The sequence below is a fragment of the Melospiza georgiana genome, chromosome 5 (assembly GCF_028018845.1).
Source record: "Melospiza georgiana isolate bMelGeo1 chromosome 5, bMelGeo1.pri, whole genome shotgun sequence".
Classification (NCBI taxonomy): Eukaryota; Metazoa; Chordata; class Aves; order Passeriformes; family Passerellidae; genus Melospiza; species Melospiza georgiana.
The window spans coordinates 42623597-42695685 of NC_080434.1; the positions used below are offsets into that span (position 1 = coordinate 42623597).

Consider the following 72089-nt stretch of genomic DNA (forward strand, 5'->3'; position numbering starts at 1 on the left):
TCTTCTCACAGGGCCACACTTCCCCTCCTTCTCCAGCCATCTTAAAAATCACAAATGTAGCTTGGTTATCTAAAAGGAATTAGTCCCTAGCTTTGGATTTTGGCAAGTCCTTACAGATGTTGTCACTAGTGTTGTCCATTTCCAAACTGTGCCCACACACTGCTGGTGTAGAACCATTCCTACACTCAGAGTAAGGTTCTGACTTTCTCCTGCACACTGTTGCATGCTGGCCCAGCTCAACTACCAGAAGCAAGCTGCATTTAATGAGCAATAAATAGGCCCTTGCCAAGTAATGCTCATAAGCGATCTTTTGAAGCAAATCTAGGGAAGAACAAATGTCATGGCCTGCACTGATTTCAGGTGATTAAATACTTGACTTTTACTGAGACACTGATGTTTATAAGGAATTATAAAAGAGTATTTTTCAGGCTACATCAGTATGACATTTCAGGACCCTGTTCTCTTGTTATGGAAATTCACAATAACAGTTGTTAATCAGTTCTGTAACTTCAGTCATAAGCTAAACTTCAGCAACCTTGCCCTGGTTATACCTGAAACAAATGGAATTATTGAAATAACTTTAAACCATATAATGGATTATACTTTTGTTGTACCATTAATTCAAATCCAAGTACTTAATTATACCTTCTTTCATGTGGTTATCTGTATTTATATTTTTGTTATTAGCTTGCTTGGCAGAGATGAAAGCAGGAAGCATAACACAGGAAAAGAAAGCATTTTTGTATTTTCACATTGGCTTGCCTTTGACACAAATCCCCCACTTCATCAAGACCTTGACTTATGATCCACAGAAAAGAAATCATGTACATTACTGAGTATTCCTCTGAACAGAATGAGATGCTGAAGTGGAGCTTGTGTTATTTTGTAGTCACCTTATTGTCATTTGCAGATGACAAAAGGAACCTGCACTCATCTGGGAGTGTTACATCCTGAAAACCAACAGGTACTTCTTCCAGTACTTGGGTATAGTGCACATCAATAGTGATCAAAATAACAACCCTTTATTCATAGATCTCCTTAGCTGAAAAAAACAAAATACTATCAAACATATTACAAGTAATTTTCTTTCTTTTTTTTCTCAGAGATTTTCTACACCCATTCAGAGTAGGACCTGGGACATCCAGCACCCCCATTTGCACGAAAGAATACCACTGGGAGGAATTGACTATCTCACACAACATGGTGGAGTGACCCCATGGCCTGACACAACACTGTGGAGTGACCGCACAGCTTGCCATAAAATGGCGGAGTAATCCATGCTCTGCCACAAAATGGCGGCATGACCCCACGGCCCAATACAAAATGGCGGAGGGAGTGACCCACAGCCTGACACAAAACGGCTGAGTTACTCACGGTCCCACGCAAAATGGCGCTCTGACCCCACAGCCTGACACACACCTGCAGCCCGTTTCCCTCACACACCCTCACTCACCATGGTAGACCTCCACCTTCCCCTGCCCTGCCCCAAGATGTCGGCTCGTCTCCTTCACCCCAATGGCGCCGTGTGTCCGTGTGTCCCCTCAGGGCTCATCAAAGCACAGCCGTGCCTGAGGAGCCACAGGGGAGCGGAGCAGAGCCCGGGACACGCCCTGAGCTCCCAGGGCTCCCCTGCCATGGATCCAGAGGCCCTCAGGGCCTCGCGGGGCCCCAGGGTGTTGCCTACATACCTTTCTCCTTTTTCTTTCTCCTTTTTCTCCTACCTTCTTCTCAAAATACACTGTACACCAAACTAAAAAATTCCAGTGCCCTGTTGTGTCTGGATCAGTCAAAGTTTGGCTAAGTTAAAGTTTACCAAGTTCAAGTTTGTGAAGTGCTTTACTTTGGGGGGTGTTTAAAATTTGCAGAGTATGTCACTGTGCCTTTGTGCTCTGAAGTTTGCAGGTCTGGCTGAGCTTCACACCCACACGGCCATCCCCTCCCATCTTCCCCACAGGGAAAGACTGACAGTTCTGCTTTACTCACCATTCCTGCCTGGCACAACCTTCCACTCCTCTTTACCTGTAGCTGTGCAAGAGTGTTTTGTCTCCAAATTTATGTAAAACTAAGTAACAACAACACAATAATAATAATAATAACAATAACAATATTATTGGTAATAAAACTTTAAAAGTCACTGATGATGTTAAAGTTATCTTACCATTAGAAGATTGTTTGTGAAGAGCTTTAAAATAAAATTGCAAAAACCTGGAAAAGACAGTATTCTTCTGAAGAACAGGCTGGCCCCCTGAAGGTGTGGTTGTCTGAGACCAGGTCAGAGTTATATCCAGCCTGCCTTTTCCTTGTGCCCACACAGAGTCTGGAGAAAGCTTATGTCTGTCCCCTACCCACCAGGTCTTTTTCCAGTGTTTACCCATCAAACCTTCCCCCAGAGTGGGCATGTAACATATCTGCAGATGCAAACAAGCTGTGAAATCCAGCTGGGAGCATGTAGGAGCTACTGAGAGCTCAGCAGACAGTGGGGTTTGAGAGCTACACAGCACCCCCATGAACCAGAGCCCACAGTGCTGCTGCAATGAAACAACAAGTGTTGTGTGAGAGCAGACACAGAGCATTTCAGCAAAACATTCAGGAGTGCAGCTCAATTGTGGCTATTTCCTACCCCACTCTAAAGCCAACTTTTGCCCTCCACTAGATTAAAATATCAGATTCACTGAAAATGTACTCCCACTGAGTACTCTACAAACACTTACTCTCGTGGCACATTTATTTAAGACAGAGTACTGATCCACTGCTCTGCCTTGCACTGGTTACTTTCAAGGACTCCCATTCTGCCTGAGAGAGAACAGATATAAATAATTATAGAAGAAAATGTTGTCAGGGAATAATGTTCCCTGCTGCTTTGGTCCAATGAAAGCCAAAGCCACCATAAAACTTTCAGGAAAAAGGGCAATAATTAATTCTATGAGGATAACACTCTATCACACTGCCTTGCGGTTATTATGACAAAATAAATTAAAGTATCGTAGTCTCTCTGTATATAGTTTAACTTATACACCTAATTTTCGTATTTTAAAAAATACCTTGGAAAATTAAATTAATCTTCTCACACATATGAGTTTTATAGATCACATTTTGAAGCATAATATCTCAATATGCTATTCTCATTTCTTTTAAGGACATCAACAGCATGCTTTTTAAAAAGTGAGAATTTAGAGAACATCAGAGTTCCTGATTACTCACTGGATGGTGTGGATGTGAAGAAAAGCTAGACAGATTTCTAAAGAATTAATTAGTCATCTTAAGGACCACACAGCATGAAAAGTAACAGTGACAATATCAAGCACTTATGCAGATACACACCATCCTTTTATAATTATTATTTACATGCAATTCTCCAAGTGAATTTCTGTGTCCTCCCCAGTATATTCATTACAGAAGTATCTCTAAGAGCTGCCTGACTTGTTTCTGTGTTTTGTTAATGGCAGCTTTATTCTTCTTTACATCTTTAAGTAGGCCATTTGCTGGGGTTTGGCAGTATGTACCTGCAGTTAGCTGCCTTTTGAAAAGGTCAGAGGTTGCTGGAGTTCTGGACAGCTGTATTTCATTCAGATTTCTGTGTGCACTGATTTTAGGAATGCTCAATTTTTTTAGCCATAATCCATTTATATAAATATAATTTTTGAGTTAAGTAACACACTGCTGAAAAGCAGGCTTATCTGAAATTTTACCCAAATAAATTATAGCCATTCAACAAATGAATCATCAATTTTACTTAACATAATTCATCTTGAAGCTTATATGTGTGTGTGCATTTTATCAATTACCACAGATCACCACCAATGTGCAGCCAGTCCGTGCATCCATCATCCATGCAGACACCTTGGAAAAGGGCAAACTTTGAAGCATGTCTCAAATGATATATATATTGGGAGAAGAAATTCTGTTTCAGAAGCAAAATGTCATAAAACATTCCTGTACCAAAAATAATAGTAATGAAACATCTTACTTGAGTTTGTTTAAAACAAACTAGGCCAGAATTGCTATTTTGGATGCAAAAAAAGAGGCAGACCGCTTTTATGAATGTCATAAAAATAAACTATTTTAATAGGTACATAAATAAAAGGTTAAAATTTCCCCCCCCCCCCGAACATCAAGATGGCCTAGCTTCTGTACAGAAATGAACAATATTTGTGGGACTCCTAAATTAAATAAACCCTTTGTTACATTCAAAACCACTGAAGGCAAATACATAATGCAGTGACACACCTGAATTGTTCTCCTTCCTCGTCCTAGCAGTGTATACAGTATTTCCTTGGTTTACAGTACTCTGAGGATATGAATCTGTTAAATAAACTCTGAATGACAGGGTGGAAATAAACTTTAAAAGGCAACATTAAAAGAACCCAAACTACCCTGGCACCCACAGGAGTACCTTGCATCAGCTAGGAAATTTTAATGGAAGAGAAATAGGATTGTGCTGTAAAATAAATTATCTATTTTACATATTGTTGTATAGTTATCTTAAAGTGTTTAAATATTACATTCACTTTGGTGATGTGTTTTTGTCTATCCTGTAATAAATTACACAAGGTGTGTGCTTGTTGGTCATGTGTTTTACTGCAAATGGGGGGAGCTCAGCACATCTAGGAAATGTTAAAAATATTTCAGATTTAGTTAAGATGGACAAAATCTAATTTAAAGCAGCTTTCCTCCTATCATGCCCCCCCTCCCCAGCAGCTCTACAAAGTTACCCTGATGGCTTCAGTTTTGCTGTGTTGTATCAAAACATGTCACAGGCTGATGACTAACACTTACTGACACACAGAGGTTCTTGGGTTTTGTTTCTCCTCTCTCCCTCTGAACCATCTGTCAGCTTGAGAACATCTGCCATTAACATCTCCATGCTCTCCAAAATTCCAGCTAATTAAGGCAAGGAACCATCATTTGTCCATCAAAGCTAAGTTTCCTGAAACAAGATGCTATCGCTGTTGTTATCTGGAATGTGTCTGGTGATGGGTGAGGACCACTCATCTGGTGGAGGAGAAAGTCTGTCACATGGTCACTCAGAGTGCTAAGGTATCTTGTGCTGGTGAAATCAGAGACAAAATTAAAAGATGACAACTTTCATTCATAGTGCAGAACTGGCATTTCTAGTTTATTCCATCAGAAGTTCGAGAAGTGGGGCCAGGCTGACTCAGGCCTTGCCAAGGACCCTGCTTAGAGTTTACCCACCAGCAAGATGCGACCGGCAGTGAAATGACTGCCCCTTTTTCCGACTGGCTTTCTTCTTCTTCTTCATCTTCTTCTGCTTATTTGCACCTTTGCTTTTGTCTGATTTCTTTTTCTTTTCGTCCTCCTTAAACCACGGCCCCCAGACTCCTCCGTTGAGCTTGGGGTTGCTGCGAGGGTCCTTGGGCGGGTAGCGGACGGGCACCGCGGTCTTGTTGAACTGCGAGAGCCTCCGCAGCAGCTGCTTCACCACCTCGGGGTGCCGGGCAGACAGGTCCATGCGCTCGTAGGGGTCGGCCGTGATGTTGAAGAGCCACACGGTTTTCCCGGCCGACCAGGAGACGCGCTCGTTGTGCCAGCGGTTGGGACCCGCGTTGCTAAAGGCCTGCGGAGGCACCCAGTCGCTGTAGCCCGGGTTTCCCGTCAGCAGCTTCCAGTGATTCACTCTGATGGCAGACTGGATGGCAGTGTTCCAGATCCCGTAGCCAGCGGCCCAGGAGCCGTTCTTGGCTTTGGTGTAGATTGGGTCGATGTTGTGCAGGATGTCCACCCGCGGGGAGCGCCGGCCCTCGCTGATGGTCTCCCACACATCGTAGCCGTCCAGCTGGATGTCTTCATCGATCTGCCCCTCCGCCAGCGTGATCAGTGTGGGGAACCAGTCTGTGATGTGCACCAGCTCCTTGCATACAGACCCTTTGTTTTTCAGAAGGGGGCTGTGCACAAACCCTACGGCGCGGATACCTCCTTCCCAATAGGTGCCTTTGCTTCCTCGGAGTGGCCAGTTACTGCCTCCGGCCATCGGCTGCCCGCCGTTATCAGAAGAATAAATGATAATGCTGTTCTCGTAGTAGCCATACTTCCTCAGAGCGAGGGTCACATTATTTATGGCCTCGTCCAAGCAGGCCAGCATGGCCGCGTACCGCCGCCTGTTGATGTTGTTTATCGAGCGGTAATGTTCAAAATACCTGCCCGGCGCCTGAAGAGGCGAATGGACAGCTTGGTAGGCAATATAGAGGAATATGGGTTTCCTAGGGTTATGAGAAGCCAGGATCTGCTGCACTTTCTGCGTGTACATCTGTGTGGAGTAGATGCCGTTGTCGTGGTCCCAGGCGGCGTTGTTGTTCTCGTACAGGTCATAGCCGCATATCCCGGGGCTGTCGCACTTGAAGTGGGTGTAGTAGTCACCGCTGCCCAGGAGCGAGCCGAAGAAGGAGTCGAACCCCCTCTGGGTGGGCATGCACTCCCGGCGGTAGAAGCCCAGGTGCCACTTGCCCACCATGTGCGTGGAGTACCCGACCTCCTTGAGCTTCTGAGGTAGTGTGACATTATCCAGAGGTAAGCAGTTGGGCTGCGTCGGCCGGATGATGGAGTGCTGCAGTCCCGTGTGGATCTGGTACCTGGAGGTGGGAGGAGACAGGCATCAGGGTGGTGGAGGAAATGCTCAGGTGTATGGACACCTTAATCCTAACATAAAATGTCCCTATGCATGCCAAAGCCTTTTCTGGAAATATTTCAGAGTGCCTGTGTATGCTGCTTTCAAAAACCAGTTCGGTCACACCATCGAATCTGTCCTCGCCTCAGTGAGGAATGAAATTTCCCTCCATGACCTGAGCTACTCAAAATACCTACATATACAGGAGCACAGGTACTTTGAGGCACCCTTCTTTCCTCCACGTCTCCATTTAACAATGGCTATAGAAAATTATGTGGATAAATACAATTTTTACAGTGCCTCATAATTTGCTAGCAGTGAACGTATCTACAGCATATAAAAATGCTGGGCTTTGAGCATGTAAGAGCAGTATGTTTAAAGGATGGGGTAATAAATTCTGCAGTGCACTACAGGCTATGTGTAAAGAATACATATGGCTTCCATATGATGAGAAAATGAATCCAGCACGGGCAGCAGTAAGTATCAAAAATCAAGGGCAAATATATTTATACCAGTTTGACACTAAAAAAGAGAATGTAACAGCAGATAGTAGACCAAAGACAACTTCTCCCTGAGTGTGAGAAGAGGTTCAATTCTCAACCATGCAGAGAACAGCCAGGTCCACCAATACTGCGCATCTCCCCCAAAATCGGTTCTTATTTATTTGTGGTAGCAGGAGTTGGGGCTTCTTGACAAATTCTGCTGGTGTTGCCAATCTGATTGGCCTCCTGAGCTGTCTAGAAAATTAAAACCATTGGGCTCTGCCTGTCCATAAATAACTTGAAGCCTGCTTTCCTATGAGGGCTTCCTGGCCAGGATCTCTAAAGGCGCCATAGCTGTCTCTAATGGCTGGCAGTGTGGATGGGTTGTGTAACTCCCATTTCATTCCGGAGCTAATTTCCCCGGACCCAGAAGCTCTGCTCTCACTAAGTGCCTGCAGAAGCTCTGGCTGTTGTGCTGCTCTGGACCCAGCATGCTGCAGGGCTGCTGCTGTGCTCTGCCCCCCGGCCTCTCTGCACAGCATTGTCTCTGGGACCAGGCTGGGGACCTGGAGCCCTGCCACCCAATTGTCCCCAAACTTGCAGGCTGGCGCTGACAGCACAGGAGATGCTGCAGGAGAGAGCTATAACACACCCTGAAAATGATGGGTTTCTGGGATCTGCACTTTGCATTTGTAAAAGAAATGTCACACACACACAAGTCCCACATCCTTCCCATGGTTCAGCTGCAATATTCTCTTCTTAAAACAGGTAAACTACACCAGGAAAGCCATGCAGTGCTCCATACTTCAGCTCATTCCATATTTGGGACTCCTCAGGGAACTATGTCCGTAAGGCATTTCATTTCCTTCCCCTTCTTTTTCCTCTGCCTTGTTAAATCCTTTCAGAAAATTCCCATTTTTTTGATCCAACTGGAAAAGTCCTTGTCCCCACTTGGCTATTTTAGTCAATAATTTCTGCTTTCTTAACTCTGACAGGCTCCTTGAACACAAGGTCAGCCCCCAGTCCCAGCTGGGCAGTTCCTCCGTAACAAGCTGATTTTGCTGGAAGTCAGGATTTTCTCTGAAGGGACCCAGCCAGATCCTTCCACCACCCTTCTCCTCTGAAAACTGAGAAGCTGGGCCTGAGGGGAACAGGCCACAGAATCTGCAAAACACTGCAAACCAATCTTCCTCTTGTAGGCAAATGTCTACACAGAAAGCATGATAGTCACACAACATTCATTCCCATCAAGAATTCCTAAAACACCAGGCAGTTTCCCCAGCGAGGGCTTTTCAACTAGAGATCCAAGCATGAAATTCCTAAGCTGTTGATCTGACAAATATTGAACCAAAACCCAGCAAGAATTAGCCTCAGTCACAGAGGCATTCAGCAGTGCCTCTTGCTTTAGCAGTGCCCTAAGGAAGTTATTCAATATGCTGGTAACGCTGCACATATAACACACGTCCATCTATATGCACATATATTCCCTGCTGCTGCCTCTTTGCAGGAGACTCTGGTGTGTTTCCCAGATGTGTCTGTGTGCTATTTTTGGCATGGCTGCGCTTTGGAATATACCTATAGGCACACAGACAAAGAGACACATTTTTACACTCGTATGTATAAAAAAGAAGTCTGCAAACCAATACATTTTAAGTTGAAATATTTCAAGTGTAGAAATGCTTCAAAGAAATATCAACCTCTGATTATCAGAAGACTGCACTATGACAAAAAAGGTCAAGACTTGTACACTTTCCTGCACCACATGCCTTTCTAATTGATCCATTATGTGCCAACATTACTTTTTTCAGTGAAAGCATTTCACATTTTCAAAGGACTTGCAGGGCATCCATGGAAAAGCAAAGTAATCTCAGCAAAAAACCAGTGATGATATGGAAGCAAATGGCACTAATAGCAATAGGAAAAATGTCTCAAAACAACTGTTTTGAAACTTTTTCTAGACTGTGCAAGATGAAAAAAAAACTGAACCAGGAAAAACATAAAGGGATTAGGAGGCAGATGCTGATTTTGAGGGTGTTTTCTATCAGATAAAGTCATGAGTTCACCAACTGCCATGAAATGTCTGTAAGATACATCCTATAGATTTCATGGCTTCTATTTTTTAGAATAAATTGGCTGGATTTATTCCCAAATGAAGAAGCAAGTTAGGACTGTGAATAGTCTGGAATTCATTATTAGAATTTCAGCACCAGTAACCAGTCAAATTTAAGCAAATGCTGACAGGCCACAGAATCTAATTTTACTATTTTTTAGACTTTGACCTTCATGGGCATTATTTACATATAGGCCATTAACTGCTGAGAGAGGCCATTAACTGTATAAAGAGTGGGGGTTCAAGACTTGGGAATACTTTAGATGGATGTGCTGTGCTTTCCTTCTCCCTGCTCCTCTGACATTCTGGATCATAGGTGTCTCCTTTAGAATACCTGATATTCCCAATCTGCAGAACGAAGAACTAAGTAAAATTTGTGTGAAGTGTTCAGCTAATAAGAAGCATATTGAAAATTAATTTATTCTCACTATACAGGGATGGCTCTTTGTGCATTTTCTACTCTTATTTTTGTTTTCCTGGTGTGCTGTTCAGATGTTCACAGTAAACCCACTGTGATAAGTGTTGCAGCCAAGGCAGATGCTCAGGGCTGGCTCACTGACACACTGAGCTGTTTTCTTGTTTGCAGGGGAAACTTTAAAGCAATGGCCTCCCTCTGGGAGCATCCCAATGACTTCATTGCCCTTTGCTTCCTGGATGCTCAGAGAAATATTTCAGAGGGTTCTTAAAATAAATAAATAAGCAACTAAATCCTCCATCCTGAGTGTGAGCTCATGACACCCCTTTCCAGGAGGAGTTCCCCTCCTGTTTTAATTTAGACACAAAGCTCAGGCAGTGGTTTCACAGCACTCCCACCTCCAGTCCCAAGGTGCAGAGCCCATGAAGCTGCTGAAGGTGAAGTGCACACTCAAGTGCTGGAGTGTTACGGATGCAAAGCACCAAGTCAGTGAGACCTGAGCTTGAGGAATGTGCTAACATTGGGAGAGAGGCTTAATTTCCCCCTTCTAATGCCCTCAGCAGTGCTGCATTAGTTTCCAGCTCTCCTCGGCAGTGACAGAATCTCTGCACATTTCCCTGCTGTTCCCCACGGCAGAGAGCAGGGCTGGGGGCTGTGGAGGGGAAGGGATTCTCCTGGCACACCCCACATCCCCTGCACAGCCTCACACACATGTGGGCCAAGCCAACTTTCCTGAACAAACCTTTCCCTGAGGAGTTTTCTATTGAGTGTTTTCCCCCTTAACTTCAGGGTGGGTTCTGCAGCATGCTGAGGAAGAAGCTGGGATGTTTCTGATTTTGTAATGTGCATGTACAACACTATTGATTTCAAGCTCTCACAATTTTCAAATACTGCATTAATTGTCTTCAAACTGAGATTCTTTTAAGGCTTACTGTAGATTAACAAAGAAGCTCAGTTGGAAGTTTCTAATTTCAGGAACTTTTGCTAGCAGAGCTCTAGTTAGTACATGTGGAAAATGTATTTTTATTATGCTTGCATAGCTCAGGATATGTTGAAAAAAACCTCAATTTTAAAAATAATAAACTCTAGCCTAGGATTCAGAAAAGGATACTTTAAATAAAAACCCCATGTTTGCCAGGAGTTGCATAGAGAGTGACAGCACTGAGGTCTGCATGCTACATAAATTAAAGAGATCACTATTGATGATTGTGACTTTCCCTGTTAAAAATAATGAGATACAACAAGCAGATACCAGTCAAGAACATCGATTTAGGGGTTACTAAAGAACAGTCTTTGACATCTTACCTGAAACTATTTGTATAACACAACAGCTAAAACAGAGGAATTCCAGGTGAGTAAAAAAATAAGGAAATATGTGATTTTGGGGGCTCTCAGTCTTCAGACATCCAAGTTATTGGGAGGAAAAAACCCCAAGATTCCATTTGTCACCAGCAAATCATCAGAGGCAGGACACCATCACCAGTGAGAGAAACCAGATACAAAGACATTTTTAGAGTGGACGGAGGCTTTAGCATGGAGCCCACAAGCCCTACATGTTTGACAAAGTTGTTACTTTGGGCAGGGATGTTCACTCTGAATCATCTCAAAGTTGTTTTCAGCTCTGTAAGGTGCTTGTGAGGAAAGCAGGAGCAGTTCAGGAGCTCTTCCACCCAGGCTGGTGAAGAGCAGGGCAGGGGATCCTGACCATGGGCATGTTGGGTATGGAGCAGCATGAAAGAATCACACAAAAGGACTCTGCAGCAGAAATATCCACCATAAAAATGAAATGTTTCATGCTGCATATGCTGAGGTTTTTAAAACTAAATCAGAGTAAAGCTGGAAAAGGGGTGAGTTGATCCAGGAGACCCTGGGGCAGAGGGCAGAGGTGAGCTGATTTAAATGAGATGTAAATAAAGCCACCACAGCCTGACATGAATTGCTGCCAAGCCATCAGCAAGTCCTGGTCCCCTCAGACTGAAGACAACAAAGCCCGAGTGCATAGCCACAGTGCTTCTGTCTCATTGCTATTATGTCAATTTGCTGAGAAGCAAAATGTTTTCTAAATGTTCATGTCCTTCTAATTTCCATTCTTTCCCTAACTTAGACACTGATGACAAGGGTTGACTTTGCAGACTTCCAAGTGCCAAACTGCCATGAGAGTCCAAGCAGTGGTGGCACCTTGGCACTCCTTAGGGCAGAAGGTTTGGCATCTGTTCTGGACAAGAGCAGGTTAAACTAAATCCCATCTATCTCATTTCTTCAGTGTTTACAGTCTATGGCAACTGTGTGTAATCCCATGGGATACACTTCTAAATGTCAGCATCAAAGTTTTCATGCTACATAGTCTGCTCAGTGCCTATCCCAAGGAGCTCCGAGCCCACACTACATTAGTGTACATTTCAGCTTTCAAAAATAGCAGAAAAATACAATTTTCTGTCTTGAATATATCATTCATTATCTATCATTTAACCACCTTTATCTTCTGGCTTATGACTTTGGGATTTTGGGGGAAGGTGGGTTATGAGTGGAAATGCACCAGAGAATGCAACATTAAAAACTAAATACAAACTCCAAACCTTCACAGACTTTCACTGTGTCAGCCCACACAAATCAAACCTGAAGTCTTCACTCAGACATACACACATTTATTTAATCCTCAGCTGTATTCCTAGAATTTTCATGTGCTTATAAATCAGACTGAAAAAAGCATCTACTTCTAAATGAAGTGTTTACATTAAAAGTCTAACTCACATTATTTACTGTTTTATCACTCTGGCAATGCTATTGCATATATGTAATTTGGAAGATTCTGTATCTTGCCCTACTTTCAAATTTTTCATTGTTGTTTTTAAATCAGTTACGGATCTTCCATCAAATTCAGGAAAAGAAAAATAAAGTAGCAATTTCCTTGCAGACTAATAATGTTATCAGTGTTGCTCCCATGACCTTTCTCCAAGGACTTAGAGGAGCTGAGACATCCTTACTTTGCCAAATGCCATTTGGATTTTGATGCATGAACTCAACCTCAGAATCATGTTGAAATTCTGGTCCCACACCAGCCCTGGCATCTGGCCATTTAAACAATGTCCTTACACCCTGATATTGTTTATACTGCGAGAAGGATTTTTATCACCTGGCACCTAGAAATGCTTGAAAACTGGGGAACCATGCCACAAAAAACTGTTCTCCATAGCTCTCTATTCCAACAGTTTTACATCTCCAGGATATGCACCAGATCCTCTCTCTTTTATCTTCCCAACTCCTGCAGATACAACTGGCACCCCAGGAGTGAGGCAGTGCTCAGTGAACAGCAGGAAAGCAACAGTTGTCTCCAGAGTTGTGAGCTTTAAAGGAAAAATATCTTACTATGGGACCAAGCTGGGAGGGAAAAGAACAGAAACTCTCATTTGCATTTCCTCAGGGCTTCTCTCCCTGGTTCCAGAAGCTTGAAGCTCCAAATCAAGTTGCAATTAGTATTTTCATACACTAATTACAAATTTTCTACCAAACATTATTTAACTGGCAGCTTATCTGCTGCCAACCTTTCCTGTCACTGAGGCCATTTATCTGCTCCAATGGGAGGATGTTGGGAAGGATGAAAGTGTGACAAGAAAGTCCCACAGATATGTGTGCTCAGCAGGAAGATTTTTAAATGTAGAGTCCGATGAAGGAATAGAGATGGAAGCAAGTTTTGATATAGAAGAAAAGAATTGCTGAGCCAGCCTTACTGGATAACCAAGGAGGCAAAGGGTGTGTTAGTCAGAAGGGGTTTTTATGGCTTAGAGCAAAGGATAAACCCACCTCAAACAAGAAGATGTTTTTACCAAGCAGAAAGAGAGCACAGGCAAACAAGTCAGCAACGCTGCAAGTAGAAAAAAGGTCTCAGAATTTTCCACTGCCAGAAAACTGAAAAAACAACTTCTAGCTTGAACTGTAATGTACTAACTCCTAGTGATTGGACAATAGTAACATGAATATGGTAATTACAGTAATTATGACAGGCTACAGATAATAGTTAAGGTATAGATTGGTTCTACTGCATTAAGATGTTCAGCAAAGAAAAGTCTATAATGCACTGTAACCAAAACCAAAGGGTCTCAGGGCTCCCTGCAGCTGGAGCTGACAGGTTTGGGCACAGCTCTGTCACCCACAACCCTGGGCTGCTGGAACACCTTGGATGGAATAAACTGCATTTTGGAGAGCCCCTGGAGTCCCACATCCCTCATTCAGGCCCTTACAAGAGGAGAGCAAGGAGAAGGGAGAATGTGGGAGTTGGCAGCAGCTGGAATGCACGTCTTCATGCAGCTATTGTTTTCTTTGCTCCCAGTTTGCTGCAGCTGTGGAAACAGCACAACGTTTCCAGCTTTATCACTGGAATTCATTTAGGAAAAGGGGAAATGTGTGATTGCATAATCGGTGTTGCGGTTCCATGTCTGCACGGGAGTGACATGGAAAGAAAACAATGTCACCAAATGCTCTGCATGCCAACCACAAATGCAAACCTCACCACCCAATTCCGGGCTCAGCAACAGCAGATGCCAGCGGATATGACACCTAATCACCATGGAACAGGGGAAAGGAACCTAAAATGACTCTGCCATTAGTTAGTGATGGATTTGGCATCCTGCTTTGGTCATTTTCGCAGGAGAAAAACCAGAAGAAAAGGAGATAAACGGTGTCTAAAAACTGTGCAGAAGAATCTCCCCCTTGGGTACTCCCAGAGTGAGGCTGGAACAGGACCAGCATGCTGGTCCCAGTTTGTGAAAGAGAGGTGTCTCCATTCCAGCCCCTGCTCTCTGCTGAGCTGGGGAGAACAGCACCCCAGGGCCTCCTAATATTCCAGAACAGTCACTGCTACAGACAGGGCAAACGTCAAGGTGTCTCATATTCTGTCTAAAAGAATAATTTAATTGCAAATAACACAGGAGTTTTTACATGACCTGCCATGCACATGTGTGAAATATTTTCCACCTATTTCTGTGACAGTTTAGGAAAGCTGGTTCATCTTTATGTAGGAAGAATTTATTCAATGACTGCACCTAAGGGACATGAAAGATATTCATTATATGGCTGCCTTTCATAAGAAGACATCTCTTATAAAAATGACATATTTGATGGCAGCCTTTAAGGTAGCAGCCAAACAGTTATTGTCTTATATTACTCTCTAATTAAAGTACTCATTTTGAGCATTTAGTACCATTTCTGAATTAAATCTCTCCTTAGCTATTATTCACACATCCAGCACTTAGAGCCTTTATCAACCTAAATGCTATAAAATGACCTTGAATTGACAGCAAGGATGACTGAGGGCAAAAAGACAAGATGTAAAATACAGGTTAACAACTACCACATCACAGGCTTATATGGTATCATTTGAGAAAGGCAATTGCGTTATAATTAAAGAACATTATGACATGGAAAAGAAAAATAGGACTATGTGGTGCTCCAGAGACATCTCAAGTGTTTTTTTGACACCTTCACAACATCTGAGCTTTGTGACAGCTGTAATTTTTTATTAACCACTGAAGAACTACATAAACACACCATTTCTGAGTGTGACATTGCAGAACATCATAGTTCCACTGCTTTAGTGAGCATGAATGTACCATAGGCCATTAAGTTCCATTTGAATCCTCGGATAAGTCTTACAGACAGTAATTTAACATTGGAAATAAATTATTATTGTGAGAGTATGATGATCAAGTGGTAACAGCCACAAGCTCTCTTTAGTATTTATAATATTTCTATGATCCTGCTCTGTGAGATGTCTCAAGCTGAACTGTCTCCAAGATTCTATAACAGGATAGAGAACAGACTCTGCCCCCCTTAATCAATATGTACCTATTTAAATTAAGGTGTAATTCAATCAATTTCAATTGAATAAACTTCTAGGTAAATTTTTTCTCAGTCATCAAAGTATCAAAATGAGTCTATGAATTAATGCACCAAACTCCTTTTTTTTTATGTGGAGGTTCACCAGGAATGCCAATTAATTAAGAAACATTCTTGGATGATTATTCCTGTTTCATCTCAATTTTGTTATTCTATTTGTTCTACTTAATGCATTCTATCACATAACATCATTGTAAAACATGTGCACAGGCATCAAAAGGAAATTATTATCTTCTCCTTCATCCCCAGTGTATGGCACAGCAGTCTGAGACAGCAGGATTCCTGCTGTAGTCTTTGGAGTTTAATTATGCATTTCAGCCAGAGCTCTGGATGCTGCTGCATATGAAATGCAAAGGTGCTGCTCAGAACTGAGGGTGTCACTCACTTCAACAAGCAAAGCTCAAGTTTTACAGGGGCTGCTATGCCCTCCCAGACCCCTCATGTAAGGTCTGTTCTTGGCAGCAAGAGACAGCAATGCCTCTGCTCAGACACCACCCTGGGACAGACACCACCCACCACTGCTCCATGCCACTCCAGAGCACCTTCCCAGAAAAGCTACAGCCTTAATAATATGAAGAACAGCTTTATCTGGAAAAAACCCCCAAACTCTAATTTGACTTTTCAACAACATCGCTGGTTTTCTGGGCGGATGTTTACTGGCAACAGCAGTGACACTGGACCATTAGTGACAGGAATTACCTTGCCCTGAAAGGGAGGGAGGGCTAGCAGCCAAGAGATGCTCTCTTCTGGCTTCTGCACAGTTCTCAGCCTGAGCATCCCCACTGACCTCCAGTCCTTTTGTCCTTCTGACACTCTGATATCAGTTTCTGAGTCTATTGTGCTGCTCAGCCCCTTGAGCAGGGATGGAACCATGCCTGCTGCACAACACAGCTAAAGCTCAAAATGGGTTTTTTAGTCCTGATAAAAGAGGTGGCAGGATGCAAATGAGTCTCACCCTGATGCCAAATCACTTAGAAACTGTTTTTGTTAAAATACAGTGCTTACAGGCACCTGCTTATTTACAGTGATTGCCAGCAGTCATGTATGAGTTCTGTCACATATTGCTGGCTGCTGAATTTTCTTTCTATCTCCTGATATTTGATTCACCTGAGAAATATAATAAGAAAATCCCTTTCCCAGACCTCACCACAATATTCTCATTCAGTTTTGATCAAGACAAAGGCACTGTGTGTGGTTCCCAAAGAAATAATGGATGAAGATAATGAGGTACTGCATTAACCTGGGTCCCACGCGACAGGTTCCTGACTGACACCACGGGGAAATGGAACATCTTTGTTTACTCACAGGAGAGATCCCACATGGAAAGGAGCTGCTTTCACTGCCAGCGTCTGAGTGGGTGTAGATGTGCTGTTGTAGCACAGGGAGAAGAGTGGGGAGCAGTGTTGCAGGGCTGTCAGTCAGTTCTGTGACAATTTTTAACTACCACATCAGATATCACACACTACATAGCACAGCATTAAAAAGAGAAGTAAAATGTCTGCATTCAAAGCACCACATGTTGGAACTCAAAAGGAGCAAAGCAACTTCAGCAGGTACACGACCAGCTCACCGTGACCCACGGCTGGAACAGACATTTAGGATGGAGTCCCACCAGTGACCTGGCAATGCCAATTCCTCTGCAAACCATGTCCTTAAGTGCCACACCTACGTGGCTTTTAAATCTCTCAGGGATGCTGACTTGAGCTTCAGGTGGCTCCAGAATTTGACAGTCCTTTGGGTGAAGATATTTTCCCTGCTATCCAACCTAAACCTTTCCCTGGCACAACTTGAGGCCCCTCCCTCTTGTCCTGTCACTAATGGTACCTGCTGAAGCTCAGTGGTATTCCACAGGGATTTCTCTGCTCCGGTACCAATGGATTTGAGTTGCTACCTTTGCTCCCCGCCCAAACTAGACAGGGCTAGGAGAAATGTAAGGCTTCTCTGTGGAGTAGGAATGTGATGGAATTGGAGAACTCTCCCTGTCACACTTGATGGCTGCAAGATGCCATGGCACAGACCCTGTGAAGCCCCCTCACACCACCCTGCTGCATTTCTCCCCCTCCCTCAGCCTCCCCTAGCACAGAAAGGAACAAACTGGAGTTAACAGGGGACAGAGGTTAACAGCACATCTGTTTCTAGGTCACTGTGCAATGAATAATGAAGAGATTTGGAAAAATGCTTCTTTATTTCCCTCCTAAATCCGGCTTAGCAAAACAAGCAGTGCTCTCTTGGATGTCAGTGCTGCACTCCCTAATCCCTCCTAACTCTCATTCACACTGCTCCTTGCTCACATCTTGCTTTGCTGCTGCATTGAGGCAGTGTCCAAAGGCCTAACAGCAACTGGGGCTGTGGTGCAACATCCCTGGAAATAAAATGGAACATAAAATAGGTGCCTTATTGCTGTTGGTCCCACAAAAATCTAGAAACAGAGTCTCTTACATGTCTAGCAATTATGTATAAAAGCAGACAAAGCTTACATAAAGCACTTGCTATAAAATGTTAATGTATTAATGAAGCTGTGCCTTATTAAAGATGCTAGTAGGTGATTTGATCCTGGACAAAATACCTCAAAAATGACTCATGCAACAGAGTGAACTGGATAAGAGTAAGTGAGGTGTAAATAAGAGTAAGTGAGGATAAGAGTAAGTGAGGGACACACACAAAGTTTTGGAAGTTTGTATTCATCATATCCAGCAACTCAATACACTAATGGAACCTAAGCAGACATACCATCAGCCCTGTATGCTGCCTTCTGTGGGGCTTTCTCCCCCTGTCTGAAAACATTTATTTAAGTAGTGATATTAGCATCACATACCCTGTGAGAAGGGGTTTGAGGGCAAACAACTCCTGGAAAATGAGGATCACCCATTAAAAATTGAAAATAAAAGGTATAAGTAGTGATTCTTTGAGAAACACTAGTTCAGGAGAAAGGGAAATACATTTTGATTCTTTGAGAAACACTAGTTCAGGAGAAAGGGAAACACATTTAGCATTTATCAGTGTGTGATCACAGAAAAGCAGCTCCTGCATATTTGGTCTCCACCCCAGGGTTTCCAGTGGGAAATGTAGTTGGAAAAATACAACAGCAAGATCATAACCCATCCGTTCTTCTGAAGCACAGTTAACTCTGTGGAAAGTTACTCAATCAGTTGCAAGTAACTTGTGGCTTTTAAATCATTTACATCCTGTCCAGGTTGTGAAATTATGTATTTCAGTGGTTAATAATCCTGGCAATAACATCAAAATTTACAAAATGGTGTCATACTGAACAAAGCATCATCAGTTGAAATCTGTTCTTGTTATTTTCAACATTCTTCTCTAAGTGGGAATAGAAATTCGCATACTGTGGGGGTTGTAAAGGGAAAAGAGGGAAGGAGAAGAGATAAGAATCAGGCATGCTTTGCATCTGTCTTGAGTGAAAAAGCGAAATCTTTCTTTCCTCTTCAGGAGCCACGAAGGCTAAAGGAGGAGCAGATGAGCCCCACAGCAATTTGCTGACATTGTGTACAGTGTCTGTAGCAGCTAAGACTGTACCACAGCACAGAGGTGACGAGTGGTGACACCACCACAGAGCCCTGGCTGTGTTCAGGAGATGCAAACATGGCAGGAACACTGTTGCAACCACAACATCTGCTCGGCTTTGTCTGCATTACCTAAACAAATCTGTGGGGTGTAGCTCCAATGGGTCACACGGGAGACAGGAGCCAGAGGAAGCTGTGAACACTGCAGGGAGCCTGTCAGTTCACACTCTTATCTTGACTGTCCCATTAGTGACAGCAATTAGTACAGCATTTCTAACTTGTCCCACCAAACAGACAAACCACAGCCCTGTGTACAGCTGCACAAAGTCAGAGCAGTAAGTCCCTGCTAACTTTGTATATATTGTCAGAGCACAGGGCCTGTCCAGGATCACCTCACCAGGTTTCTCACAGGACTGGGTGCACGCTATAAAACACATTTTCAACTTGTTATACAAATATGCCCCTGCAGCTTAACCACACTGCCTTGGTTCTTCATGAACTCTCCAGCTGGCTTGTTCAATATCCAGCACTTGATGTATTTTGAATTCTGGTAATCTGGCTGCATGACTGTAAAATTCCTCAGCAGTCCATTTCATGCCCTGCTTTTCATGAGCAGTGCTCGACAAACTGCAGGACCAACTTCTTTGCTATTATTTGTGTTAAAGTCAAGCATCTGCTTCTCAAACCCAGGCTTAAGTCTGTGTGTTCAAAACCAAAATGCAAGGGAGGTGACTAAAGAGTCAGCAGCAGCAGAATGGGAGAGCAGCAAAAGGTCTGTAAAACCTCTGCCTGCATTCCTTGGGAGCCAAAAGGCTGGGCTGAATGTGCATTCTGGCTCTGACTTGGAAGTTTCTCCCACATAATCTACTCCTATAATTTCTCTTATATAACTTCTCATATAATCTACTTCCTCAAGATCGAAGCAGGGCTGATGGTCACTGGGGAAACTGCAGCCACATCTCCTGGTAAGGAGACTATGGAGAAACAAGGTAAAAGAAAGAAGGGAAAGATGAAAAATACATAAAAACCACATTAGAATCACAGTGGAACTCAGTGATTCCAACAGGGCTTCCTCTAATGAGTAACATTACCCAAAAGTTTAAATTAAGCCTTTCATTATTTTTTTACATTTTCCTTTAGAACTTTCAGACATGGAGCCAGTATAAAATCAGTATTTTAAAACCAAATAGACACTAATCTAAAAATCCAGATAAATCCAAAAATCTGAATTACAATAGGCAACAACAGTGTCAAGGACACCATGAGTCAGCTAACAGGCAACAAAATTTCCTCTCAGATTTCTATTGCCTGGAAGTTCAGATATTTTTTCCTGCTTAGGGGGGTTGTGATGGTTTGGGGTGATTTTCTTTGAAATGTCATTCAAATTTAAACACTCCAGTATATCTTCTGATGTAGCTCTGCTGCTTCCCCCTTTCCCTTGGTATAATAATTACATTATTATACAAAAAAAAAAAGACAAAAAAATCTTATGGCAAACTACTTTTCTGCAGTTGGTCACTGTGAGCATAGCTTGGACATGATGCATCCATCTAGGAACAACAGAATAGGAAAGAACTGAATAATTGGATTTGAAATGGCAGACATGCTGGGATAGCTGTGGAAAAGCCATGGCTGGACACGCTTTCTCTGGAAATATGTAAGTTTAGTTCAGTTATGGGATGGGAGAGGAAGTTTTCTGCTGGCTCTTCATTTTTTTTGGTATGTTACATAAGCTCCCTTTCCTCTTTATTTTTATAACAGCACATAAATATTTCATGAACTATGGGCCTTTGAACTGTGTTGCTCTGACCCATTGACTGATTCTCATTTGCCTCTCTGAAATTGCATCTCAAGTGCTTTGAGAAATGCATCATCCTGGGCTGTCATATAAAACCCAACATAAAACCCACAACAGTAATTCTGTTTGTTGCCAATGCTACAAGTCAGCTCCAAGGACAATAAATTTCCACTTGATGTTAATAGCAAGGTTGCTGGAGACACTGGCATTCTGATATATTAAAGGCATAAAGTGCAAACAGCTTTTAATTCATTCTTTATATGCTTTTAGTTAGCCACCCCCAAACAAAATGTAAGAAAAGGAGAAAGGGAAGAACAGCTCCACTTTTGGTGTGGAATAATGTAAATCCTGATTTTCACCAGCAAAATAATGGCTAGGTATGTCTATGGATCTTACTGCATCTCTGGAATTATCTGTAGGTGCCAGCGATACCCATGCTGTTCCAAGGCAATCCCAGACCAACATCTGGTGCTTCACAAAGTGCACAAGACTTCCTCATATTGTGGAAGAATAAATATCTAATGTAAGGCATTTAACATGGCCCATGGAGCTATACCAGTCCAACACTGGTAAGTAGCTCTGCATTGACTACATTTTCTGGAATCCTCCAAAATGTTCCAGTTCAAGAGAAGTGCCTTTGTTTTTTTTTTCCTTCCCTCTCCCTTCTTCCCATCTGTCTTCATTCTCATTCCTATGGGATGAAGGATGAAACACCATGCCTGAAAATACAGCCAATTGCAGTTCTAGGATCTAAGCTGTAAGGCTTGGTTTGACAAGGAAATACCTCCTTTTCTTCTGAGATTACCTGTATTCCCTGCACAGGATCTGAAATGGTTGCTCCAACCCTTTCCCAGTTGGACTCAAAATTAAGATGTTAGATTCACCATGATGTAGAGCACTTGCTTGGGAACAAATCTCATTTTTATTTCATTTGCTCCAGAAAAATCTCTCATCAGTATTCCTCCTGAGCCTATAAATATCCTTTGCATCAGACACATTTAAGGATTTGATATGCTGGAATAAAAGCCTCTCTGGGTCACTGGGGCTCCTTACTGGGACCATGCAATCACAGAATGATTTGGCTTGGAGGGTCCTTAAAACTTGCCCTATTATCACCTATATTATAGCTAATAATATAGCTCATACAGATACTTTGCTGGTAACAAACACAATAATGGAGCCAACAAAATAAAGAGCTGTGTGTGATGCCCATCCATTTGTTTTTCTTTTGCTTTTCTAGCCGAAAACAACAATTTTTCTTTATTCCTGCCTTCCCTAGGGATGAAAAAAATACAAGAAAATTCTCATTCTCTTCTTGAATCTGCAATTTCTAAGGTGTGCTACTGAGACAAGAAAATGCAACACAACAACAATCTGACAAAGGTGAAAATTTTCAAGAGCCTGACTACTATGGAGCTCTTGATCAGCCTGTAGATGGAAGAGATAGATTTGAATTAAGTAGTTAAACAAATGGAATCACACAAAGCACACATTGCCTTCTAATAAACCCCCAAAATGCACACACATTATTTCATATTCTCAGGAGATAGAATGATTTCTCCCACTCACTCCCTCAGGAATGTGCTTAAAAAATTCCATTTCTCCTGCCTTAATAACTCCCACGTCAAAATTCTTCCCAATAATGACCATGGCTTCAGCTGCTTTTCCAAAGGCATTTGATGGCCTTTCTCTACCTGCAGGTAGTTTCTTTTCTTGCTGAGAAGTGACAAAAATTAAACACTGTGCCTGCCCATTTCCATCCTAAAGCAAGGAAGCAGCTGAAGGAGCAAGAAGGGCTTTAAGAGCCAAGAAGTGGCCGTGTCCATGGCTCAGGGACTCTGTCCATGGTCACGGTGACAATCACAGGTTAGAGAAGCACATTTTCCTTCCCACAAAAAGTTTTGCCATCGGCTAAGGCGCAGGTTGGCTTCTTGCTTGCCTGGCATTATCATCCACCCACCCCAATTAAGCCATGGTTCCTCTGTTCCCTCATTTCCTTAGATAATGGATTGATGAGGTGTGAATTCAGCACAAGTGCTATCAGCAGCCTGGGCACGCTTGGCTTTTTCTGTACCAACACCCGAGTCCCATAAATAGGTGAAATCCTCCCTGTCAGTGAAGGGAAGCAATCTGTTCTCTCCCTGTCATGTTCCTGGCATGCCAATCTCCAGTTGTACACACAGACACAATCCCAACAGGGGGCAGGAAAAGGGAAGAACACACAGTTCAGCTGCATTTCGAATTTCGTGTGTTGCTGTGGGTGCATTTCTGTTTTGCATGTACTTCCTGTCTTCAAGCACCTACTCCTTACCTAAGGGGACTGTCTGGATTTATTTAGAGTTATTTAACTAAACAAGTTATTTAAGAAAATTCACACTTTTATTTCTAGGAGGTATATCAAATTATAGCTTCAAGGAAATGACATTTTGTGTTTAATGAATTATTTCTGGTCTAATTATGGCAAAACTGTGTGTATTAAATAAAATCTTGTGAATACAAGCTTCACTGCCTCCTAAATGTAGGTGTATTTACATAACAAACTGAAAATGTATCAATGTAAAAATTAATGGAAAATCATAGAATTGGAATAATGGAATGACAGAATGGTTTAGGCTCCAATGTCCCTGGTATGGCAGGGCCACCAGGGCAGGGCCACTGAGTATGTTACATTTCTAGTCCCTGCTGCTAATGGAGCATCACTGGCTTGACAGGATAGAAAGGCAGAGGAAAACAGGGAACACACCTTCCCACACAGGTCACATACATTCACCCAGCACAGCCTGGGAGATGAAGGACACTCACTGGCTGTCTTTAGCAAAAAAAAATTTAAAAATAAAAATTAAAAAAAAAAAATTGCATTTTCTGAACCGAAAGAACACTGAAATAAGTCTTGATTTATGCTGAGTTTTGTGGGGAGACAGACTGACTGCAATTAATGTATTGCTGTGAAAGCCCAAGTTGCTGAAAGATTTCTTTAAAAAAATGTTAATGCAGAAGAACATTCTCAGTTTGGATCAGGGTACTATAGACCAAGTTTCTCTATGGCATCAGCAGCTGATAAGCCTTGAGCAGAAGGCAGAGAAGAAATATTTTAATTCCATTCCTGTGTGGCCAGTGTTGCACCAGCACCAACTGTTTCAGACACTTCTGCAGAACAACAATATTAGCAAGTGTTTCTTCAGAAATGTGCAGGATTTAATTCCAAGTACACAGGACTGTTTTGACACCATTTATCAACTGCTCCCAAATAGATCAGGCTGGGAGCACACTTGTTCCATTTGCTAAATTCAAAATTTCCCTTGTGCAAGCCAAGGGAATTAGGCTAGACAAGGGTGGGGGTTTTCTTTGTACGCTTTTGCTGTGTTTTTGCAAAGCCAAATACCCTGGCCATGGACATTGGTTGCCAGAAGACTGAGTTCAAGTGAGACAGCACATTTACCTTCCATACAAGAATAGCTGAGCAACAGACCATGCCCCCTCCAGTAATGCCATTTTATAAAATGAAACTGGCAATTTATGCATATATATATATACACACACATACATATATATGACATAGATAGATATAGATATATATTTTATGTTTTACTCTGGCAAGGAATTACTTTTCCTCCCTTCTTCATCAAATCCATGGATTTTTGGCAAACTCTCATGGCACTAATAAGAGCTCGCGTGGTTTATTCCCAAAACCAAAATCCAATTCACTGATAATGAGTGACTATTCCATTTTGCTGGACAAGATTCAAAAGCAAATAAAGGTCATAATTCTAATAAAAACCTGTATTAGCTATAGCAGAGCAAACACCTGGAGCGTGCCTAATTGGTCATCTCCAATTTTTAAAATGTAATGAAGGCCCAGCAGTAATTTTGTAGGAAATGTCCTTGCTGTTAAACACCATATATCTACCCCACAAGAGCCAAAAGCTTCAAATGGTCTTTTAAGAAAATGTCTTTATATGTCAACGTTCATTACATCATGAAATTGGTCTCTGCTCAGCAGAGAAGTTAGATTTTTAAAGATCACAAATGTATTTATATTTTTGAGTACCAGAGCTGTAGCTGCCTATTCTGGCCCTGCATATGACTTACCAGCACCTTGATCTGCAACACAGACCATTTTTTGTGATGAAACACAATCCAGCAACTTCATCTGCTACAACTTGTGAAAGACAAATCCTTCCTTGCACACTGTCACAACCAAGATTCAGATGAGGACAGCCTGGATTCCCAGCTCATTCCAGCCTTGTCCTGCTGGCCTCAGCATACCACCACAGCTACAGAGGCGGCTCTGTCTGCTCCTTGGGAAACTGCCTGCCTCATTTCTTCAGAGAAATACCCAAGCAAATGAAGATGGAACAACCAGCCTATTCTTATCTTTCTGTAATACCTGCAGGTGACATCCACTGACACTCCAGCAGAGCAGGATGCATGGACAGTGGCACAGGTCATTGGACACTGGAATGCCAAAACTTGAGATCATTATTTTGCTTGATGAACCAGAAAGGGAAGGGAGAGCAGAAACACTTCAAAAACAAAACAAACTCAAAACACAAACACTCAAGACTCCAAAAGCTCAAGGTTGAAAAAGACATCCTGAAAAAAACATTTTACTGTGAGGAGGTGAGGGGGTGAGCCTGGCACAGGTTGCCCAGGGCAGCTGTGGCTGCCCCATGCCTGGAAGTGTCCAAGGCCAGGCTGGACAGGGCTTGGAGCAACCTGGGATAGTGGAAAGTGTCCCTGCCCACGGCAGGGGGTGGACCAAGATGAGCTTTAAGGTCCCTTTCAACCCAAACCATTTTATGATATGCCCACATGATTTCTTTAACTAACCCTGAAAACTGATTTGGCAAATTCAAGTTGTACAATGTAAAATTTGGAATAAATATATTTAAGTTGCAGGCTTTTTCACTCCTAAAGTACATCTGTGAGGAATTAGAAAAAGCAATTGGGTTAATTACATTTTGAGTGATTATTTTCATAGGGGTTATGAATATATGTTTAAGGTGAAATTTATACAGATTAAATTTCACAACCTGTTCAGACTGTAAATTTGCACTCATCAAACTGCTGCACTGCCTGTTGAAGAGCTGAAATTCAAAAGGAAATTGAATTAGAGGAATAACCTGAACTGAACAGGAGGCAATTCATTTACAATAACCACAAAGCAGTGCTTTTGGGGTCAAATCATCAATGACAGTAACTGAAGTTTCTTGCAGAAAAGAAGATCTGGGACTTGCTGCTAGCCCAGCCTGAGGGTGAGTCAGCAATGACTTGGTGCTGTGGAAAAAAGTCTTATCTTATCAGGACCTACACAAGGGGTTAGGGAAAGCATGACACCCTGCTTTAAGTGAGGCAATAAAACACAGGTTCCCCAGGTCTCTAAGAGGAAAAGAAAATGCATTTGCTTTGCATCCAAGCATTGAGAAAGGGGCCAGAGCTCGCACCTGGCCATTATCCTGTCATGGGATGGTGTGGTTTGAGTGCACCTCGCCCTGTGCTGCACAGAATGTGGGAGCTGTCAAAGGAACGAGCCCATAAGGATGATCAGCCTGGTTTAACTGGGAGATCACAGCTGAACTGGTAAAAATAGTACAAGATCTGTTGTTCCTCTGACATTCCCTACCCATCAGCAGCGGAAAAGCCTCAAACACTCTCTGATAAACAGACGCTTTGCCCAGATTTTCTGCTGAGGTAAAGTCATGCCAGTAAAGGAGTTGTTGTGCTGCCTTCCAATTACTCAACTGTGAAAATATTTCAGTAACTTTGGGATTGAGAACAAGATAGCAAGGCTGGACTGGTCAAACTTTTACTGGAACATTGTGTCCTGTTCCTGATGACACTTTGCAATAAAAAATAGGCCCAGATATAAAAAGTCCAGAGAAGTACACTAAGAGCTATCAAAGGTATATAAACCAAGGTCTGTGTGGAAAGATGGAAAGAACTGAATTTACTCAGGCTGGAGAAGGGAAAAGCAGAGATGTGATAATAGACTCAGATGTACAGATTTATCACCTTTCGTAGCAAAGTAAGTTCTTCGCCTGAAAATTTCCAAGAGATCAGAGGCTTAAACTGCAGGAGGAAAGATGGAAGTTAGACAGTTTCAAAGTTATATAACCCAAATTACAACTGAGACTGCCTAGGGAAAATGTGGAAATCTCTGTTGAAAGTTTTTTAGGAAAAAGTTATTCCCACATATTTAAATAGCATTTTTAATGATTTCTTGAAGGAGATACATAGTAATTTTTTAGGATTTCTTAAAATTGTTTTTTTGAATTTTCTGTGGACGCAAAGCAACAAATGCCAGTCTGTTCCCTCCCTTCTGAACTGTCCAGCAGCAAGGCAGTCAGGTCAGGAACCATAAGGGGAACCACCCAGAGAGCACCATCCAGTGAGCCCAAGCATTTATTAGCAAATCTCCTTTGACAACAGGCCTTTTAACGGTTTCAAAATAATTTCAGAACCGTGCAAGGAATGTTACCTTTTTTACCCCTTGAAGTGTATTTACAACTGTGATCAGCTTTAACTAATCCAGCCTTAAAATACTGCTAAGGAAAGTATAAATATTATTTCTTTATGCATACAAATCTTGACACCTGCCAGAAACTGATTAACAGGAACATAAATTCTGATGGTATCTGAAAGACACATCAATCTGCTTTTCATCCAAAAAATACCTGAAGAATTAGAGAACTAAAGGACAGGGTGAGACAACTCATTCTTGTGGAGAAGACTTGGTTTGGCTCTTCCTCTGCTTGGTACCAGAGACAGGATAATGGGGAAAATGAAGAGAATGGATTTAAGTCTGGCTGCCAAACTGATTGGCCTTGGAAGCAGAGAGAAGACTCTGAAAGGACATCCTGGTGGGCTGCTGTCCAGGAAAGCCTGGAAGTGGTTTGGGAGGCTGCAAATGTTTCAAACTAATTCTGGAAAGAGCTGAAAGGCTGAGTGTTTACTGGGGATAGTGTGCAAAAAGGTCAGGGAGGCATCCTGAAGGACAGGAGGGGAGGGTGGCACAGAGCACTAGTTTTACTGGAGATACAATAATTTCCTGTGGTTTTCCCTTACAAGGATGGGAGGATGCAGAAGGAACTGGAGCCAGGTCAAGCTAATAAATAGTCCCATTTTGTAAAACACACACTTCCATTACCAGAGAAACACAAACCAGGCAACAGCTTTCTCTGGGCTGACTGGGGAGCAAAGGGATTGCTCCCCACTTTCCCCTTGGATGATGGGCACCCTCACCCATGGGAAGGGTTTCCAAACACACGAGCCTGGGTGAACAATCACAAGGGCAGGAAGTAAAATCTTGGTTGTCTGACTCACTGCTTGAGTTGTTCCTTCTGCTTCTGACCCCTAATACATTTATTAGGCAAATCAGTCATTTATTAAGGAGCAGAAATGTCCCCCAAGTATCCCCAAAAACCAACTATGACATGAAATCATTTAATACAGAAATGCTCCATTCTTTTTTTCTTTTAAGATTTCTCAGGCTGCATCTTGTTTATAAAGAAAAGCAAAGTAGCCAACATTACCATGACTCACCATGGTTAATGGTAACAGAATAAATGTTTTTGTTACCAAAGTGAGCAGGTATGACTCAGATATATGGAGGGTGCACGTTGAACAGTAAGAATCATCCTGATGTTACTGTTTTTCAGATTCAAAAGCACTTTAGGGGTTTGCCAGGAAAAGCTGCATTTCTGTATATACATATATTAAAAACCCCATTAAATCAGTTTACTGGTAAAGACAAGGCATTGTAGGAGGCAACAGCTGAAATTCAGGCTATCAAACCCCAGTGCACTTCCAGGTCTCATCTAGCAGGAAACATGAAAACAGAAGCTGGTGAGAATGGAGAGGGCCGTAAACCAAGCAGCAAATACTTTATTTTTTGCCTAGAGTACCTGTACAGGGGGAGAAACAACACAGAAGTAAGTTGTTCCTTCCTCCTCTCCACCAATTTTATTTTGACAAGTCAGAACCATAAAATAATTCAGGACTTAAGAATTAAACAGACCACAAATCAGAACTAATGTGGAATGATGGTAGGCAAGTATGTACAATAGTAAAAAAATCTGCTCTTAAAAAAAAATCAGCAAACAGGCTGAAATAGCTTCCTCTGAAGGCTCTTGAAAATGGGACCATGGAAAAATTAGGGAAGGAGCTGCCATTATGCTGTGGTCATTAACAAAGTTTCTAATTACATCAATTGGCCCTTTAAAAGAGAAAAAAATAAATATAAAAAAGTTCACAAAACACTTCTCTTTACTAAAATTAACAGCACGGTAAAGTTAGAAACTCCCTAACAGTCAAGATTGCAATTTCTTGAATACTTGGCAATATTTTTTTATGTCCAGGAGGAAACAAACAATAAAGAAGAGTTTATAAAGTCAGTGTGTCCCTGCTGTGTGATGTAATTTGGCAGGAGACCTAATTCAGCAACCTCCAGAGGCCCCCTCAAACCCAGTTTTCTGGGACTTCATCAACTCTGATCCATGGCAACTAGATCGGAGTATATAAAATGTGATGGTAAATGGTGTTTTGACAAAGTTTATTACATTCAGAGAGGTACAATTTGTGAGGCAACAGTGGGTCTATTAGAGTATATTTAGTCTAAAGATACTACACTGCTTCCCCCTATCCTGAAACTAATTTTCTCCTTTCCCTTCAGCTTCCCATTTTCCTCAAATTATAGTGTTTCTTCAAATTTGTAATTTTCTGCCTCTTCAACACAGAAGGGAACTAATTTCTCATGAGAGCTTATTATCACAGAGATCGCCTCTAAAGCAGTACCTTGGTACCCACTTGTGTTCTATAAATGCTAAGAAAAATTACATAATGTTATCTCATAATGGGAGAAAATTCTCTTTCAGGGAAGGAATGCTTTAAAACTCATAAATGGAGATAAAAGTAGACTGAATCAGAAAATGGACGCAAGAGATTTGGCTAGAAAACAGCTAATAATCTGATAAGAGGATGCACTGGAATTAAAATCTATCCCAAAAAGCTGAATTAATATTTCAATTAAAAAAGGAAAAAAATTTAAAAGCCAAAGTAATTTAGTTTGAATTCTGCACTTACAATTAGAGTGCCATGACAGGGAGAAAGCTGCCGTGGCACAAACATCCTCACTAACCATGTGTTTAAGTGTAAGAAAAATAAGGACTTGGTTTGGTTTCCAGATGTGAGATTTCTGCCCCAAGGTTGAAAATAAAGGCTCTGGGGCCATAACATACTTATGATATTAATAATGTCTACTTCAATGCTTGTTATCTAATATCTGCAGAGATGCATTTGAGAAGATAATTTTGTGTATGAAGCAGATTAAAATGTGCCTAATTATCTCAGATTTGTTTTCCAACTCCAGCAACATTCTGTCCCTCCAACCTCGAGCTTGATAATGTGCTGCTAACAGCCTGAATTAATAAGCAGGTGATAGCTGACACCACCAATTAATGTATTACAACTGCAGTTGAACTAGGATGATGAAACATACTGAACTGCTTTCTTATTATAAACCAATAAAGTTCCCCTTTTAAAATTCTGCAATTTCATCACAGGCCACAGAGCTATTTCAGTCAATGTTTAAAACACCTTTTGTATTAATCCTTTGCATTTGTTACCCATTAGGATTGTCTTGGGTTTTCTCTGAACTCTTGCTATTGCGTTCCAGCCTCTCAATTAACATGTACAGAGAGAAGCTGAGGTAAGCAGCCAGGTCTTCTGGTTTTGAAGTGAGAAAACCAATAAATTGGGTAGCTTTGATGAAATGCTTACTGATACAGAGAAAGCTAACACATCCTACACAAGATCACTCACACAGGCCCAATCTTCTTTGCCTTGTGCTATTTATATTAATTGAAAAATGGCTGGTGAATTACCTCCTTCATTCTGGAACAGACATTCCAGAATGGAGCAAACTCAGCACAGAAAATCTGACTGTGAATCAATACAAAGCCAAGCAAAAAATATGGGGGGAAAAGGAAATATCAAAGATTGACTTTAAACCCAAAGTGCAACAAAAATTCAAACCCTGAACTAAGATACACATAATTGTCAAGACCAAGCCCTGGGTGTGGTATTATCACCCACAAAAGTGTTACAGAGACAGAATGAATGTGGACAGATTCTTCCCTTCTTCTGACCTTCAGCTCACTAATCTGGAAAATTTTTCTATGAAATGTAAAGTGTCTTAATGAAAACATTAATTTAATTTGTCCCATTTCATTTGGCCTAAATCCTTTGATGGAAAAGCAGACCTCATATTTTAATTTCCAGTTTTATTTTCAGACAGCCATCTCAGGTTCCCATCTTGATTCACTTGAAGGGTCTCATGAAGGAATAGTAACAGTGAAAAGGGAGAACTGCACTCCATGGCCCCCGCTCATCCAGCTTCTTGTCACAGTGCTGTGTGTCACCAATGACAAAGCATGTATCAGCAACGATGCTAAAAGGGCTAAATTCCTTAATTACTTTAAGCTTAACTTTTCCATGGGATTTAATTTCTCTTTTACAGCTGGGACACCCAACAAACCAAACTGCAGGATAAAAGCCTATAACAAGCTCTTTGGAGTACTGATAATTTACAATTACAGATTTTCTAAATTTATTTCCAACTCTGTTTCTTTAGCCTACTGTACTTTGGAAAAGTACATAACTTGGAAAATGAAAAACAAAAATCAATTTCCACTTCATAGTTACAAATGTCAGGCAATGCTGTTTGTTCCATGCAACAGACTTTGCCTATCAAACAATATTCTTAGAGGCTGCCAGAAAGTGATGCAAGAAAAAGTTACCACAACCTGTCCTACACTTTGCTACTTCCTGCATGTGCCACTTTTTATCTTGATTGCTTGCATGTAGTTTCCCTTCCTGCCCTGCTCTCGACATGCTCCTTTGTGCAGTCAATTAATAATTACAATGATATGGACAGACCTGTTGTAGCTTAATATCCCAGAGCAGCTCAATACCTGGATCTAATTTTCCATAGAATAGAGGAGAGCAAACAGAGGAAGAAGAAAAGAAAGAAAAATAAGTCCTTGCATTTAATTATTGACTTGTTCTCTGTACGTGCTTCATATATATGCATGTATGGACAATGTCATGCTAAGTGAAAGACATAAGAACATGGAAAAAGATACCTCAACATCTTTGGCAGCCGTCCCACAAACGGTCCTGAAAGAAGTCAGCAGAAATAAACAATGACATACTCCAAGAGTTATGAGGCCTAGGGGGAAAAATCTTGAAAATTTCCAGAGAAAACTAGGATGAAGAAAACAGGAATTTCTAGGAGAAAACTGAAATTCAACTTTCACACAGCATTTTCTCTCAGAGTGAACGCTGAAATAGTTTCTGGAATTTAGTAGTGTTTTATTCACACCATGCCTCAGAAGGCCTTGTGTATTAATCTGTACTTCAAATGAGGCACAGATGAGTCCAAGCTGGAAGAGACCCCATCCAACTCAACCCTTTTCCCCAAGACAGACTCAGCTATGTTATGTCATTCCTGACATATCCTTCCTAATGACTGCCGCTGGAGAAAGCCAGCAATTTCTCAAAGCCAGCTGTTCCAGGGTTTCACAATCTCTGCATTGCAGGTTCTCCCTCTGATCTGACCTGAAGTTTTCCTGCTCCAGAAAGCCCCTCATTTCTTGTACCACCCAGCATGACACTGAACACACACGATGCCCCTTCTGTACACAGCTCTTAAAACACCAGAGGCCTACCACGTCCCTTGCCATTTTTCTCTCCTTCAGACTAAACAGCTCCATCTCCTCTGATCCTTCCCTCCGAATTATCTCCCTGAGATATCAGATCACCCTTCTCTGGACACTCTCCAAAGATACAGATGTTGCTCTTGGGGAATGATGCCCAAGTTTGGGCAAAAGTGCTCCAGCCATGGAGAAGGGCTCTTCACAGACCTACCAGGCCATGTGATGTTCACCTTTTTTGTAACAGCATGACATTGCTGACCTCACACCCAGTGCATGATGCACTGTAATTTCAGCTACTTTTCTAAAGGAATACTGTCTAAGGAATTGATCACCATTCTCAGCACATTACATTCCTTCCTGCTTCAGGAATTCAGCAGAGTATCTTCCTTCTATTTATCACTGCTGGCTTTAATTTTGTTTTATTTCAGACTATGTCTCTAATTTGTCAAGATGATTTTCAGTATCACTACAGTCCCTCCTCTCTCACCAGCCCATTTAATCAGAACGTTTTATTTCATCATCTCAGTTCTTAATGGAAACACTGATCAGAATGAAGCTCGGGAGCGCTGACTGCCAAGTCCCTTTACCCCAGAGCAGATGAAGTATCAGGTCACCTCTTGCTACTTCAGGCTGATATTCTGCAGCCCTGATGTTTTGTTTCTAATGGAGTGTTACATATGCTTCCCAGGACCCTTCACTGCACTCAGAGCACAGCAGGTAATTCCCAGTCCCACACTGCTGTACTGGCTCCTTCCCAGAGCAGCACCCTGCTGGAACTGCAGTCTGGGTCAGGATACACCTAGGAGCAGGGAGAGAGGAGGATGACCAACAACTCACACCCTCAGAGCAAAGGATTTCTGCTTGCCTTGAATCAGCTACACTGCCTGCAACTCAAAGTACTGAGCCCACTCCTGTTTGCCAAAGTCTTAGTTTGCTCAAAGATTGTCATTTTTTATGCTGAACTAGGTATCACTACACAGGGATGCCTAGAGCCATATGCCCAACACACATAGCTATATATATATGTTTATAAATGTGTGACATTTCTGAATTAGATAAGAGATATAATTACTTGTATTACAATAACACAGATTATGCTTACTGATTACAGAGTCTATTTCTGTCTGCTTCGGATGAGCAAATTCTCAATATTCCATTTTATCCCAGGGGAAAAAAAAGATTTATTTCCCCAGACTTTCAGCATATCCCAACATCTTCCCTCTCTGCATTCCATCCACAGTGCAAAGCTCATTCCGGAGATTAGTGCAGGGCTTCCATGACTCAGAAAAGGATTTCAGATTCTCACTGATCTGTAACCCCAGCTGTGCATCAGATTCTACAAAGAGAGATCCCTATTCCTGAATAGATGAGGAACCTTCCTGTGGCCCAGATGGATTCCAGTGCACACCTCGTTCCCCAGGCTACTAGTCTGATGGTCAGCAGAAAACCAGGAGCCTAGAGGAGGAAGCAGGTATCTAAATAATGCCAAAAGCATTTACAGCATATTATGTCTAGATTCCTCCTTATCAGTCAGTATTAATTGTCAGATTCCTTTGCTAAATTAGATACTGTTCCAGCAAATACCCCTGCATTGCATAATGCCTGCTGCACAGAACTGGGACAGCTACCCCAAGACATGTTTCTCTAAGCTTATAGGCTTTCAGCCAGGTACCCCATTCTGCTCAAATTATTTAGGTTTTGAGGCATGCCTGATACTTTCAAGAAGGAAACAACCACAAAAAATACCGTACCACACAAAACAACTCATCTGGAGACAATTTATGTCACTCACAGCCAAGCCCGTCGACAACCACAGGTTTAGTCCAGCTGTAGGAGGTGGGAGAGGTGGGGCAGGGTCCCGGAGCTGCCCAGGGCAGAGCACACCCTGTCACCCAGGTCCATGCTGCCACCCCAGCTGTGCAGCTGCTGTGCAGAGCCGCTCCCTCACGTCCCCTCACAGCCCCTGCACATCACACTGGCCCTCAGCCCACTGCTCACACCCTTCTTCATTCCTGAGGCTCAGCTCAGCTTCCACCCCCCACACACACCCAGAAGTACAGCCCAAAATAATAGTGGAAGCCAGCCCCACTAATGGCCTAAAAGCAATAGTTTTGGATGGAGTGAATGGGGAAAGTGACAATACTGTGGGAAAGCAAGGAATGAAAGCAACCAAAGGCTCACACACAGGGTGTGAGAGAGCAGACAGGACTCAGAAGTGGTCAGGATGACCAACTCACCAGCTGCCACTCTGTGGTACAGCACAGGGGGAAAAAATAATTCTGCCTCTTCCTTCTAACAGGTCATCTCCAGCCTCCTGCCCTGTACTAGCTCACACACAGGACAGCCACCAAAAGAAGGGTCTCTTTACTAACACAGGCCATGGAGGGGCTGCCTGGAGACCTGTGAAGAACTTGGGCTGTTCAAAGTCTTCTCCACAATTTAACTTCCACTTGGCAACCTGAGTCAGTCATGACTCTGATTTATACAAGTCCCTCTGGATTTGACTGATCCAACAGGTTATGTTTGGAACATGCTCTAGTTCAAGATGTCCATGTCCATGGCAGGGGCCTGGACTTTTAAAGGTCCCTTCAGACCTAAACTATTCTTTGGTACTATGTTGAGCACTGGATGTGTATTGGGAGGCATGGAGCATCCAAGTGATCCTCCAGAAGATGAGCAGGTCTTTAGCCTGGAACTAGCACATTTAACAACTCAGGAAATACCAGCACCTGTCCTGGATTAGGAGTGCCCAAATCCTGGCATTTTAATTCAGACACCTCTTCGAAGAAGGCATTAAAAGCAGTTATCAAAGCATTTACCTTCAGCAAGAATGGAAACCGTATTCTCTGAACCTGCCTTGTGAGTACTCTACCCAGCCTATCAACCCCTCATCAATCCCTCCCTGATTCCTCACTCACAAGAAACAGTTCTCTCTCTACAGCTCCTTTTTCCCTAACAGAAACAAGATCAAAACAAGATCAAGATAAAAAAAAATACTATAAGGGCTTCAGACCAGCAGACTAAGAAAATAAAGACAAAGTATAAGCAAATTTATTTTTTCCTGTAAAAGTTTCCAAAACCAAAGCAGGCAGATTTGCAGAACCATTTCTGCCTGGCAAGCCAATGAAAGAGCAGGGCTCCTCAGAGCATGCCTACCTTTTACTGTATTTAAAGAAGGATCAAAATAGTTAAACTGAGTAACAGTTATCCTGAACTTGTACTTTTCTCACGTTTAGACAATCTCTCCAGCCTCCAAGAGCCAGAGCAGCACCCTGGTTCCACTGGAACCCGGTCATCCCATTCCTGCAGCTGCTGCATGAGTCATTGCTGTGCGGCATGACGCTGCCTTTGTGAAGCACTGCTTCCCAAGCCACCGTGCTCGCTCAGAAAGCTCAGAAAGCTCAGAAAACTGGCTGCCTACGTGCTGCTGGCAGAGCTCCTGGTCTCCAAATGCTGCGTGCCTCTAAAGAGAGCCGAGGTGCACTGATCGCTGCCCTGGCACCCGTTTCCCTTGAGAGCTGCTGCTTCAGCGGCCTCAGGGCAACTCTGTTCTTGTGAATGAGGTGCCTCCAAAGAACTTCTGAGACACAGTCTGCACAAAGAAGTAAAAATAAAACCCAAACAAAGACCTGTGTGGAATTCTTGCTCTAGATAATGTGTCAGCTCTCCATGCAAATCTCCCTGGTCCAGCAAGGCTGGGAAATAGACCGAGACTGGGAATTATCTCCAGCTCTACCATATGGAGATGCGAGACACCAGGCCAGTTGCTTGTTTTATTTAACATGTGTTTCTTTTACCAGCAGTATTAACATGGCCTTGTTCCTGTTTATACTTCGGGAAAGGAGAAAATAAACTTTTTTCCTCTCGTTTTGTTTTGCTCTTTTAGGAGTTCCCTGTTCCTGTCAAAGGGAGTTAAGCTAAACAGAGACAAGGAAGTTTTGTTCCACAGTAAATGCGTCCACACTTGGAGATTTAGAAATTGTTCCTACAGTTCAAATGCATAAACTCCCATCCTTAATCCTCATTAACCTTCTGATGTAAGAAGGCCCTGAGGCTGGGTAATTATTTTGTTAGCAGACCACAGTATAACACAACTTCAAGGCAAAGCACATGATACCCACCCAGAGCTCTCACCAGTTAGGAGAGGCACCTATTTTAGTGGCTTAGGAGTAAAGTTTGTAATTGTCTGCAAAGTGACAAGAGCCATGCTCCAGCTAAGAGGGTGCTGAGAGAGCCTGAACTCCCCATGCCCGTCCACATGTGACTCACTGGGACACCAGCTCAGAAACGCAGGATAACCCTTGGAAAAAACCACAAGAAGACAATGCCAGTGAGACCCGTGACTCAGCTGCAATGAACACAGGAGAAGAAAACGAAAGGCTGGCATTTCTTCCTCCTCTGAGTGCCCTGGAAATCACAGAGCAAAGCGGAGCTGCTCGCTCCCAGCAATAGCAACCTTACTTGACAACCAGCACGTCTGTCAGTGATGCTGTAAGCACCAACGTGCTCCAGCACTCTGCAGGGCAGCTCGCAGTGCTGAACCCTCCTGCTTCACACGGTGACAGCTTCATCACGCTGTTTCAAACCTATCACAAGTCCGTTCCATTCAAGGGTTTTAAGGGAACCACAGAAGCACCTTCTGCCCATAGGATAACCCAGACGTGAACCTGCCAGGTTCACCCCTGCTCTTTCCAACAGGGACAGCGTATAGGCTGGAGAGGTGAATGATTAAGCAGTAGCAAACTTACTTTCCAGTGATCAATTGGCTTCTGGATGGTGTACACATGGGCTGGACGTAGTAGTTCTCCAGCTTGACCCCTTCGGCAGCCAGCTTGTCCAGCGTGGGCGTCCGGATCTCGGACCCGTGGTACCCCACGTCCCTGAAGCCCTGATCGTCGGCCAGGATGAAGATGATGTGCGGCTGCGAGCGGGAGGCGCCGGCCGCGGGCTCCTCTCCCAGCAGGTTCTCCGGCGCCTCCCCGGCACCTCTCCGGCGGCTGCCCCAGGCCAGGTAGCCGCAGGTGAGGAGGCTGAGCAGGGACAGCCCGGCCAGCACCGCCGCCACCATCCTCCCCGGGCTGGGGCCGCGCGGCCAGCGGCGCCCACCGCGGGCCATCCACCGCGGCAGGAGGGCAGAAAAACAGGAACGAAAAGGAAATAAATCGACAAAAACCCAACAAAGCCAGGCGGCCTCGGGACGGGCGGCGCCCGTCAGGGCTCCCTCCGGGCGAGGGACATCGCAGCCACCCCAACTTCGGCAACTTCAGCCGCTGGAGCCGGTGCCGGAGCCGGGCGGGTGGGCAGGGCCCCGCCGGGGGTCACAGCACCCTCGGCCCGCCTCCGGCCCCGCGCCGGGGCGCCGCTGCCAGCCCGTCCCGGGGCCGCTGCCCATGGCGGGACGAGCCGGGGCGCCCCGGGACGGGACGGGGCCGGGAGGGGCCGCCCCCCGCCCGCCTCCGCTGCCGGGCCGCGCCGCTCCCTCCGCCCACCCTCGCCACCGTCCCCGGTGGCTCCCGGTGCTCGGACCCGCCGAAGGACGGGGGCACCCCGGCCCGGCAGAGCCCGCAGCCCCGCTCCTCCCTGCCCGGCCCCTCCGCAAGCCCGGTTCCTGCCCCGGCCCGACCCGTCCGCAACTCTTTTCTTCCTTTCCCTCTCCTCCCCTCCCTCGCCCGCCCCCCGCATCCCAGAGGAAAATCCCCCACCCCGTTCGGCCGCCAGCCCCAGCCTCCCCCCCACAGCGAGGTGGTCCTGCTCCTTCCGCCCCCTCGAAATATTGATTGTTTTAAGTGTTTCTGACTTGGCCACAAACATCTGGAAGGTATGAACGTACCGGATTTGTTTCCAGCCACAAAACAGCCCCAAATCCCAAACCCTCCAATTCTGGCGAGGTTGTGGCAAACGCCAGGAATGCGCTTTTGCAGAATACAATCACTTTTAAGAATTTGGGTTAAAGTACGAATGTGCTGCAGTTGCAAAATACAACTTCGCCCTGTCCTGGAAGACACCGAGTCAAGCAGAAACTGATATTAACACACGATTAGGCTGAAGTAAATCTGCAGGTCTGACCTGTCTAACGTGAGTCAGCATGAACGACTTTTAGTCACACCAGGTTTTATAAAGCATTAACTCTTAAACAGGAACTTGGACCAAGCCCTCTAGTTCCTGCACCTCTGTGCTAAGCTCCAGCTGGTCCCTGCCAAGGGACTTTCTACATCCCTCTGGGATCCCTCCCGGATTAAAAATAAAGTAGGGCTGTCTTGAGAGAACTTCAATTCGGGTCACATCAGGTTGTACAAAACTGTCGCCACTCTAAAATTTCCATTGAAAAAGACCCATTCAGAAATAACTAAGTGTTATGCTGAAGTTTTCAATGCTACATCAGGAAAACATGGAAGTAAAAGCAGATTTAGGGATTTCAGTGTGCTAAGTAAAGGCCTGCTCACACTGAAAAGTGATACAATAAAGTAACAACTGCACCGCAAAACCTGCGGAGTTTAACTTCTGAGGTAGAACATCTTCTGAAATCACAGCATATTAACACAAGCTCTTGAAAAAAAAAAAAAACAACACCAAAATCTTAAACTTAAGAAACTGTGACATTTTCATCTACCGTCCCTGCCCATGGCAGGGGGGGGTGGAACTAGAGGTTCCTTCCAACTCAAACCATTCTACGATTCCTTGAAGTTACACTTCCTTTAAAAGAATTTTCTATTCCAATTTTTACTCTTGCCTTTTCCCCACGCTTACAAGACCAAAAGAATGTATGCAGATACTAAATCCATAAATGGTCAAGTGCAAATCAGATTAGTGATGCCGTTTTGCCTTTAACACAAACAAGATATGATGATTCCCTTTTAATATAAACTGTAGTAGCACCATGGCCCCAGGCAAACATCAGAGCATCATAATAAGTATCTGATCAAATGTATACATACCTATTTTCTAGCAGTAAAATAGGAAAACTATATTATTAAGAAGATGCCATAGAACAGCTCTAAGAGGACAGGAGGAGAGCAGAGCCTGTGACTTTCCAGTGCCCCATTAACCATACCAAGCCCTGTTAGTCCCACCCAGCTGCAAATGAAAATATTCCAGGGCAATCTCTGCCAGACATCTATAAACTTGACCTTCTCTCTTTTTAGGCCTGACAACGCTTCCTTTTTTTCTTTTTTTTCTCCCATTTTTGCAAAAACAAAAGTAGGCTTATGTCAGCAAAATACTCAACTGACCTTCAAGCAGAGAGGCCTTAGAAGATAATGTGCTATTAATATTTTACTTAAGGAAATATTTGTAGATGCTCAGAAATTGTAGCCAAGGTTTATAGAGCCCATTCAGGATGCTCAGTGAAAGGAACAGAGGAGTTGTGAAAGCTGAAGGAAGTAATTTTTCCCTGAGGTGAAAGAAATCCTGAACATCCATAGGTATTTAAACTTGAGCGCAGTGAATACATTAATTCAAACTTACACTAGTTAAAACTGAATTTAGCACACCATTAGGAATGGATATATTTTTAGTTCTTGCTCTGCAGTCTCTTGTGTGTATTGAGGCCATCAAATTAAATTTGTGCAGAGAGGATGGCTGCAGTTGGAGGCTCATCTGCAGTTACCTGCAGGCGGGCGGGGGCTCTTAGAGCTGCCCTTTGCTGGTTCTTTCAGGTCAGGCTGCCACTGACCTGCTCTTCCCAAGGCAGATGTGTATGACACACAAAGATATCCCCAAAAAACACGTGTTCTGTCTCCTTTCTCTGCCTTGACTGCCCTTTGTGCCAGCTGCCTCTCAAAGGTGACAGGCCTGTGGTGCAGGAGACTGGAGAGAGCTCCAGCATGAAGGCTGGACATGCAAACTCCCATTCTTTGTGCCAGCACTCTTCCTGAGAGAGAGCTTCACTCCAAGTTACAGAGAAACAGGAACAATACTGGTAAGTGAGGTCTTGGGAAGACAGTTCATAGAAAAAAATAGATTCATGGGCTAAGGCTCCTACAGTAGCTGTTTTTCTAACCCTTAGGTCAGTCTTGAAAAGGTAATTCTTCCTAGCTGGACAAAGGTAATTCCTCCTAGCTGGAGCCTATATGTTTCTCGTACCTGTGACTCACAGCTGTCAGTAACAAGGAAGAATGCAATTTGGGATGTGCAGTTCAGTACTCTTCCTAATCATGCCTGAGGCCAGGAAACTTTGCCTGAAGAACAGCTTTGTGAACCGCTATTTTTAGCTGAATTGCTGCAACTAGAGGAAGAATGAAGCAGGCTTTGGCCTACACACAGAGTCAATATTCTACATTTTTCCAAGAACAGTAATTTCTGTGCATTTCCTTTCACCTTGCTCATTTCTGCACACCCCTGTCCTGAGCATACCTTCCTCACAGGGGAAGGAAAGGCAGGACATCCCTGCACTCTGCTGTCCAGGTGGGTGCTGTGCTTTTGCCAGGCACTCATCACTGAAAACAGCAAACTACAACATGAACAGAAGTCCGGTGAGTCACAAGCTTGACATCATTCCCTTTGCCTCCTTTGGTGGACCCTGGTAATTAATTTTCAGATGTGCTGCTTGGGAATGCTCAGATTCCACCCATGGCTTATTCCCTGCTTTATGATGATATAAACAGAGCTTTGCTCTTAGCTTATTCTATATTTAACACAGACTTTCCTCAGCTCCCCGCCGTATTTCGTAGGCAAAGGTCCAGATTCTGATCTCAGCTGCCTGCACTGATGTAAATGTGCACTCACTCAACTGATGCCAGTAAAGTCACTCTGGAAATCTGGGACGTGACCTTAGATATCCCTCTTGTGTCAGTCCCTGCAATCACTGAAACAACACAACTTGGGAGCTGGAGGAGTCTCCCATTTCCCAGTTACATAAAGTTTATGGTCCCAAGTGAAACAGAACCAAGTCTTTAAACTCCTACAGTCCTACTGAAATGGCTGCTTCTGGAAGCAGCAACTGCTGTGCTTCTGTAGGAAAAGGGGACATTTTGGTAGCAGGTGCCAGGAGAAGTCACAGAATCACAGAATGGTTGGTTTGAAAGGGACCTTAAAGACCATCCAGCTCCGTTCCCGTGCCATGGGCAGGGACACCTCCCACTGGCCCAGGTCCCTGAGCACAGGTCACAGTTCTCTGGCTGTCAGAGCAAGGGGTGTGGACACTTTTCTGGCTTTACTGAGTCTCTGAAGAGCCAAATAATTGAAGAGGTTACAGCACACATTCAGAGGCTGCCACAGCCATCAGCATGTTAGTGCTTTGAAGCTTTGGCATGTTGGCTGAATCTCTTTCTCAGCTACAGTCTCCAGCACGGTTTCCTTGCCACTAACAGTACAGAGGGAACAGCCTCATCTGTTCCTACAGCATGGAGTTTTACACAAAGGTCACCTGTCCTGTTTAAAACTTGCACCCTTGGTAAAACTGCACTCTAGTGCACTTAAAAAGGCCAGAGAAAGAGAAGTGGGGCAAGGCATGAGCTTATAATGAATGCAATTGCAACATAAATCTAAGAAGTTCAAACAGGATGGAAGATTTATTCTCTTCTCAAAATTACTAAAGTTTTACAATGGAAGAAAAACCTTTTTCTCTGTCCAGAACAAAACTTGCCTAGTTTAGGAAGGATACACCACAGACTGCTGCAAGTGTTCTACCAACTGCCTGGCATTCACACAACAGGACATTTTTATCCCATGCAACAATAAAGCTGAAAATATAGACTGGTTAAAAGGGTACAACTACAGCAAAAATATAATTCTAATTATTTCTTTTGGTCTTGGGAAGGATTTGATTTCAAGGTTACGGGTGCACAGCTGACAAAACGCTGTGCCTTTCCAATGCAAGCTTTAAGGGAGAGGGATTATTTAAACCAGGAATGGTGCTTGTCCTTAGAAGGAAGAATGCTAATGAAGTGTTTGTAAGGCTCAGGATGTTTTAAATAGCTGTTAAATACTAGAAATGGCATTTAGATGATTCACTGCTACACACCAAATAAAAGCTTCATGCATACAGAACTCTACAGATTGCAATATCAGAGATTACTCTGGTAATAACTCCTAATTTCACCTGATCATGATTTAGGTAAAAAACCCCAACAAAACAAAATACACACAGAAAACCCCAAAACAACTCAGAATCGCAACCCCTAAACACCCAGTCAGTACCTCCACAAAACAAACCCAAAACAAACCAACCCAAACCCACCCCAACACCTCACCCCTTCACCTTTGCCTGGGCCATTTCGTTCAGCTCTTTCCTAGTTCAGAATTATTAACTGCTAGAATGTCATTGCTGCAGAGAAGTGTTGGGTAATAGGTCATAAATGTCATCTGTGTGGCTCACTACTCCCAGCTACTCACAAACCAAACAGGAGGACTGAACTCAAAAGCAGAAGTAAGCAGTCAAAGCAGAGCAGCACCAACTTGCATTCCTCCTGCACACACTGGAAAGAACAGTAAAGCTTGATTTGGCATATTCCTTATCTGCCTGGAGCCGGAACAAATGCCTCTTGTCTGGGAAATGGGTCCCTTCCAGCACCCAGCAGCTTGGGGATTTCCTGAGTTTATTGTGTCACAATCAATAATTGGGAGGGAAACGATATGGTTTTCTATTGAACCTGTTCCTGGTTTTGATCTCATCGCCAGTTTGGCTCATGCACTGTGAGAAATACTGCCTTGGGTTTGCTTGAAACCCACTAGTACAGTTCATTTTTGCAACTGCATGCTGCAGGAACTTTCATTTGCTTTCTTTACTGTAAGATTTTCAAAGCAGTCACAGCAGCTCTTAGTGCAGACAGTAAGAATTAGATTTAGTTATAGATTTTAAAGCTGGAAGAGCCCACCATTACCATCTGTGTAGCAACTCATGTCACAGAAACTACAGAACTTCCCTGAAATAATGCTCTTATAAACATGTGGGCAAATGTTTTAGAAACTAACCCAAGACTTCACTTAAAAGTTATGATTATAAACCCTGATTCACTATTCCAGTTGTTAACCACAATCACTGAAACTCCTGTATTTTATTTCTAGTCTGAATTTGATACTGTCCAGTCCACAAGGCAACTACTTGCATTCTTCACCCAATCCTAAACTTTCTGCCTACTCACATAACCAAATCATGCATTGAGAGATAGAATATGATAAAGAAGATTAAAAAAGAACCACAAGGCTTTTAGGGAGAAATGTGCTATAAATCTCTTTTTTGGTATTTAAATCAATCAATACTTCATGCAAGTTTGGTAAATTATCTAAGTATGTGTGAACACAATGTATTTCAAATGAAATGCTATTTATTATGAATATGAGAATGTATATTGTCTGGGGGGTAAATTTCCTCACTGTATTATTCCCATTTCTATGAATGAGGCCCTAGGTCTCATTCATAGGTCTTTGGTGGAAAAGATCTTTGGAAGAAATGACTTCTCCATCTACAGAAAAGATAAACTTTATTAAAGCTGCTGTGCAGATACAGCCTTGTGAGCCCAATTTACAGCCTGCTGGGAAGAGACTCCTCAATGGACAGCAGTCTAATAAAGCTCTTCTCTTGCATGGTGCTGCCAGGACTATTCTTGTTGTGGATAATGGCTGCATGTGCCTTTTTCTGCTGCAGGCACTTTTTACTAGGATCGAGGATGTAATCATCAATTCCTCCCAAAATTAATAGAGCAGCTACACATGTAAATGACAATTAACCAATTTTACATTCTTTTAAAAACCCCTTTCTACACTAACATCACTTCCTGTGTTTGGAAAAACTACTGCCTTCTTTGTGCCATAAAGCAGCAGGTAAAGGGATAACTAACCTGGCAGAAAATAAGTGTTGCTTAGGAACCAAGAGGTAAGGAGGAAGAAGAATGCATTTATCAAATTCTACTGCAAAAGCTGGCCAGAATGGAATTCAGTGGCACACTGAATCACAGAAATGTAAAATGCAGGCTGCAGCGTGTTCTGAACACCAGGGCAACCAAAACCTGCTGATTAAGGTCAATCAGTAATTAAAAACCATAAAACCTCTCTGATTCCACAGAGGGTGATAAATCCCAGGTGAAACACCGTACAGGAGTGTGTTATGCAAATAAGAGCCTCAGGGCACTGTTGCAGTGTAAGTAATAACAAGGAGCTGAAATTCGGGAGGTAGAGTGTTTCTCTCACTTCCTCTGGGAATGTGTGAGCATTCTCCAAGTCAGCAGCTCCACAGGTTAGATGGGATTTCAGCTGGGCCTGGATGAGTGCCAGGATTTCTGAAAACATACCATCCATCCCCTGCCTGCCCAAACTGCACACGTAATAAATTAAGAATTTTCTGAGAAGCCTTTCCAGCGTTCTGCTCTGGTAACATCACACAAATGGCTGCTTGCATTAACGGCCCCAGCACCATCCTGGCCTCCTGGATGAAGTCCCACCGATTCCCTCTTCCGAATTCCTGTCAGGCACGTTCAATGGCTCGGATCAGGCTGCCTTTTTAATTACACACAAACCTTGTGAAACATCTCAGAGGAAACTCAATCCTCTTTCAGGAGATCACCTAAGTAAAGCTTTGCTCTGGGATTCATCAACACACTCTGCTACCCTGCCCCAGCACCCATAGGTTCTTATCTGCTCTCAGAATTGCACATTCCTCCATCCCTTTTCCAAGCACAGGCTCAGCTCCTGTGAGAGGACTTCAGACAGACAGAGCTGTGCAATAAAACCAAGCTGCTCTCCCAGGTGGGTTTGTGTTTCCTTCCCCACGCTGAAATGAAAACCTCCTGTCTCCCGGCCTTCCCGTTCGGGATGAATTACCCGTGCAGGCCCTGTGCTGCCAGCTCTGGACTCCTGACAGTATCATTAAGCTCAGCTCCACCAGGGACACATCCCTTCAGACACTGAACAGTAATACTTTTATGCTGCCTGAGGAGTTTGCAGCGTTGCATGTTGCGTTGGGAAGCAAATCCCTCTCCCAGGGCAGGAAAAGGCACGGGCAGAGCGGTCAAAGAACGTGTTGTTAGAGGTCCCTCTGTGTTTCTAGAGAGCAAATGTCGCCTTTTCTTCTGGAAGTGCTCAGGACAGAACAGGCTGCTCCTCTTTCTCTGCTGTTTGCTAGGAGCTTACAATAAATCTGTGAGTTGTGCCATGGGCTGCAGGCATGGAACATTGCGTGAATGCCCTGTGTGAGGAGCTGTGGGGGTACTGACAGCCCCAGGTACCTTTCCAAACCCTCTCCTGGAAAAAAGAACTTCCTGTGAAGTGTGCACACCACTGCACAGCGCCCACAGGTAGGAGGAACACGCTTTACCTAAGGAGTGCTTGAAGTAAGAGCCATTGATGTCGGTGAAACATCACAGACATGCAGCTATGGAGCTCTAATGAGCTATGGAATGCTCTTGGAATGACAGCAGCTGCTGCAGCATCACGATTCTGCAGTTGCTAAAATAATTGCCTCGGCTTAGAGGAAGTTTTACTACTTTAGTTTCCTCTGTTCCCCAGTGCTAGGCCTTGTAAATGCTGTGAAATAGAAACTATTACCACACTCAGCAGTGAAAAAAAAAAAAAAACAAACCCTCAGAGGAAAAAGCCCTGAGAAACTAATTTCCTCAACTGGGTGTCAGCAGTTTCTGTATCAGCCTGTGAAAGCCTTGAGTTATTTGATCCTCAGGTTACATTTCTTCCCTGAAAATGGACTTTAAGTGCATGTATTTGGCAAAATCTACTCCTAAAGCTGTAATAATTTGCAGCTGCCTGTAGGTCAATACTTTTTTATATACATATATGATGGGTAAAACAATAGTTGTTTCTGTTAATTTACTATGCTCTTTATTGCACAGATTCTTTCACCCACAGAACTCCTGCTACCATAAACCCTCAGAATTCTGGACACAGTAAGAACATGTATGGTCTAAACTTTCACTACTTCAATCATCAAAAAATAAAAACCTAAATTGTATTTTGTGCAATAGAACTGTGTGAAATACAAGAATCTAAAAGGAATGTGTTGCCCCTTTTTCTGACATGTAGCAATGAGTATTTATAAGCAAGCCACATCCATCTTTTGGTGTGGGTGAAGAGATATAAAATAAAAGCTCTTTTTTTACTGTTATAGAAAATTCCTTTTAATATTGTCTCTAAAGTAAACAATTATAAATATATTCATGGGCATTTATAACACTGGAAAAGATTCATGTCTTCAGACCATGGATCAGGCACCTAATCCTCATGGGATTTAAAAAAAAAAAAGTTTAATTAAAAGTTTGTCTAATTTGTTTAATAAATTTTTTTTAAATTAGTTTAAGAAAAGATTTTTGTTTAATATATTTTGGATCCTATATCTCTTCTGAACTTGGTCATTTTAATGCATTTTCTCTTCATTTTTTTAAGGGAAAAAAGCAAGAACAGTCCTACATTTTTACCACAAATAATCTCAAGGCATGTTTCACTTGCCTCTCACACTCAGGTTTGAGCCCATAAGTAAATTTCAGAGGCTGATAAAATTGTTAAAGCCTACAGCCCAGCAGCTGTACTGTATGTCTAGTTGTATTTTATCCTTATGAGAGGCAGCATCCAAATGTTAGCCAATTTTAATTATAAAAATGGACACACCCATTTTACATAGAAGAAAATATCAGGTTTAGAATAACCATGTAAGTAGAAAGCTGTGTAGTTCACTAAGAGATCTGTGACTGAACTGTCATAAACACGGATTAACTGAACATAATTTATAGATTTTGATTTTACCAGCAGAATGCGTAGATTAGAATTTATTCTTAAAGTTATTATTTGAATGCTTGAGCTCATCTGCAAAAATCAAGAGTCTGTGCAGAGGCAAACCACACAAGTTGCTTTCTGAAAATCCAAGGGGCCTATGTTTGCTTAATGCCGAGGCTGTCACTGATTAAAGATGGGCCTGGCAACTGTATCAATGGGGCTTGAGGAGGCAATTCCCTGCCGTGGCAGAAACCTGGAGCCAAAAACCTCGGAGGTCTGCCCCTGAACCGCCTTGCTTGCAACTAACTCTGGCTTCTCTCTTGTCTGACTGCAACCATCCTGATGAAGACAACAATTTCCCTTTTTTGGTTTACAGCAAATCACGCCAATCTCTGGTTACAGCAGAGCTCTCACAATTGCTAGCAATACAGATCAAATCCACAGTTCTGTTCCTAGATGGTTCACTTCAAATTCACCAAACAAATATCCTATAGTCCTCATTCCAAGGATACACTAACTTGGATAATGCCTGGAGACATGGAACAGGAAACTTGGTTCCTTTCCATATTTTATGACTAATAGTGTGGGTATTAACTCTCAAGTGGAAGGTATTGTGCTGATCAGACTTTGATCCAGAGCCTTGATCCCAGCCTACTGTTTCCAATAGTCAGAGAAAGAGTCCCTCAGGTAAAATTTTGGGGTTAAAAAGATTTAAGTGTGCGAGGTTGGAAGCAACTCACAGAAATAAGTAATATATGGTCGGCGGAGACTCTTATATCACTCAACACACATGGCTCAAGGTTTGCATATGGAACTCAAATGATTCCCAAACTACAGGATTTTCTCTTCACCTGTTGCTTGCCACAGACTGCTGAACCACAAAATTCCAATACATCACACACAGAGAGCTGGAGGGATGCACAAGAAAATGCATTCTGAGGTAGCTTCAGGAATGTTAAAATGGACTAAACTCCCCATGAGGTCACTTTTCAACCTGAAGTGCCAGGACCCCAAAAATTGGCTGCCACAAATTCTCTTGGAGTCACTTCTATACCTTGCAAAAAGACATGAGTCACCAGTGAGGCTCTGGGAGCTCTGCAATTTGCCCAACAGGACAAAGTGTCAATCCCAAAACACCCTGGTACAGAAAGCAGTGTGCTAGGGACAGGGAGTGCTTGGCTCTGCCTTGGAGGGACCTTTAAAGGTCTGGTCTAGTAATAGCATAAAACTGAGACCCCAAATGTTTTCTGGGTCGCAGCCACTTAGGAATAAAGTGTAAAAAATTTTAAAATAAGGTTTAACAAATTTTCTAGGGATCACATCACTTTTCAGAAGAATAAAAAAAGAGAATGGGCTCAAATGAAAGTTTCAAAGCACACTTAAGGAAAGAGAATGCTGGAAAGGAAGTCTGGAATAGACACACCACAGCAATCACTTCATATCTGCAATTAGGAATAGCTCTGCCCCAATGCACAGCAAAAGCAGTGGGAAGGCTTATTTTGGGGGAATCTCCCTTCAATCCAATTTATCACTGATTGGCTCTACAATCACAGGATCAACTAGAAAAAAGGCTTTCCCAGTGACCATGCTTATTTCACTGACTTTCGTAACACTCAGGGGAGCCTCAGAGATCCAGATTACTTTGCATTTTGGAAAGCCCAGTGAGGTCATTACCAGAGATTTAAGAAAACCAATATTTTGGTTATATATTTATGATCTTTTTTCCACTTTTTGTATTTAAAGTGTTGGTATTTCATGGTTTTTCTTTTTGCCAGCTGTTCCCTTATAAGAAGGGTGAGCTATAAAACCAGTTCCAAACTGTAGATGGTTTTGTAATCAGATGAAGTTAAGGGCAGCAGCTAGGGACAGTAGCACTCAATAAAACTTTACTAGTTAAAGTAAAACTGGCACCAGTATTTTCTCTGTTAATATTATTAGCCCACTGGAAATTACTGCATGACACACTGTGCTTTGAGTGTTCTGTCTCCTTCCTTTGTTGTTGCACTGATCACAGAGATCTCCTTAAGGACATATTTATATGCTTTAGAAATTCTTCAGGAAGAAAATGTAATAGAGGATTGATGCTAATTGTTGTAATACCATGTACTGAACGGATTTTAGGATATTATGAATACTGCTGTTTCTATGGAAATTGAGCACCAGTTTATGGACACAAAATCCAAATTCACATAGGCAAAACCCAAGCACAAACAGACACACACACAAACACACTTGGTGAATGCTTTTGGAATTAGTCCAGGATGATTTATTTCCAACAGTAAATTTCCTCTGTGTATAACACTCACTAAACACTGTGAGCACTATGTACAACACTTTACCAGGATGAATTACACCCTGGGAAGCTTTTAATGCCAGGACAGAAGAACGTCAGCCAAAAGGTAAAACTGGGGGGGAAAACCCCACCCATATTCTTGCTTTTAAGGCAGCCAGTATCAGTATCAATATCAATGTCAATTGATACTCCTCTTTGTAAAGAGAGGGAAAATAACACAAGCCTGCATATATTATATGTCAGTGCTTCTCAGTAACAAATAAGCCATTTGAAGTAAAAAACTAGGAAATCCACTTATGCAAGGTCTAAGAAGAGACCTTGAGTTTGCCAACTCTAGAAGTGGAAGAAAAGCTCCACAGGAGGATTTGAGAACAGGCAAGTGTGAAGCTGGCTCCTTAGTGAACTTGAGCAATTTGATTTCTGGTTTTGTGTTTCCCAAGCAGCCGCTGTGTTTTATGTCCATAGCCTGCATTATGCACTTTATGACTGGGACACATCACACATCCATTACCTCAGATGACTAATTATTTGGGAATTACTGCAGTGAGTAATGCCAGCAGTATTTGCTTTATTGCCTCAGCATAGCCGAGCTGGAAAATGCTTTATGGATAGATCTAATTCCATAAAGACAAACAACTTTATAGCCATCGTTAACACAAGCTGTAAATGCTAAACATGCAATTCTGCAGGAATTCTTAGAGGCATGGAAGAAACCCCTGAAAGCCTACCTGGAATATAACCCACCCATGGAACCTCTCTGCTGTCCCATCTAGGGAGAGGGAAGCAGAAACACTGCAGTAATCAGAAAACACGGGGAGCTCCTGTAATTGAGTACAGATGTAAGCCCGGGGTAAGTCTGTCAGCACAATCAGGATTTTCACAGTGTGGGAGTGCTGCCTCCAGGCATTTGGAAACACCTCCTCCCTGCTGGCTCCTCACAGTACCTGGGAGTAGAATGAAAACAGACCTGTGCTCTGCACCATCTGCTTTACCCCACACTGACTGTAGCCCTGATCCTGCACACGCTGCCATTCACAATCAAAATTCCAACCATAAACAGCCCCACTGCTCACGTGAGGCAAGTACAACACACGCACGGTTTTTGGCAGGAGTGGAAATCATTCCTCTTTAGGGCACTATGGAATTGCTGACTGGATAGGAATGGGTCCACAAGTGTCATTTCACTGGGAGCTAAAAACAAATTGCAGAATCTGAGTTTTAATCACCAAAATGAATGCCAGCCACAATGCACTCACTAAACAATAAAGGTCTCCCAGAAAATTGCTTGATAAAAAGCAAAGCAAGTAACAGGCAAAAAGATCCAACAGTGCTGCTGAATTAAAACAAGCCAGGTCACTCTTTCCTCTGCTTTTTTATGGGTACAAAGTTGTATAACACTATCAGAAGTAAATACTGGATATCAGCAGCTTTATCCTGGTAATTCTCTTTTCTGGCAGAGTCAAACCCTTTCAGAGCACCATCTCCTTCCACCTTCCCAAACACAGTCACGGGCTAGGAGATCATATCTGGCAAAAGTGAGAAAGCAAGGAATGTAAAAAAAAATAAAAGTGGAAAGGTGGTAGTTCACTTTACAAAGCAGGCATGTTTCTCCAGCTCATGCTACTGAAGAAAAGGATGTGATTGAAAGAAGCTGGTCTGGGGCTTAGGGGGGCAGTTCTGAGCTCTGTACAGATATCTCCTATGATGGAGAGCTATCAGGTACGATGGAGAGCTATCAGGTACGACTACAGCACAAGGTACTAAGTGGCACCTTGTACATAGCATTGTTCACACAGATACTGCTAAAAAACCCAAACATGTGGAAGTTTAATGGCTTCACAAGGATCAATTATAAAGGTAAGGGAGTTTTGAGTTTATACAGCTCAATTTCTGGAAACAGTGTGAGCCTTTTAGTTTGACAAATGAATTAGTAAATGAATATAGAACTGCAGAGTTTGCTGATCCTCTAGAGAAAAAATCTGTGGTAGGTACTGCCTGTGTCACACTTTTAATGTCAGTTCAGTATGCTGTGTGAGACCCGTGGGTTTAGTGATCCCCAAATCCTGCAGGTCATCATGGATGTGCTGCAGCACAGACATCTCTGACCTAGAGGAGATATTTTCCAGAGGGATCATCTCTTTCTTGATTGGAGTTGCCCTGGTACTCTGACACAACCATAGTGCCATGGAATCATTCTGAATCTACAAGGTACTTCCCAAGCAGTGTTTTCTGAACTCTCACTTCCATTTGGGAAAAGGGATCTTGGCCACTTAGGACCCAACAGCCCTCTGCTTTTAACAAATTTTCTAGGGATCACATTGCTTTTTTGAGGAATAAGAAAAGAGAATGGGCAATTCAGCTAATCCCATTCTGTATGAAACTACAACTGGGCTCAAATGAAAGTTTCAAAGCACACTTAAGGAAAGAGAATACTGGAAAGGGAGTTTGGAACAGAGACACCACAGCAATCACCTCATATCTGCAATTATTTTCCCCATGAGGAAGTTTGGGCCTCAACCTGTTGATTCACAATCAAAATGTGGGAGGAACAGAAACTACTAAATATATGATATGAAGTACATCCACAAATACCACATGAGCTCTGTTACAGAAAACCTTATTAGGCTGAATATGTGAAGGCTCTTAGCAAAGCAGCCTTTCAGGAGATCCTCCCTGGATTTCTCTCATTCCAGACTGCCTGAAATCTGGGAATGAGAAGTGCAGGGGTGAGAACACACATCAAGGTTGTATGACTGCACGGCTCCAACATGCTCTGTAATTGCTAAGGAAACACAATGGTGTTTTTTATTAGCAACTGAGAAGAGAATTGACAGCAAGAAGAGAACCCAAAGGGCATCTCTGGTTGCTTATCCAAATTGTCACAGTGCTTCAGAGGAATCTCTTATGCAACAAATGACAAGAATTTTGGATAGATTGTTCTCTCTCAAGAGAAAAAGAATGAATTCAGAAACCTTATTAAAAACAATCCAGATTCTATTGTTTTTTAAATGTAAGAATTGGATATTCATTTCTTCCCTATGACAAAACAATTTCAAAACAAGAAAGAGAAAACTCCACATAAATTCATTGTTTCAAATGAAATACCAAAAGCATTTTAAAATGAAACTCAACAACCTCCCAGAATAAGAATACACTTGAAGATGGAGGGAAATGGGGGAAGATACACAATCTGTAAGTCCAATTACTTATTGAAGACCTTATTTAAGCTGAGGTCACTGCAATGCCTATGATTCCTTTGCAGAAAGAATTTGGAGAGAATCAGTGGCTTCAAAGGGAGGGCAAGTGACCCTTCCCTCCTCCTGTGCTCACCCTCTTTTGTGCCCTGCCTTTCAATTACAGAGCAGCTTGGCTGCGCCTGCAGAGGAGGGAACGCAACCCTGGCAGCATGGGGCCAACATCACCTGTCCAAAAGCCTGAGCTGGGCACAGCCACAGGCTCTGTTTGAAGGTTACCTTTGATCACATGAAGTTAAATTCTTTACCTTTAATTATTTCATCTTAACCTTCTACTTACCTTTAATTACTTCATCTCCACTTACGACCGCCCCATGCCAACATAAAATCTTTGTGAAAAACACTGCCTTGCCATCATGGTAGTACCTACCACAGAAGAACAATGGAAATGAGGCTGTAAACTCAAAGAAAACACTCAGTTATTACACCAGGGCAAGTCTTGGCACATGCTAAGATAAAACAGAGAAGAGCGTTTGTACTGTGAGATGGTTTTTTTGAAAGGAACAGTGACAGCTAAATTCCATGACAGAATGTGGTATAAAACCTGCCCTGGTGAACTGGCACAGCCCCATTTGGGGCATGTGCCGAATCACAGAATGGCCGAGTGGGAAGGGACCGATCAGCATCACCGAGCCCAACTCCCGGCCCTGCCCAGAACAGCCCCGAAAATCCTACAGGCACATCCTGTGCCCGGGAGCCTCGTCCAAATGCTCCTCGAGCCCTGGCAGCCTTGGTGCTGTGAAGGCAATCCTTAATCCTGTTACAGCGTGCACGCATTCCAACTGTGCAGGGAATCCTTCATCCTTCCACAACGCTACCATTGTGTTGTCTTCCACGTATCTGCCAAAGCAACCTCCTTGAAGCCTAACACGGAGCCAAAAGAACCCCAAACCACAAGAACCAGAGAGACTCACCCTTGCAGCAGGCAGACGCCATCCTGCCATCTTCCAGGAGCACATCGCCGGGGAGAAGGGCTCCCGGGAAGAGCCCGTGATCCCACGCCTCGGCCATTACCGGGCATGACAATTATCAGGCCGGTCATTATCAGCCGGTGAGGGAACTACGGGGTCGCCCTCCCGCGCCCCCAGGGGCGCCATCAGGCCCAGGTCGTGCGCCGGGCCCAGCCCTGGAGGCTCCATCCGCCTCCATCGAGCCCTGGCAGGGCCCATCCCGTCCCCACAGGGCCCCTACACCGTTCCCCGGAGCGGCATGGCCGCAGCCCGGGCGGGGATGGCCCCGCTCAGTGGCGGGCAGCGCCCACCCCGCGCCCCTGGGCGCGGCTGGCAGCTTTCCTCCTGGAGCGCGTTCGTGACCGCGGGGCGCCTTTCCCGGGGCACCTTCCCTTGCGAAAGGCTGCGCTGGGAAGCATCTCTGGGAAGCCTTCGAGGAGAGAGATCAGGATTTTTAAGTAGCATCAGCCCAGCTGGATGGCAGGAGGAGAGCCTGCAGACAGATGAGGTTGTGTTGGCACAAGCTGGGAGTGCTGAGCTGCAGCGCCCAGGGCACCGTGCCATGACATGCAAGTGCTGCCAGACTCCGGGCATTGTGAAACCAGGGCCTCACCTCGGAGAAATCCGTGTGTGCAAATCCAGCTGTCAGCCGCTGAAATTGCTGCACCTCTTTCCTCAGATAGCACTGTAATTTAATTAAGTGTTGATGTGTTCTGGGTGGAAGCCCCTCAGTAGCACTGCTTCTGAATAAGCCATTTCATTTTAGAAAAGGAATGGGAACAGAGGCTTTCCCATTCTACAGAAATATTTTGGAACCAAAGTCAAATTCCACTTATCATTGTTTTCATAGTAGTTGGATTTAAACTCAAAGAAAAAAAAAAAACCCCTACATCACAAATTATATTCCTACAACACATTAAGGGTGATTGCAAAATCAGTGGAAAAACTTGAATCAAATCTCCCAGTACTGAGGGATTAATCTGTTTTGCCACTGTTTTCCATGCTTATCAAAAGACAAATCTGCCTTGGTCTTTGCTTGCTATGTATAAGGTGATCTGTGGCTGGAGAACAGTAAGCGGTTGCTCTAGGATACATCCCTTTTTCGGCTAAAATTGTTACATTTTACATCTCAGGAAACCTCTGGAGGTGATTATAAGTAGCACCAACAAACCAAGACTCAGATTTACAGCTACTGTGTTACAGGTTTCTTTTCCCTGAAAAAGAGAAGCCACCCCCTCTTTTCCTTGCATGTATCTGAGAATCTTTGTGGTATCAAATGCAGACCAAAGGAACATATGGCACTGGGATTTCTTCTGGATGAGGTCATTCTGAAGCAAGGTCTCTTTTCCTCCACACACACTTACATGCTGTCCTCAATTTTGCCATGACATTCCAGATAAAATTATCACTTCCCCAGCCCTTAGTATCTCCTCAATTTTCTGTTTTAAGTCAGTGCTGGGAGGGCAGCCACATTCCCTGCACAATGGCTGACAGATTCTTTGGGTTCCAGCCAAAATGCTGCATTGGAACTGGTTCTTGCTGTGCTTTGGAGTAATTTCAGCCCCTGAGCTGCCAACTGAGTTGGGAGTTTTGGGGGTGTTTTCAGGAATTATTTTTATTGAGAGCATCAAATGACCTCTAAGCCAGATATAAGCCCAGTTACTCCTAGTTTTGAGGAAATTCAAGCTGCTCTTTTTGGAAAGAGAAATTAGGGTGGTAGCAGGAATTTGGTTGAACAGTTAATGTGCTCTGTGACAATAACCAAAAATAATATCAACACAGGTTCCACATCCTGCAAGATCGGTTGGTCTGTGTGACCTACAGCAACTGATGTGATGGAGTTGCTCATTAGCAATGATTGGTCTGGCACATGTTTTGAGATGCATCCTGTGTGCACCAAAACTCCTAGGCATTGCATGCAGGGAATGGAGAGCAGGGGAAACAGGGCTTTGTGCAAGCACTAATTACATACATTGGATCAGGACTGGAGCTGGCGAGCAAAAGGAGGTACATCCACAAAAAGTTATTCTGTGGAAGAAAAGGGTGTGAGGGTAGTACCAATCCACAAATAATATAGCCTAAGGAATTTTTTCCTCTCATTAGAATACTTCCTCTATTTTCACATTTCTTTAAACAGCCAGACAAACCCCCCCAATTTAACTTCATCGTTAGTATTACTGTTAATTTTAAAAACCCAGTAATGAGCGGTAGCAGGCATTATTCCTTAGCTCCAGCTCGTCTCTTTAGGTATGAGATCTCCCCCTGAACTGCCCGCAGCTGCCACGGACAGAGCCAAGGTGCTCAGGAGAGCAGCTACAGGGGCTGGAGCCCCGAGCTGGGGGCGGTGCTGGCGGGGAGTGCTTGGAGCAGCCCTTTAGCCCTCGCTGTCGCATCATGGCCGCTCTGGAGCCCTGCCCTGCCCCACAGGTGCTGCGGGCTCCGGCAGCGCTCGTTGGAAACCGGAGATCTTCAGATGAAAAGCAGTACTAAAAATATTGTCGTTTCCAGGGCAACAGCCCGTGCAATACAATGGGGTGGCTCTTTGCAGGATATTGCCAAAAGATCCGAGATGAGAAACTCTCGCTTCAACCGCCGGAGCTGCAATGGAGCAAAGGAGCCCCAGAAGCCACTGCTATTTATATATTATATATATATTTATATAACCACCTCTAGCTTGCTTTGTGCCTTTATGCAAAGCTCCTGGTTCTCTCAGTGCCCCATTCCAAAGACAAACTTCCCAGGACCAGAGAGTAACAGGAACAGCAGTACCTAATGTAATGCATTAAGGTCTTATTCCATAGGTTTCATACTGGTTGCCAAAATGCTCATTTGTTAATTTTGCTATGGCTCTAGGCACCTTTAGAGCCATATCAATATTTAAACTTGAACTACAGCAATATATTGAAGCCACAGAGAGGCTGCCCAGATTTACCTCAATAATGGAATCATGATTGCTTGAGGTAAAAGATTTCATAAACATACACCTACAGATAGGCTGCAAAATTCATAGCCAGCCTCCTAAAAGTTTAATTTTGTAGAGCTGCTGAACAGTCGTTAGCCCTTAGGGTTTTAGAGTGGGATTTAGTGGGAATTACCAAGAGAAAGGCTGTTACTGGGATCAGAGCATTATGATTTGACAGCCTGAATGGATGTTACACCTGACTTCAATACCATTCTTGAAACTCGTTGCATAAAACCTAGAAATAAACTAGGAAATCAATCAGCATGGCCTTCATGAGAGCTGTCCTTGCTCCTTATGTCTAACTGGAATAAACAAGAGTTTTTGATACATTGTTTCTGAGTGAATAGTTGGAAGATAATTTAAGCAAACTGGCTTCCCATCCTTTGCTCTAAGTTGTCCAATTTTCATCTCAAAAATTGGTCGATGTGCCAAGGCTTCAAATAAAAATGAAGGCAAAGCACAACGAAATGAGGACATTTCTTGGAAGTTTATCTTTTTTGATGATTACTACAAGAGGCCGTTGGAGTTAAAGCACATCCACTGTTTATCCTTTGTGTGGAGAGGCTGCCTGCAGAAAGGGATTCAGTTTACATTATTGTCAGTCTGGCAGGAACTGAGGAGCTGAGGGCCAGCGTGCCTTTTTCAGCTATTCAAGAAATAGCATTCAGCAAGATCTTCTGCAAATGTCTAATTGGCTTCTCAGGCTAATGTAATTCAATTAGCTTCAAACACTCGTTTGGTTGCCAAAATTGTTTGAAGTACAGTAGAACACAGGGATATTGCCAGGGAGATATGGATTAGCAAATGAAGAGAAATATAAAACTTCAGGGCCAAAAATAGCATTGTACCGAGGAAAAAAACCAAGAGTTTTCAATTAAGAAGTGAAGTTTTCTCTCTGATAGTTGTATAACATTGACATTATAACAGTTATAGTATAAAGGTGAATATATAGCAAAGGGGACTTCTCTGAGGACTGCAAGTACACATCTGTAATAATGGAGCTTATATTCCTCTAATCTCTATTAATATGATTTACTGATCTTGCACAACGCAATCCTTGTCAGTTGTCCCACCATGGCTTTGAGTAATTTCCATTCACCAAGGCACTGAACTGCGTGATTTCAAAGGGATGTGAGCACTTACTTAAGGTTAAGCCCATATAAGTGGAAAGGGATATGCCTAAATGCTCACTCAATTGCAACCTACACTCCTTTGGCACCTGGCCCATTTGTAGGGGTTATTTCATGGCTTTTTTTCTTTTGTCTACAAGCAACTCCATGTTTTTCTGTGCAAAAAAAAATGGAGATGCCAACTTCAGGTATAGAAAAAAGCAGTAAAATAAAGGTCTTTCTAAATGGACTTTTTTCAAACTTGGCATCACTTAACCAAGACAGAAGTCCAATACAGAAGAATACATGTATACTAGTCAATGATCACATTTCACTGCAAAGTTCCCCTTTTTCCAATTTCTTCCACATGAAACCCCAGTGATTTTTCTGAGATCAGAGTAAAGCCTCCCTCACCATCTGACCTACAGTGATTTTTGATCTCCCAGAACAACAAGATCAGCATTATCCGTCCCATCCTTCACATTTTGCTGTGGAAGGATTTACTAGGTAAAATCTGGCAGTAAACAAGGTTGCAATAAGAACTCTTCACCATAAAAATAATGAGTCAGTTAAATTATCCCTGTTCCACTTCCCTGTAGGAATCAATGGTCATATTTAGAACAGCACAACAGAAAGAATCTTAACATTTTTTATTAGAAAATAGCATAGGAATAGAAGTGAAGAGGAAAGTGATGTACATTCCTAGAGTAAATATACTACTAAGAGGAAAGAAAATTGTTTAAACTTTTAAAGTGTTGTAAGTGGATCAACAGAGTCAAAGTGAAAACCTGACAAGCAAAATGCTTTAGAAAAATACAGAAAATCTAAGGTTGAGCAATTGCATCAAACTGAGAGATAAAAGCACTCAGTATCTCTGAAAATTGATCTTGCAAGCATGGAAAGAGCATTCTAAGTGTAGCCTGACAGGTCTTTCAAGGACTTGAGAAACATAAAGGCAATTGAATGCAGTTCTTTTATACTTTAATTAAAAGGAACATTCCATGCAAAGACTTAATTTGCCAGTTTCCAGCCTAGACTGAATCTTTATAGCTGAATTTGAAACTCTTCAAAATAAGGGTTTATATAATGGAAAGGCTGACACAAGCCTGACTTCAGGGATGAGAACCACAGCATCAGATTTTCCTCTCTTGCTGCAGAAATTGCAAATGGCTTCAAGCAAAATTGAGGTAAAGAAAAGATAAAAATGATCAGTAGCTTTTTAGATGCACCTTGAAGAAAGCACTTTTTAGTGACAAATAAGATCAGATTCTAAAGCACATAAAGCAGATATTTACCAGCATCATGAGAAACATCAGGGAAGAATTTTGCTTTTCCCTGAGGCAGATCGTCCTTGGACATGTACTGGGAAGGAAATTGAACCCAAAAGCAAAGTAAAGCAGTAAAGCTGCCCTGAAGAAAAATAGTAACAGGTGCTGGCAATGCCAGCGAAAGAGGAAATGCCCTCTTGCAAGCAGCTCTTGGGCAAGACAGAGTATGATAGCAAGCTGAAAGCAATTCCCTGACATAATTGTTCCTCTCAGGATTTCAGCAAACATCTCTTGGCTTCCTGCAGCTGCTTGCAGAAACAGGAGCACTGCAGCACTTGAGCAGCTGCATGTCTGCAGGATTGTAGGAAAGCTGGGTATAACCCTGAGCTTCCTCTTTTTGCTCTGCGCAAGGGAGAGTTTTGTGGGAAAAGGTCTTGTTTCTCTCAAGATCTATTCAAAATCACTTCTGGTTTTATTTCTAATAAAGCTTTTGGGGTTTGAACTGTAAAACCATCTTTGTCTCCTTTTAGGGAGTTCCCTGCAGCAGAGTCTAGGTTGTTCCACTGCAACATCCTGGCTGGCTTTGGATACTTGGTTTCAGTCTGTGAGTTTGCTTGTCACAGTGGATGACAATGGGAATTTAAAGAAATCTATGCAAGCATGGAGATTTTCCCTGTTCCTGTGTTGCCTGAAGCCCCAGTGGTGTTGGTTTTCAGAAAAGCAACTGAGTGCCTGAATGGAAATTGATGGTTTCTTTTGGAAGTTTAGGACAAGAGTTAAGCAAATAAACAAATGCTGTAGACCAGAACATTTAAACTGGTGCCAAAATAAACCCAGACAAATGCTGGAGTGATTCAGGCTCTGGAATTGTACATAAAACAGTGTTCACAAATGTTTTCACTCTTTCAACAATAACAACAACAGAAAGTTACCACAGGCATGGAGTAAGCTATCTCAGAGTTAAAATTTTCAAGTGGGAGCAGTGCCAGCCATGGCTGTGGTACCTTAGTGAGATTATGTGACACAGTCAAAGCAGAGCACTTCTCCAAGTGTGTCAGTCACACAGATAAACCAAAATTCTCTACCTGGGCACAGCTTTGCTTCAAAGACCAGAAGTCCTTCCATCATAACAGATGCTTTTCCAACCCTCCTGGTGAGGAAACTCCCTCATTTCTCTCCAAAACCTGAATGCCCAGCAACTCTTTGACATTCTGCATTTTTTCAAGGAAATACATTTACATTATGATTTTGAAAGTCTCTTTACTTTCTCAGTACCAGGCTAGAGATGTACTTCATATTCTCCCTTTTCTGCTTGTTTGGAGCCAAGTGTGGAGGAATAAACCCCTTGGGAATGACAATATGAGTGAGCTGTGGGAGACTGCCAGACTTTATTACAAATAAAGTAGAAAGCCCACTCAGAGTGGGACAAGGTGCAATATAAACCAATCTGAAGTAACTCAAAAGGCAGCAATCAAATTTCTCTCAGATTCAAAACCTGTCTTGCCTTTTTTTCTCCCTCTCCTTTTGATTTTTCTGCACCTCTGCATTTCTTAGGTCTGGTCATGACTGAAAGCAAAATAGTGACTTTTGCCAAGAAACCTGTTGTCACAGGATTTCCAGTACATTTTGGCAGGTGCAAAAGATAGATCCCTGCATGTTTACCTAGTTACTGTGAAAACTCCAAGCCTTCAGAGATTCCTCCAGTGCAAGCTAGAATATAAGCCTAAAGCAATTTCCTTCCTTTTATATAGGTCAGGGTCACCTTTGAGTTAAACAGAATCCAGAAGGATTTTCAGCATGGGTTTATTTATTCTAATTTCTATTTCCTTAGTTCCCTTTCTGTGATTTAAGAATCCCAAAGGGAGCTACAGTTTACCGCAGCAGGAGGGCGCAGACAAATCTAAGAACCTATGTTAATAATAAAATTATTATGTGATCTGCTTTTTGTTGGAGGTGCCAGAAGAAATCAGTCTCATACATCTTCTCCAAGAACTGAGGATCATTAATCATAGCAATGCTTATTTTTCACTCCTTTTGAATGTATGTGCTATTTCCCTAAGAACAGCAAAATGCACTCAGTTTTCCTGTGCTGTGGTGTTGCTATAGACTGAGTAAGCACCTGCATGCAGAAATATTCCTGAAAGAATACCACACTGAGTGAAAAAAAATAAAGCAACTTGCAAAATGCATAATTTTATGGGAAACCCACAAGCCATGGATCCCACTTGACTTTAAAACAGTTATAAAACATTCTTTTAAAGGGGATTTTCCAGGCCATGATTTACTTGTTTTTGGGGTTTTTAAAATCTTATTTCCAATGGCAGAGCAATGCTTCAGAAATGTCCTATGAAGTTATAGCAGGTGATTGTCTTCCTGAACAAAAAAGGATATATGGTTTTTCAAATTTCAGTATGTCTCTGCTACTTCCAAGTGCTTTAGTAACCTTTTGAAGGACTCACAAAAGCAATCAATTTGTTAAGATGATCATCTACTAAAAAATAAATGACTCAACATTGCTGTCTTTGTTTTCATTCCTAAGAAGCCAGATTTTAGATATAATTTCTGGGTTTAGGTTCTATGCCTTGCCTAACTCAAAACAAAGGTCTTAAATATGTTATTAAGGGATGGGGTGAAGCACAACAGGACTATGTGTTGTATACTTTGCTATGAAATGAACCTGAAATGCTTTCCCTGCCCTTTTTGGCTGGCTGTTGCCTATAATGTAACACTGTTTCAAATACCAATACCAGTCTATGTAAAATCATTTGAGAGATGTAAATGTAATTCCTGGATTGTGCATGACAAAGTGTAAGTGTTAGACTTGTCATCATTCAGAGCACAGAAGTTACATGAGGAATGCAATTGGGAACTCCCTGTTCCCAATATTAGGTACTCCCTGTGAATCAGGGGTGTAGTAAAGCAAGTAAATAGGAAGGAGCATGATGGTTATTACATTGATTTTGTTCCGTGAACAAAGATAGCTTTTTAGTCTCTGGGGATGGCAGCTGCCTAAAAGAACACAGATTGCTTGGGATAGCTTACATGGAACTGTATCACAGGGCAAACAACCATTTCACTGCAGTGGGTAGAGCAAGAAAGAGCTTGCATGCACCAGGAGTGTGGAAAAGGGAACGGCAAGTTAAGCTGCAGAGCTGAGTGACCTTTGAAAGCAGCCCTGAAAGAGGCTCACATCCTGCAAGTGCCAGAAACCTCTGAGGGTCCTGGAGCTTGATATGTCTGACTCCTCTGTGCTCAATCTTCCAGTCACCAAACATGACCAAGAATGAAACCTGAGCTCCAGAGCCTCGTGGTTCTTTGCACCCTGATCACAGCTGATTTTATTTCTACCCTCTGCTAAGAAATCCATGCTAAGAACTACGCTTGCATTTGTGAACTAAAATTTCAGGTCTCTAAGTTTCATGCCCCAGCAATTTCCCTGAGCCCTAATGTGTTCAGGGATGTGGCAGAACCACACCCCTTAAAACACAAGTCAAAAAATGGTCTGAAAATTATTAGGAAAGCTTTTAGCTGCCCTGGAAGATTCCAGAAGAACCCTGGTAATTAAATGAGGAGGTTAATGAACTAATAAAAATAACTGGTCTGTGTTGAAGCAGACTGCCAGCCCAGTGTGGTCATTTGAAAATGACAGTGAACCTCCAAGTGGATCCAAACCCACCCTTCCCTTTGTGGCATCAGCTGGGTGGAGGCTTTTCTATTCAGACCTGAGCTCTGCCACTGTGCAGCCAGCAGAGTTTTTGTGAAAAGACAAAAGGAGAGGAAGAAAACAAACTGGGTGTAACTTCTTGGGGATTTGTATTTTTCTGGGTGGTAAAAAGCTGAGGGCAAAGTGTGGACAGTTGGGAAGCAAAGAGAAAGCTCAGCCAAGCTGTTCCTCTGCTTTTTAAAGAAGAAAAGAAGAAAGAAAAGAAGAGTTTAAGCTACTGCTATGAAGCCAAATTGAAGTGTTCAGATGCTCTACTTGAAGAGCTTTAGGGAAGGTCTCTGAAATGGCAGGGACAGTCAGAACTTCTGCCACCACAGATGGTGGCTTTCACACTGCCACCTTCTCCTGCATCAGATGGATGAAGTGCCAGTGCCAAATACAGAGGACAGGCACACGGTGGGGAGGAAGGAGAACTTTCCTGTCAGCAGCAAGGAACACTGAGATGAGCTCAGCAGCCACCTACAGAGTTTCTGCCTTGGTGGAAATCTCCCAGAGAAATGAAAATGCCTGTGTGCCTCTGACAATCCAGGCCAAGCCTCAGGACTCCTCCTGCTTCCTGAAGAGCCATGTGAGAAAGTGTTAAGCTCAGCTGCAATCAGAAACAAATCTGCCTCAGAAACAGAGCAGGCTGACCCACACACAAGCATGGAAACTACACATAAAAAAGTGAATGGACCTGCAGAGCAGTTTAATAAAACATCTCGGGCTCCACCGATTCATAAGAGAGAGAGAGACAACTTCTTACTCTGACACTTTACTGTACCTACTCCTCTCTGCTGTGAGAGGTTCAGAACAGTTGTACTTTATGCAAAGGTATTTTCCTTTATTTCAGTGGCAAGATATGCAGGGATTCTGGAGAGGGAACAGTGTTAGATTTTCAGTCTTGGCCAGGGCACACCAATTCAGAGTACCCAAAAGCAAACGCTGTTCCTTCAGCAGAGACATCACATGTTGGTTTGGCTCATATTTGAACAATTGATTTGAAATTCTCCTTCCCTGAAGAATCTAGGCTCCTCTCCTGCCCTGGAACCCCAAGGATTGTTTGCCATCACACAGCAGTCCCAGCCAAAATGAAGCACCTAGACAGATTTCTGATTTTCATATAGCAATGTGATCACTCTGTAGTCATTTCCTGATTCTGGTGCACCAAAAAGAAACTGTCCCAGTTTTTATAGAGTAATTTGAGCACTAGACATATTGTCAGGTCTGAAAGGCAAAATATGTGGCAAGACTCATGGGTAAAATTGAAGCTGGTGGCTAAATTTCCATTTTAGCAGAATGGCTTGCTGCCATGTCAGATGCAAAAAGTGCAATTATTTTCATCTTTGAAAAGAAAGACTTACCATTTAATTAACAGAGTGCATGCCCACTACACAGTCAATCCACAGGCAGTGAGATCCTTGCACAGGCAGAAATGGGTGTGCTCTGAGAGACAGAGCCAGACCTTAATGACAGGAATGTTTCTGGAATGTTCACAGTGGCAAGTTGCTCATTAAAAAAGCAAACCACACTTTTCACAAGTTCTTAAGTTTTTTCACTTTGTTGTATCAAATTGGATTGCCCTGGATTTGGAGCAATTGAGCCACATCTCTGGGAGATTTTCAATAGAGTAAAAAATATGTTTGAATCAAAATCACAGGAAAGGGATTTTGGCTGAAATACTGACTTCAAGAGCTAGAAACAGTTTGCTACCATCTCAACATTTGTATAAGAACATTTGACATGCTCATGTTTGCCCTGTTCTGACCAGTAAGATCAAGCACAAAAAAGTCAGATCCATACATCCCAATTTGTTTTACCAACTATTTATTCATGAGCAGGGTGTAGTCCAAGGTAGAACAATGCCACAAGATTATCAAAAGCAGCATTTGCCTGGATCACCTATTGCAAATAATATTGTTTCTGGTTCTATCCCTCAGGCTAAGGGTTCTGCAACTTTTGGGAAGATTTTTAAACCCAAAAATATCCATGAAATATTTCAAGAATATCTTTTTGCTTTCAATCATCCCTGTTATGTACTTGTTCTTAAATATATCATCAAACAAAAATAAGCAGATTACGCCTACCTATGGCCCACGAATGTCTGGCAGTCAGACATTTATTTTAAGTAGGAGTTTGTGATTGTGAGAAAGGCATTGCTGGAAGCAATGAACAATGAACAAATGTCTGGCTTTATTACAATAAATATCTATGAAACCTTTCTCAAAGGGTTTTCTCTGCTCTTCTCAGTGTACCCTTGCTCATATTTTTAAATAAGATTTTTTTTGCTGAGATGTAGTTCATACCATGGAACTTGGATGAAATCATGCTCCTTACAGCCCTAGCTCTTTTCCAGTTCATGACTGAAGCTGAATCACTATTATTATTATTAAAAGGCAGACATTTAAGACATAATCCAGCTTGGGCATTTCTGTAGAAGCACATTTCACTAGGAAGTTTTTACTTTCTTTTCTGCAGCCAACATTTAGTTAAAAACATCCCTATACTACTGATATTAACCAGCTTTTTCTTTATTACCACTGGCAAGCAGTAGCATCTTATATACCTCAGAAAGCACTGTGAGGCAGCAGGAAGAAAAACTCCCATATGTGTGTTGAAGGGTGGCTGGGACAGAAAAACGAAGCAGTGCAAGACAAACAGCACAGAAGCACAGAAGGAAAAATTGTAAGGGAGATTGTAAACTTTTGTGAAGCCTTGTAAGGACAGTGACATTAAAAGAGAAAGATTTTATGATTTTAAAGATTTTAAAGACTTCCTTTAACTTCAGATGACAGACTACGAGGTATCAGGAGAAATTTCCAGTGCCAGAAAATGGTCTCAAATGCTCTCCCATCTGAGCCAAGTATAGCCTTGAATAGGTGGTCCTGTGGGGTAAATGCTACAGAGAAAGGCACCCTAGGAATGAGCAGCTCTGGGAATTCCTGCAGCTAAAAACACTGTGCAGAAATCTTACACATCTGTATGTCTGGTAAAACCAGCTGCTATTTGTCCTTTTTCATTTATAATGATAATGCACCTTAGAATAACTCATCATAAAATGTCATGGGGTTGGAAAGGACCTGGAAGCTCATCCAGTCCCACTCCCTGCTGTGGGCAGGGACACCTTCCAGTCTCCCAGGTTGCTCCAAGCCCTGTCCAACCTGGCCTGGAACCATTCCAGGGATGGGGCATCCTGTGCCAGGGCTCCCTGGCTGTTAGGGCTGGGAGCAGCCTGAGGCAGGCAGAAGGAAACCTTGGCCAAGTGTTGGAGAATTTTGCTCAGACATGGCTTGAAGGAAAAAAGGCCATGAAAATATACAGCTGGTTGAAAAGTAAAAGGCAGCTGTAAACAGCAAAGTTCTCAGGCACATTACTGTATTCAGCAAAGTTCTCAGGCTTGTTTTTTAATAACAAGTAAATACCTTGTCCTTGGATAGTGATGGAAAAACAGAGTGACAAACATGGAGGCCTTGAGAACAGTTAATAACAGGATGAGAAAAACAAGTTTTGGTCTCAATAACAAACCACAGGTATTGAAAACAAGAGGAGGGGTTGGTGTGTAATCTGTAGCCAATGATGATCTTGGGTTTTGCAATATGTATGAACTTAATTAACACGATTATAAAAATGTGCCTGTTGGATCAATAAATGGGAGTTCGATGCTGATCAAAGGATGGGTCGTCTCCCCTCGCTTCCACAGCCAAGGCGCTGGGGAAGCTGCTCTGCACACATCAGAACGAGGGGAATTGGCAAACCACTGGCAGGAAGCTCACGGTTGTGGTTGCCCACATGTGGCTACGCTGTGTGGAGCCTTGGGGCTCCCTTGCCCAGCCTTTTGCTGCTGGGCTCATGTTATGAGTAGAAAAGTTGCCCATTTATTTAAAAGGTTGCAGAGTTCAGATTTTGGGCCAATTGCTGCCAGGGTGGAGTTCTAACTGTTTGTTGTTGTAATCACCTGTCGTTTCCATGAACTACGCCTTGTTGATGGTTAAGAATTCCCCCTTTTGTCGAGCGGCACCCTGCTGCTTCCTGGAGGATGGCACCAGGATGGTGAAGAGGAGGGGACATCGGAGCTGCCATGCAAATAACATTAAGGTTGGCATGCAAATGAAGAAACCCCTCACCAAACCTAGCAAAAACCCCTAAAAACAACGAGCCAACATGGAATTAACGAATTGAGGTGATGTCTAGACATGAGGAACAGAATCCAGTATACGTTAAGACCCCTTTTTTTACCCCTCACCCTAACCTCAAAGATGTTGCCAGACAGAGCACCTTGAACGTCTAACCAAAAAAGGGGGAATGTGCTGGTGCTCTCCTGAGAACCTCTCCTGAACTCTGCCTGCAGACCAACAGACAAAGCTGTACTTTTCCTCCTTCTCCTTGGCACCTCTGGAAGCAGCGGCGGTGTGAGCGCGGACCCATCGGTTCTTCCCACCTGAGCTGATTTTTAATAAAGGCATTAAAAAAGGAGAAAGATCTCCTGCCCTGTTGATTTCAGTTCAGGTCTGGGAGAGCTGAGGCCCTCCTGTGCTCCCAGTGCCAGCACAGCATGGGGTGAATTCCCCCTCTTTTCCTCTGTGGGGAATCTGAACCACATTGACAGCGCTGCTCCCATTTCAGGGATGCACCACCTAAGGCACACACTGGGGCTGGGTACAGAGAGCTCTCAGAGAAGCCCAGTCCTCCTGCTCCTCCTTTTTTTAGCAGCAGCACCACTAAGATGTGTGGTCTGCTCTATGAAGCTGTTGTACTCAGTCTTTTTGACAGCAGGAATAGCACATTGAATGAGACATTTTCTATTATGGGTTATCTAGCTCTTTTTGGAAAACTACTGGAAGCACTTGTGTTCTTTAGTGACTTCATCTTTTTCAGATAATAAATTACAGAAAATTTATTTCAAATTTACAATCTCGTTACTAAGCTCTAAACCACCAAATACCAAAGAACATTTGTTTTTTACTCAGTTAATTCTAAGCATATATTCATGGCTTATGATTATCTGCTAATTAATTAGGCCTGGGTCCTACACCACCCACTGATTACTGCCTGATGTACAAGAGTAAGTCATTAAAAATCTTTAACTGAAGTCCTATCAATCATTCTACAATAGCTCTTCACCAACTTGTAATTTATGTTTCTGCATAAACAACTTGCATCTTGTGTTCCTAGGTAGGAAACCTGTAAGAAGTAGATTTTATTTTAGCACCAGTCTACTGTAAGGACTCAAGCTTACAGACTCCAGTCTTCAGCAAAAAGAACTGGACACAATCATTCTAACTTCTGTGTCTGAGGTGTTTTAGGAATTGCCAGACATGGAGCAGGACACATGTACCTTCTCCCAGAGTATATGTACAAGCAAAGTGAAATTAAATGTAAGTAAATATATGGTGATAACTGTGAGATACAATCAGTTCCAAAGTTTTACCTACTGCTTTAAAAAAAAAAATCTGGGATATTTTGTAGAAATTACAATGAGTGATGTTTCTCATTGCAGAGTGAGCAGCACTGTAGGTGGCTGCATTAAATCTCATTTTATATATATAGCTCCAGCTTCCCAAAGTTCCAAATGGCACTGTAGGACCTCTGTGTCCCACCATTATTTCCCATTCCAATGTCCTTGGCCCATTTTATCAGCCATGGCTCAGTGCTCCCAGAGCATCGCTTGGTCTGGTGGCTGTTCCTGCCCACTTTGCATCCTGCACTGCCACAATTACCCTGCCTGAGCAGTTGAGTTGGAAGCTCTTTCTTGCCATTGTGTTTGTTTATTGGAACCAGGTTTCATTAGCATCTCTGCAAGACAGAAGACTGCATCAACAGATTTAAAAGCTGCAAAATCTATAAAATCCAATCAAGAAAACAATCCCTAAGGGAGAAAATGATTGAGTGCCTCTAAAGGTACCAAGTTCTTCACCCAAATGGATTTTTTTTTTTAATAGAACTCTGCTCTATGAAGGCACTTAGGGTGCAATTCTGGCACCATTAGGTGAGGCCTCATTATCTGGGAGATAACAGGACTGTTTACAAGGAGAAGGAGAGCCTAGGGCCACTGAGAGTGTTAGAAGAGAGTTCCATTTGAGAAATGTCAGGTCAAATTGCTTCCACTTCTTACTTTATCCAGCTGTGAAAAATATTAGTATGCATGCTAGGTAGAATGACGTGTCACAGACATCTTTTGTGAAAAATCCTTTCTTGGGATTTTTCTCCCTTCTGAGCAGCTGTGGCCTCAGCAACAAATGTAAACAATGGTTATCTGCTGCTGTGGAATGCAACAGGTGGATCCGTGATTGGTCTCATGTGGATGTTTGGATTTACTGACCACTCACGGCAGAGCTGCTCTCCCTCTCTGCTGAGAGACAGATCTTTGTTATTCATTCTTTTCTATTCTTAGCTTAGCTGGCCTTCTGAGAACCTTTCTCTCTATTCTTTTTAGTATAGCCATAATGTAATATATATCATAAAATAATAAATCAAGCCTTCTGAACATGCAATCAACATTCTCACCTCTCTCTTCAGCTGCAAACCCTTGTGACCACCGTCACAACAACAGACTAAATAAATAAAATAAAAGTTCTCTTTCAAGCCTGGGAGGTTTATGCAGTATTTGTGATTAGTAATTACAACAGAGAAGATACCTCTAGGAAAACCTTGCTCACTAAAAACCAGACTTAAAGCAAAGTTGGAATGAGTGAAGAAGGTATGTAGCTGTGGCCAGTCACACTGTGCAAACACAATGTGTTTGCAGGGTTGAGACAAATGAGAGGGAAAACAGGGAATATTCTTGATAGTATTGTAAATATTTATGTTGCAGCAAAGTATCCTTGGCAGCTTAGGCAGAGGTTTATAAAATATGAAGATAGAAAAGTGCACCCTTCTACCAGATGGGGTTTGGCAGAACACGACCAAGTAGTTTACAGGTTATATAAAGAGATTACCTGACTCATTCTTGGAGCACAGCAATCTGTGGGCTGAGTAGAGGCAGCCCTACAGATGCTGCAGGTTCTTTGGAAGAAAGGAAAGATTCACTGGGGGGAAAAACACTGGTTAAGTACTCCTCACTTCTGTACAAAGTGCCTTGCAGGCTCTGTTCTGTTCCAGCTCTGCAGATCCCCAGGAAGGCAGGATGCAGACACGGGTACATGTTCTCCCTGGCACCATATCTGGTGTGTGCTGCCCGGTCTGACTGCCCAGGTTACAAGGGGACAGCCTCAGCAAGGGGTCAGAGATGCCAAGGAGCTGGAGGATAGAGAGGGACAAATCTTCCACTCCTCTCCACATGCAAGGAAATGCTGTCACTGCTTGTAAGTCAAAAATCTGCTATGGAATACCCACTTCTGTGAATAAAGCTATTTCTGAATGTTTACCTGTTGCCTTTGCTCATTTGAGCTGACGGTTCAAACTTACTCAATAAAAGAATGGAAGTTCTGTAGTGACCTCTCCTCTTGCTCCCTGGAAATTGCTTTTGTGAGCAAAACCTCTCTGGAGAAGCCTGACTCCTGATCTCCCCAGGAAATTAGCAGGGCAGGGAGCCAGTTATGGCTGCATTCTTGTGCACAGCACAACAAAAATACACACAAAGGAGTTTAATAATGGTAATTGCAGTAAATCCACACTCTGGGGAGCAGGTATGTGCTTTTTGGATAAGCAAACCCCAGTGGGGAAGTCTCTGGCTGTAAAAGCCCAGGCCATTGCAAGCAGGTGAGAGGAGGAGCAGAGGAAGCTGTGGCAGTGGCTGCAATTTCCATTAGGAGCAGGGTCCGGCTTCCCAGGGGTGACTCCATCCGTGGTCAGATTGAGAGGACCACAGAACAGCCAACATTTTGCTGCTGTGTTAGCAGCTCTACCCAGGCTGGCTAGCTATGGAGAGCTCAAATAACTGGCCTGAGGCAGCAGCTTGGATCAAGGGCAAAGAAAAGATGATAATGGTTTCTGAAGACTGTGCGTATGTAAGGAAAAATATCCTCAATTTTTCTCAAACTTTTTGCTAGGGTAGATTCATTGTACCTGTCATCATTAGATTTTTATGACAACTCTTTACATTCTCCTTTTTTTGCTTGAAGCCACCAAATTATTCAGAATATATCAGCTTACTTATCTTGGGTTTGGTTCCTCATGATAAATATTGCAGAAAATTCTGATTTCTCATTATTATTATCACCTTTAAGCCTTGTCAATCCTTACTTTTTCTTTTGGCATAAGTGTGGGAAGCTGCCAAAAGGATGAATTTTGACAGCTCTAGCTCTTTTTTGTTTGTATTGACAAAAACTATCTGTGCAGAAGAGAAAACGTTCTTGTTTTGTAAATGATAATGAATATCTAGATATGCAGATGAGCATGTGGGTACTGTGCTGCTGGAATAGAGAAAACAGGATGTTCTGTCACTCAGAGCTGAGCAGGAACTGCCTACCTGGCAAGGGGAACTAGCACACAAACAAGTGACAGTTTCTGTGTGATTATAGAGGTTGTACAATGTGAGAAATGGAAAGATAAAAACTTCTCCAGATACAGGAGGGTTTGATCTGCAGCCTTGGGGAGCTTAGATTGATGTAAAAATAAAGCACACAGACATTAAGTAGAAAAATCATAAACTTATGTTTCTATAGTTGTAAGGAAGAATAAGCCTTAAGTAAGTGAGAAACTGTATTGATAAAATGATGAAGGGTTTATAATGTAGGGGTGTGGTTATATAGATTAAGCTAAGAGTTTAGAAATTCTAATAGAAACATCTGTGTAGATGTGTAACAAAAATCCTTTAAGCAAAAGTATCTGCAATGCAACAAAAGTAAAGGTGATAGGTTAAAAAAGCAAAATAAGCCTTGTAGCAACAGTCTATTAAGTTAGAAAATAGTATATTGTCTTATAACAAAGAACTTGTTTAGCCTAAACTACTTTAGGCTATAACTGACTTACTCCTTTAAATTCTCACGGCCTCTGAGACTGAAGTTTACCTGAGCAGTAAATCGTTCTTAACCTAATGAGAGTCCCATTCCTTCATTAAAAAACAGTGATAATGATAGCACAGCAAGGTTTTATACTTCCCAAACTAAGCTCCCACTGCTGCATGACACAACCCCTCTCTGAAAAGCCATTTGGTTTGGTGTTTCTCCTCTCCAGGAGTTCAGGGAGCCATGCACTTATGTGTCACCACTTTTCTCTTCACAGAGAAAAGCAAGGCACAATTCTTCCCAAGAATATTTCTGAGATTCACGTTCCCTGAATCTCAGGGAAAGGAAAAACAATTCTTATCATTTGCTGTGCCTAATTTGTGCCAAAGTAGAATGCAATATGGAGACTGTTTATCCAAAGTGATGGTGTTTTGCTTCCTTGGCCTATCAGGGCCA

At 42.8% G+C, this 72089-nt stretch overlaps 1 protein-coding gene across 1 annotated transcript; it reads right to left on the reverse strand.

The window, feature by feature from the left end:
• Window positions 1-5185: 5185 nt before the first annotated feature.
• Window positions 5186-37670, reverse strand: ARSJ (arylsulfatase family member J). The gene is made up of 2 exons (XM_058024821.1): window positions 37303-37670; window positions 5186-6587 (listed from the first exon to the last, which is right to left on the reverse strand). The coding sequence occupies exons 1-2, from the start codon at window positions 37668-37670 to the stop codon at window positions 5186-5188; spliced, it is 1770 nt and encodes a 589-aa protein (XP_057880804.1).
• Window positions 37671-72089: the final 34419 nt, after the last annotated feature.

Excerpts from the sequence above, each read along its gene's own strand:
- ARSJ (XM_058024821.1), bottom strand. The coding sequence starts at position 37,670 with ATGGCCCGCGGTGGGCGCCGCTGGCCGCGCGGCCCCAGCCCGGGGAGG. Across the intron at positions 6,588-37,302 it reads AGCCAATTGATCACTGGAAA|GTACCAGATCCACACGGGAC; the intron begins GTAAGTTTGCTA and ends TCCCACCTCCAG.